The 60948-nt window shown below is 50.0% G+C and overlaps 3 protein-coding genes across 6 annotated transcripts; 1 reads left to right on the top strand and 2 right to left on the bottom strand.

Annotated features, from left to right (window-relative positions):
• Positions 1-383: 383 nt before the first annotated feature.
• On the bottom strand, positions 384-11496 carry MGAT4B (alpha-1,3-mannosyl-glycoprotein 4-beta-N-acetylglucosaminyltransferase B). Of its 2 annotated transcripts, none has more exons than XM_049874545.1 (15): positions 11276-11496; positions 4835-5020; positions 4607-4747; positions 4386-4519; positions 3923-3969; positions 3507-3620; positions 3186-3261; positions 2877-2991; positions 2364-2494; positions 2144-2206; positions 1775-1968; positions 1298-1376; positions 1128-1215; positions 930-1042; positions 384-847 (listed from the first exon to the last, which is right to left on the bottom strand). In XM_049874545.1, exons 1-15 carry the CDS (start codon positions 11370-11372, stop codon positions 824-826), a joined length of 1602 nt encoding a protein of 533 aa, XP_049730502.1. In that variant the 5' UTR covers positions 11373-11496; the 3' UTR covers positions 384-823. The 2 variants fall into 2 exon arrangements, with proteins under 2 accessions (XP_049730502.1, XP_049730501.1); XM_049874544.1 differs by having other exon boundaries at positions 2099-2206.
• Positions 11497-28195: 16699 nt separating this feature from the next.
• Positions 28196-39817, top strand: SQSTM1 (sequestosome 1). 2 transcript variants are annotated; one of them, XM_049874546.1, is made up of 8 exons: positions 28196-28447; positions 30541-30636; positions 31137-31366; positions 31463-31604; positions 32479-32559; positions 37497-37711; positions 37997-38192; positions 39502-39817. In XM_049874546.1, the coding sequence occupies exons 1-8, from the start codon at positions 28243-28245 to the stop codon at positions 39657-39659; spliced, it is 1323 nt and encodes a 440-aa protein (XP_049730503.1). In that variant the 5' UTR covers positions 28196-28242; the 3' UTR covers positions 39660-39817. The 2 variants fall into 2 exon arrangements, with proteins under 2 accessions (XP_049730503.1, XP_049730504.1); XM_049874547.1 differs by having other exon boundaries at positions 38060-38192.
• MRNIP (MRN complex interacting protein) lies at positions 39775-60251 on the bottom strand. Of its 2 annotated transcripts, XM_049874548.1 has the most exons (7): positions 60152-60251; positions 55862-55921; positions 47159-47247; positions 44865-44940; positions 43387-43544; positions 42692-42764; positions 39775-41104 (listed from the first exon to the last, which is right to left on the bottom strand). In XM_049874548.1, the coding sequence occupies exons 1-7, from the start codon at positions 60215-60217 to the stop codon at positions 40610-40612; spliced, it is 1017 nt and encodes a 338-aa protein (XP_049730505.1). In that variant the 5' UTR covers positions 60218-60251; the 3' UTR covers positions 39775-40609. The 2 variants fall into 2 exon arrangements, with proteins under 2 accessions (XP_049730505.1, XP_049730506.1); XM_049874549.1 differs by lacking the exon at positions 47159-47247 and having other exon boundaries at positions 55885-55921; positions 60152-60240.
• Between the last annotated feature and the right edge of the window lie 697 nt (positions 60252-60948).

A 60948-nucleotide genomic window follows, 5' to 3' on the forward strand; every position in this document is an offset into this window, starting at 1 on the left:
ATGGGAAGGGTTATGAAGGTCGGGGGATGCATTCGTGGCCCAGAGAAGGCCATGGCCTCCAGGCACTTGGGGCTAGATGCTGGGGAGCCTCCAAGACGACGCGAGATGACGCAGCTCTGGGGTGTCCTCATGGATCGGGCAGGTTCCCAGGCCCTCCCCGGAAGATGGGGGTGCAGTCGTGCCAAGCTGCACTTGCGGGGCGGGAGCGCCAGAATGCACGCAGAGAGGCAAGTCCAGCTCCTACGCTTAGCGGAGAGTCGGGTCTGGCACCAGGTGAAGTGCTCTGGCGCCGGGCCTCCCCTACCAGTCCGCATGTTTAACCAAGGCACATGCCGGATGAAAGCAGAGGCGGCTGATAGCTCCGAGCATTCAGATTTGAGGCACACACTTCATTAACCCTTTATTACAAGTCACGCTCTTATAGAAGTATATGTGGACTTACGTGAAAAAATCAAATGTATCCAAGAATAAAAAACACAGCACATAAAGTAGTATATGCATTCCAGTGTTCGCGCCAGAGACAGCAGGCGCCCAGGAAAAAGTTCTTCTAAAATGGCCTGGTTCTAGCCGGCCAGGCCAGTGAGAACGTTCTGGGCGGCGCGGGCCGGCCCTCAGGCACAGTGGGGGGCCGCCTGCCTCCTCCGCGGCGGGGCGGCGGAGCAGCACCAGCTCCTGGGGCCTCCGGGCCCGCAGCGGACCCCAAGCTGCCCAGGCCCTGCGCCAGGCAGAACCCTTAGGGCTGAGGCAGCCGCACCTGGTCCTCCGGGGGCAGCAGCGATGACACCGCGGTCCCGTGGGCTTCAGGTACTCCCGCAACGCACCCTCAGTCGGCCTTTTTCAGGAAGATCTAGAAGAGTGGAGCTCAGGGTCAGCGGCGCTCCAAGCGCTGGCCTGTTCAGCTACTGTTCCCTGCACGCTGCCCGCCTCACCTCACTCAGAATGACCCACACTGGCGAATCTGTCTGGATGGAGAGGCGCAGTGCTTCCAGGGGGCCGAAGGCAGGGTCCACCTCGCCCTCAGCCACACCCTTGTGGAAAGAGCCTAGGGGAGGGCAGCGCTGAGCCTTGGTCCTGGAGACCCCAGCCCCCAGGGGGCTGGCTGCTCAGCACTGCCCGCCCCGACTCACCAATCTGGAGGTAGCCATCAGGGCTCCGAGGGTACCGGAGAGTGGCTGAGCGGCCCTCCTGCGGGGCCTCCTTGTCTGACTGGGGGTTCTGAGGACAAAAGTAAGGGGCTGGACCACCATGGCTAGGGGTGGGAGCAGGCCTTTGTGCACACCACCACCACCACACTTACATCAAAGGGCAGCACCTCTACAGATGTGTTGAAGAGCTTATCCTCTGGGTGCTCAATGTTCCCACTGCGGAAGAAGAACCTGCGCCAGACAGGCGTGTGAGCTGCTGCCGGGTTGGCGCCCTGCCCAAGTGCACTGGCCAGGCGCAGAAAAGGCCAAGCCTGGCCCAGAAGGGCAGTGGAATCCAGGGTACAGAGGGGGGCTGTGCACAGCCACCAATGCCTTACTCATAAGGACAATGGTGACTGGCATCATTAGTGTGTTCCTACGGACACTGCTACCCTTAGTCCTTACCAGGTAAAACTACAGTTATATATAAGCCACACTTTTCAGATAAGGAAACTGAGGCACAGTGAGATTTCAGCAATTGCTGCAGGTCAGGAAAGGGCACCTGTAGGCCCAGAAATCTGTGGTGAGGCCTATACCCTGGGGCTGCTAGTTACCCGGACTCCTCCCCCAACATGGGTCCTGGCACTGACCGCTCCAGGCGCAGTGGTTGGAAGAAGCGGAAGCGGATGAAGTCCCCTGCAGTGGGTGTGAAGGCCCAGAAGAAATCCTCACGCAGGTAGGCCTTCTCCAGGGTGAAGTGCTGGTATGTCTTGAGGCTCGTGCTCACCTCCGCTGGTGGGTTGACGTGCTCCTTCCGCAGCGCCTGCTTCCCAAAGTCCTTGTCCTGCAGCCATGGAGGGGCAGTGGTGCTAGGGGGGCTGTGGCCTGGGGCTTGCCCCGCCGCCCCTCGCTGGCCCCATCCTGGGCTCTGCCTAGATCGCCTGTGGACCCAGAGAGCATGTGCCTCAGCACACCTTCAGTTTCTGGATCTTGCCCGCCAGGGAGGAGTGAGTGCCTACGTGCTGGAAGAGGGACGGCTTGAAGCGGATCCGAAGGTTGGCCTTCTGCCGATCACAGTGCTTCTGCAGACAGAAGGAGACACTCTGGGGTCAGCCCTGCCTGGCAGGACAGGGCCTCGCCTGGGGGGCAGCCAGAGGCCTCCTACAGCAGGGTCACACCCAGTCCATTGGAGACTTCCTGTCCCTCACCCTGCCCAGCCTCTGTGCAGCCCCAGCTCACCGCATCCTTCTCGGGGTTGCAGACCTTCACCCACAGAATATGGTCTAGGAGCCAGTCAATGGGCTTGTCCCGGTAGAACATGAGTATGAACTCTACAATCAGGCTCAGATCCAGTGACTTAAACATCTTTCCTGGGTGGGTGGGAAGGGAGAGGCTGAATGGGCAGCAGCTGCCCCACCCATTTCCTCTTAACCCCTGTGAGGGCCACTGGGGAAGGTCCCAAAGCAAACCCGAGGGGATTGTCTGCCAGCCTCAGGCAGGTGTGGGCCCAGGAGGCAGGTGTGGGCACAGGAGACAGATGGGGTGGTGAAGCCAGACATCCCCAATAGGGGGCAGGAACAGACGGGGGCGTGGGGCAGGCATTCCAGGCGGGGCTTGAATCTGGGCAATGGCTGGCAATCCTGCCACAGCATGGTCACGGGGGTGAGGAACAGGGCAGGGGCTGAGAGATGATGACAGAAGCAGAGAGGTAGGCTGGCTGGAGGGCTGTGGCCAGGTGCATGGGGGGCACACCAATGAAGCCGAGCTGGGAAAACTCCAGGATCATCCAGTCCTCCGAGGGCTGCTGGAGGGCGAAGTTTTTCATGGTGCTTAGGTAGTTGGGCTTGGCTACGATGTCATCCTCCAGCTGCACAGTCAGGACAGTAAAACAGGGCTTACCGCTGAGATCTGGCTGGGACTCAGGATGGGCATGGGGGCCGCCATGGCTCAACATCAAGGTCCAACCAACACCCAGTGGGACAGGAGGCAGAATAGGGCAGGAAGGGCCCCGTCGGCCCCTGACCCCCCCGACCGCAGGTGGAGCAGGGTCTCAGTGCTGACCTGCACATAGTAGATGCCTTTGGACTGTGCATACATCATGAGGAAGCAGTAATCGAGGTTCTGTTTGGTCCTCCACCTGTGGGCCAGTGGCAGAGGTCTCAGGGGCTCAGACCCACAGGATCCCTTCATCTCCAGTAGGACTACCACCACCTGGGCTACCAAGTGCTGTAGGGAGGCCACTGAGTGGGAGGAACCCGGCCCCACCATGCAGGGGACGGAGAAACAGGGGCACTGCAGGGAAGTGCCCTGGACTGGGACCAACAGACTGGGTTTTTGTCACAGGTGGGCAGGTTGCTGGGACTAAAGGGGAAGGGCCAGTACCTGACTCTCTCTTTGGGGTCCCCAAAGGACTCGCGGAGGTGGGAGAAGTCAGGGTAGAAGTGGGGGGAAGGGGAGATGACCTCCAGGAGCCCGGAATGGATCTCTGTGGGGAACCTGGGGGACAGGAAGGCCCAGTGGGTGTGTGGCCTCCAGGGACTGAAGGAGGGCTGAGCCAGCTATATCTCTTCCTTCCTTGAGGCCCAACAGGCAGACTTCCCCCCGTCCACCAACCACACCCAGCCTATTGAGGCAATGGGCCTCCAGAGGAGGGGCTGGGCCATGTCTATAGGGCCACCTCTTTCACCCAATGGGAGAAGCCCCCTCCACCGCAGAGGGGAAGCACTATCTTATGGGGGAGGCAAGCACCCAGGCAAAGGGCCCTGCCTCCACCAACTTTGTCAGGCTGCAGTACTCACAAGGCCTTGATGTTCTCTGTCACCACCGCGGTGTACTGTGGGTCAGTCTGTGGGGAGACCGAGCACTTTAAGTCGAGCCTCCACCCCAAACAGCCTGGGAAGAAGGGGCTGGTGGGGAGGGCACAGGCTGCAGATGCTCACACATGGAGTGAGTCCCCATCCTGATGGTCTGAGTAGGAGAGCTGGGCTTGGGTTTCTGGGGGCCACAGGTGCCTCAGAAAAAGCCTCTGGGGACACACTGGGTGGTGGGGTGGGGAGGACTAGGTAGCTGGCACTTCCATGGGGAGGGGGCACAAGAATGTTTCTTTTTCATTTCCTATCTTGATTTGTGAATGAGCCTGACAGTCAAACTTCTGATAGATTTTCCCCCTGGAATATTGTTCTGGTTTTATTTCTCCTTTTTGTTATTTTGCGCAGTGTCTTTCTCTGAACATCCCCTCAACCCGTGTCCCAGCTCACTTGCCTCGGCGATCAGCACCACAATGACCGAGTCTTCCTTCTCCTGTGGGCTCAGCTCTGAGATGAGCGAGTGCAGTGTGTCTGTCAGGTAGGAGTGCACCTCGCGCCGCACACTCGGGATGCCCATCACCACCGACACTGCAGGGGCCGCAGGGGTGACACTGGGTATGGTGCCTGGGACTGCTGCATCACCTGTCTCTCGCCCCTCCCATGCCCCGCCCCTACCTCCGGTGCGACCCTGGCCCACACGCACTGCTGGCTGCAGGCTGCTCTCCTTGGCCAGCAGGTGTGGCAGGTGATGGAATATCGTGGGCAGGTGCAGCACATGCTTGTGTGAGACGTTCCACGGTTTCAGTCGCAGGTCCTCTGGGTGGGTTGAGAAGGGGCCAGTTAGATTAGCGCAGCATGGGACCAGCCCAGCTCTCTACTTCCGCGTCCTGCCCCGGTGCTCACCTGTTAGACGGCCCCAGGTGCGATTGCCTTCTCCATCACGCAGCACCTGCCTTTCTGACACGGCCCTCTTGATCTCATCCAGCACCAGGTTGAGCTCCTTGGAGCGCTTAAGACTTTCCTGCTCAGCCACGTGCAACCGGTCTCGCAGTGCCAGGAACTCCCGCTGGTACACGTCCACAACGTCACCTGCAGGCAGTTCGCATGCCGTCACCAGGGGGCGGCCTAGACCCGATCTACCACTCCCTGAGTGTGCCAGTGCAATAGTGTATCTGCACGTTCTGGTGCTTGCTACATGTGAGCTATCAAGGGCTACTACATACGGTCACTCTAAAGTCACATCGACACTCATGACACTTATGCTTGGGGGGGGAAGCCCCTCCATCAGGGGCATTAGACCTCTTCCAGCCTCCCCCGCCCCCCGTCATCTTCTCCTTTGGGGAGCATCTGAAGTGAGAAAGCCCACGGGATCACTTAACAGCCAAGCTCCTGTGGGGAAAGCATGGGCAAAGCTTGGAAGGGCTTCGTATTGAATCCTCTTTGTCCAGTGTCTTGAAAAGCCCCTGCTTCTCCCAGCGCTTGCTCCTTCCAGGGGGTGGGGCACCCCAAGTCCCATTCAGGACACACGGACCTGGCCCTTCCTCAAGGGGCTCCACAGCCCTTCAACCTTCTCCTTTCTCCTCTCAGGACTTATACTTTGCTCTCCCCTCCATCATGGGCAAGGTCACAGGCAGCCCCAGCCCCATCTGGAGACAGATGCCCTCCCTGGACAACGACTCCCATCCTCCAAGTAGGACTGAACCTGGCACAGAGTCTGTGACAGTATGCACTAGGTACTCATCTGTTGCTCACCATGTGCTAGGAAAATGCTCTAGATTTTCATTCCGTCTCATAGCAGCCCAGGGGGTGTATACTGCAGTTACAGCCCCCATTTTTCAGATGAGCAAATGAAGGTCAGAAACGAGCTCAGAGGTTCACCCTTCAGCCAAAGATTAGACAGACTCATAAAAAAAAATAATAATAATACATGTAGCTAAAAGGGCACAACAGCCCAGGGGCAAGGATAAGAAGGCAGGAGGGGACAGGAAACCTAGATGAATGGAAATGGGGAACCAAGGTCGAGAAGGGGAGAGTGTTCATACATTGCAGGGTTGGCAACCAATGTCACAAAACAATATGTGTATTTTTTAATGAGAAATTAATTTGCTCTGTAAACCTTCATCTAAAACACAATTAAAAAAAAAAAAAAGATTATTACACTTTAGCTAGGAACTATTGCTTGCCCAGGGCTATGAGGCTGAGACCTGCTCTTTCTTGGCAAAGAAGTGTGATAAGCAGGCATTAGAAAGGTTTTGAAGACGTCCTACCACCAAAGTCAGATTTTGCCTTCTAGATAATCAGAAAGATTGAAATAAATTTGAAAAAGAAACAAAAAAAAGAAATGAGCTCAGAAATGTCCATCAACAGAAAAATGAATAAACAAAATGTAGTATGTGCACACAATGGAGTATTACTCAGCCATAAAGAGAAATGAAGTCCCGATACAAGAAAACATTATGTTAAGTAAAATAAATCAGACACAAAAGAACGAATATCAATATCTAGAATAGGCAAATGTATAGGAACCAAAGTTTATTAAGGGGTTACTGGACGTGGGAGGGAGAGGAAAAGGGGGAGTCATTGTTTAGGGAGCACTGATAAGGGTGATGGTTGCACAATATAGTGAATGTAATTAGTGTCACTGAATTGTACAAGTACAAAATGTTGAAATGGCAAATGTGTTATATATATTTTTACCACAATAAAAAAAGATGAAACAAGCCCAGAGTTACCCAGTGAGTCAGTGACAGAGAGAAGATGTGAGCTCTGAATGCCCTGACGTCTGTGTCTCTGAAGACCCATGCAAAGCCTGGGCCACCTCGAAGGGTGTGCACGCCACCCCAGGGGGACCTATGTCAGAACTTCCAGCTGGGCCCCAGCTGGTGACAGCTGGGCCCAGGGTATTAGGGGGTGTAGGTGAACCAGGAGCAGCCAAGACCAAGACCTATCAATATTGCATAGGTGGGAGGAGAAGGCATCCTCCCCATACCCAGCGGACTGCCCAGCAGCAGAGAGGAGTCCCTAGGCTCTGCTGGTCTACAGGGACCAGCAAGCAAGAATGAGATAAACAACATCATGCCCGCTGGGTGTCAGCAGTTCCTGCTGGGCTCTGCTCTCAAAGGCTCTTCTAACCTAGCTTTTACCCCCTTTATATGCCATCACCCATGGCTCCTTTTCCTTGTCTAATGTCTACGACTTTGCACATGGGATTCCCTTTTCTCTTCTGGGCCTAGTGAAAACCTATGTAGTCTTCAAGACCTAGTTTCAAAGTCTCCGAGTCTAGGAGTTTTTTCGGAGCCCCTTTCTCACCCCCGGGGCAGCTCATCTGTTCCTTGATCCCAGCCCCCTGCCTGCCAGTAAGCCCTGGAAGGGTGCCACCCCAACAGGCCTATGCACCAAAGGTCATGACCAAGGCAAAGTCCAATCACCTCTGATACACCCCCTTCTGCAGCCAGGCAAGAGGCTAAGTGCTGAGCCCCAGGGGAGGGGGAAGGCTGGAGGAAGGGCATAGAGGGGCTTGGGGTTTGTGGGGTGGTGGTGGGGAAAGCTGGGGTAGGACTGGGGGAACCAAGTGGATCTTCCCAGAGCCACCATCTTTTGTACCCACCCAGCTCATCTCTCTTACCTCCCCTCTCCCCATCTGTCTAGCCAGAGCTAAAGTTTGAGGTCTACAGAGCTTGGGGCAACCCCGAGGGTGGAAGGTAGGGAGTCGGGTTGCGGATCTGTGAGGCTGTGTGCTGGGCTCAGGGTTGAGTTACCCTGGAAACCTGACCCCTTGACTTACAGGCCCAGTGCTGGGCGCACACCGTCAGGAAGGCAGCACTGAGATGCTGAGGCCCTTAGAGCCCTTCAGAAGGAGTTAAGAGCCCCCAGGACAAGGCTGCTAGCTCCCTCTTGCCTGCTACAGAGTCTCAGCTCATCTATCCTTAGAGGCCTATGGGCCCCAAGGCCTGAGTCCTTGCTGGGGCAACCCTTGGGCCATGGCCACACCCAAGGTAGTCCCCTGCAGTGGTGTCACTCTGAAGTGGGGGGAGGATGAAAGGGATTCAGCCACCTAGGTCTGGGCACAACCTGCTCCCTAGCCCTGGCCTCCCTTTCCCAGTCCCCCACTACCCTCCCCCCTAGGTCTTGAGCTTCCTGTGTACTAGGAGATGATGAACTCCATGGGTGCTGGGCCTGGCTCCTTCCCCATACCTACTCCACAATGACCGTTTTTGTCATTTCCCTGGACACCGCAGGCCGTCTCTCAATATTCTGCCCCTGCTCCTGCCCTGCCTACTGCCTGGAAGCCGCCCTCCCCAGACCCTCATCTCTGGCATCTCTAGTGGTGGGTCCATTCTATCCTTGCCTATCAAAGCCAGAAATAAACTCTGTCTGCCTCCCCATGGGCTGGGCTTTATGCCAGGCTCCACCAGCCATCCAGGCACCCCATAATCCTCATGGGATTGGGGGCTGGACTAAAGTGGTGAGTGGGCTAGGAAGGCAGCTCAAGTGATCGGTAGAGGCAAAGGGCTGGGCTGGGCAGAGGCTCCTAGGAGCTGGGGCTGCAGGAACCTTGGCTTCTCCTTCCATCCACACCTTCCTACCCCAGAGTGGCAGGGTGGGGGGTGGGGGGCTCTGACCTCCAGTGGAAGTGCCCCAGAGAAGGACCACAGCTGGGCCCCACCGTGGAAATGAGGTCTGTCCACTTTCTCACTCTGTCCCCTGAAGGCAGAGTTAGCAGAACACCCTAAGGTCCACCTGTGGGGCCAGAGGCCTGCGAACTACAATCTTCTGCCTGGTTCCCTCCTGGTTGAAGAAACAGATTCAAGAGCCAAGCAGGGGCACAACCCTTGCACCCTAGTACTTAGGGAGGGGAGACAGGCTCAGAGGGGCACAGGCAGATGCCAGCCCCAGCTGTTAACCTGCAGGCGGCAGGGAGCCATGGAAAAAGGCAGATGGTAGCCCCCTCTCCAGGCCCTGCACCCCCCAGGAGCCAAGGAGGGCATCTGTCCTTTCTGAAGTCCGTGGGGTGGAGGGGGGGTGCAGCATGAGCCTGGCCCAGATACTGCGGCGGGCTGTGTGGCTGCAGCTCAGGGCTGGTCCTTTGGAGAGTCTGCTGATTTCTCCATGGGGATGGGCCCTTAGCAGGTACTTGGATAAGGGGTACAGTTTGAGGACTGGCAAGGCTGTTTCAAAAACAAGCTAGATGTGAAATTGGGCCGCAAACCCTTGCCAAGGCCTAACAGTCCTTTCTGGCCTTTGACCCTGGGGCGCCCTCCTGTCTCGTCTTTCTTCCCTGAGCTTCCAGGATGCCCCTGCTCCTGCTACCCCTTTCCTCTTGGTCTCCCTGCCCTGCAGATTCTGACTCCTCTGCCCTTCCCCTAAGTCCTGGTACCTGGGCCAGTCCTATCCTGAACCCCCCACCAGATGCAAACTGGAAGTCAGGATCCAATCTGGCCTTGGACTTGCTCAGCCTGGCATCACCCCGGCTGAACACAGAGCAAGCTGTCTAATGTAAGAATCACAAGAGTTCATGTCAGAGCCCTAATTTCTGGCTTCTCTTAAGGCCTCCAAAGATCTGGCCCATCTGGGCCCCCAGAGAAAAAGTCACCCCCTCTCCATAACTCACAGGCTCCTGGGCTTCCACTCCCCAAAGACTATGAGCCCTGAGTCTGAGGCCCACCCTTTGTTGGTTGGTGGTGTTCTGATCCCCAGATCCTTGTAGTGCCAGCCTCCTGGACATTCCCTTCTCAGGCACAGCGGAACTTAGGAGAGTCATTGCAACCCCCCTAATCCACCGTTCCCCTGAGGATGGCTTCCTGCAGAGAGCCAGCCTTCCAGAGACGGCTCCAGGAGGTCCCTGCTTCACAGCTCCTGCCATCAGATAGGCATGTGGCTGCTACAGGAAGCACACAGGAACTGGCCTGGCTGAGGATAGGCTGCAAGAGCTCTTCACCCACCCACAATTAGACAAACATGCCCCAGCCCTTCAGCTACGGCCTCATCTATGCCCCAGTGCCAGCCCCCCCATGCCAGTCTTCTGCTGTGGCTACTCTCCCAAGGTCCCCAAATGCCATCCCCCAAATGATATGCCCCACCCACAGAGCCTCTGGCCTAGCCATACCCTCCCCAGAGAGACACACTGCACCCACAGAGAACTTGCCCTCACCTATGCCCTCCCTGTCACAGGCCTAGGGGTCTCCCCTTGGGTTCCCTGGGCTGGGACTCTGGCACTAGAGTCCCATGCCCAGCCCAGGCCTCTGCAGCAGGCCTGGGTGGGCTGGGCTGGGCTGGCAGGAGCTTGGTGGGAAGTTGGGGCTTGGAGGGTCAGGAAGGCCCCAGCTCCCCCTCCCCCCACAAGCCCTCCTCCTCCAGCCTTATCTAATGTGGGGTTGGGGACCGGGAAGCAGAAGGTGGGAGGGAGAGAGGCAGAGGGTTAGGTGGCCCCACCCAGATCTTGCTGAGGCCTCCTGCAGGAAGGCCAGGAGGCAGGAAGGAAGCAGGTTTCCCAATGTCTCCTGTGCTTCAGGCAGAGGGGACAAGGGCCTGTGAATGCTTCCTCAGCACTCCACCAACACCAAGCAACTACAGTCAGTGCTGGGGCCTGCCCCACTCCCAGTGTGTTGGCCAGGTTGAGAGGGCCAGCCTCACCAAACTCCAGGTGAGGAGGTGGCCCAGTCAGACCATACAAACTAAGTTAACGGACAGCAGAGCTGGGCTGGCTGCTCAGAAAGCCCTCCACTCACTCCCTAGGCCAGCAGCCACAGGAAGGCTTCCCCGTACCCAGGTCCCTGGGAAGAGTCCTGGGGGCAGTCAACAGAGCCTGCCCTGTGGAGAGACCCAGGGAGCAGGTATCCAGGAGCAGCACCGGCAGTGGGCTGAGGCAGAAGGTGGCCCTGCATCTTTGGCTGCCTCTTTACACCTGTCTCAGAACACTGTATCTGTCCCCTGTCCAGGTCCCTGGCACCCTGGGGACCACCCGATTACAGCCACCTCTGTGACCTTGTGTCTCTGCCTCTCTGAGAACTCCGAGGGTCCTCAACCTGAGAGTACGAACGACCACGCTAGCATCAGTAGAACTGTCCCCACAGAGGACCCGTGGGCCCGCAGACAGCTCGGCCGGAGCAGCCCAGCCCCGACCCAAGAAGAATTTCGTTATTCCAACAGCAAACAAGTGGGGGCGAGGATGGGAGGGGCGTCCTCCCGCACCGCCCAGGCGGGGAAGGGGCGCCTGCGTCGGCTTCCGGCCGCCTCCTGCGGCCACTGGCTGGACCCCGCTCGGGCCGCCGGCGCCCAGGTGCGCGCAAGGGTGGGACCGGGCGCGGGGCCAGGCCCGGGGATGGCGGGGGATGGGGAGCTCACCTTTCTGGCCGCTGAGCGCCGCGTACCAGGAGAGCGAGAGGAAGGCGCACAGGCAGAAGAGCAGCAGCGTCAGGAAGGTGCCATTGCGGAGCCTCATCTCCTCGAGTGCGCGGCGGACGCCGGCGGGGCCGAGGCCGCATGGCCCGGGAAACCGGGGCCGGGGCGCGGGGACCGGGCGGCGGCCCCGGCCCCGGGGCGGGAGGGGCTGGGGGCTCGGGGACCGGGGCCGGGCGGGGATACAGTCGGTCCCGGATAGGCACCGGGCCGGGGGGCCGCGCCGACTGCTCTTCTAGGGCGCGGGGCGCGGGCTACCTCGTTCGGCAGCTGGGCCCCGCCGGGCTGGGCTGGATTGGGCGGCGAAAGCCGCGGCCCGGCCTGGATCCGGGGCCGCCGCGGAGTCGGCAGTGAAGGGCGGGGTGGCCTGCATTTAAAGGGGCCGCATCACCCGCTGCCGCCGCCTCCGCCGCAGCGATCACCACGAGGGGGCGGGTGGAGCGGACCGCGTCGGGGATGCTGCCTGCCTGGCTGGGGACGGCAGCACCCACGTAGGCGCGTGCATCCCGGGCAACGGGCCGCCCTGGGCTCCGGCCTCAGGTAAGACGAGGCTAGGGCTGTCGCGAGGGGAGTCTGCTGGGGTGGAGCGTAGGCGCGCGGGGGAAGCGGCGCGCCAGGACCTCCCAGACCCTACTCAGTAATAGCTCAATAATAAAACCCCCACACCCAAACCCCGACCCTACTCTCGTTTTCCCCGGGACCTTGAGTAGTTCTAGGCGATGGGAGAGGGACAGTATGGCTGGAGATGGCGTTGCCTCCACCGCCGCCCACGGGCACTTCCCGTTTCAGGATCTTTTCTCTAGTTTGCGGGTGAAGGCTGCTGGGGATGGCACTCCTGATCTGTAAAATAGGGACTTTGGGCCATTTTCAGGAATAAAGAGCTGAAGTACATGGGCGTGGAGTACAGTGACCAGCCCCAAACGGGCTCACTTCTTCTGGGCCAGGCGCAGCGTGGGCGGGAGATAGGCCAAGGGAAGCTTTGAGGAGCAGCCAGGGCCACAGCCCCTGATGGTCTAGCAGCCACCTGTCCTTTATTGCAGGGTGCTAACACCTTTATTCCTGAACTAATTGCAGGCTTTCCCAGTCCTCTGGAATAAAGGGGTTTGTCCGTCTCAGGCTCTGGGCGGACATTTGGGAGCGCCCTTGCCCGCTTACTTGGTGGCTTCTCAGTACCATTCCTTATAAGAGTTCTGCTTCCCAGAGTTGGCTGGTGAGACCTGGAGGGTCCCGGGAAGCCAGTGGGGTCTGGAGCAGGGGAGGTAGGGGCAGTAGCTGGGACCTCGTGTTACATGAGAGTACCCCTGGGTAAGAAAAGGACTCGGGTTCTCCTGCAGGCCAGATGACGTCTCTGTCACAGCAATAATGGCTTTCTCTACTTGTTAATGAACTTTTTGAACAAGATTCTGCCTAGCTTGAAGCCTTTGGGAGGAAAGGGTCTTGTTTTGACTTCCTGTGTTTTCATAAGGATCTTCTATTTGTGGCAAGGGATAATAGTTTCTCATTTGTGCTATGTGTATATGTATATATATATAAATACTTAAGTTTAAAAGTGAGCTGATTTAAGGAAAATTATTAAACCAGCAATAGCACAGGTTTTCCAGTGGATCTGCCAAACTCATGGAGATGGTCTGCAGTGAGTTCCCTCTCACCCCTACACTGTGGAATGTGAGGGAGGTCCAGGAGGACGTGGGCTTCTACCTAGATGACTGGGGAGTGCAGGGCCTTGGTCAGAGGTGGGATTGTCCAGGGCTGGGGATGGTGGGGGTAGTGGTGACTTTTGGAAGTGTGAGGTCTGGAGTGATGGGGAGAGTGTGAAAGAGGGCTGGGGGGGGGGGTGGGCTGGAAGTGGCCATGGACTAGAAACCAATGGCCGAGGTTCTCAGTTGGAAGGGTGGGCAGCCATAGGGATCCACGGAATGGAGATTGAGGGCAGTCTTTCTAGACCACCCCCACCAGGTTTCACCAGGCCTCCTACTGACTGCCTCCACTGGAGTCTCAGGAGTTGTCCTCTGACCCTGTTAGGGGCACACACCCATTACTTTGCTAAGAATGGGTCAGCACCATGACTGGCTGTCCTGCCAGGATTGTACACTGAGACAGAGAAGGAACATCCCAAAAGAAAGTTCGGGTGCTACCACCTGAAGAGGGGTGAATATGGGGTGGTCATGGAAAGAGAACGGAAGCCTGAGGGGTGAGACTACCCCAGGATCTGCAGTAGTGAGATGGCAGCAAGGGAAGGCCCAGTGTTATTTGTACATTAGTTCCTGCATGGATTCATTCATTCCATACCTGCTGCCGCCTAGAGCCTCCCTGGGCCTAGGCCCTGATGTTCCAGTGGTGGGAGGCCTGTAGCCTGACCCTCACTGTAGCCTCTCCACCCTGAATTTTTCTCTTGAATATGGGGGCAGTGGCTGCCTGGCTCCCTTCCCATTTTCCATTGCACTCTGTACCCTTGCAGTAATTAATTCATCAGGGCCTGCCTGCAACAACCCAGACTCCCTCTGGGACACTTCCAGGCAAGTGAGCTCTGTCTGTCACCCTGGCACTGGGGTGGGGCACCTCCTCACCCAAGGATTCAGCTTCTGTGGCTGAAGATATGACTCCATGTCTTCAGAACGGGACAGCGGAGCCAAATGAGCACAGAAGAGTCTTGCTTTCTCTTTGAACCACAGGCCATGGGCCTTTCCTTCTTTGTTCTTGCTTCCCACTCAGTCAAAATGCCCTTTTCTGTTGGGATTGCTTGCCAATCCTTAGCGCACTTTGCCTTCTTGGAGATCTACTGGAACAGCTCCATTCCTTTCCACAGGCTTCTTAACCTGTGGTTCAGGGACCCAGAATCCAGGAGTTTCGTGTACTGAGATGAGAAAAAAATCAAGTGAAATTAGCAGTACCTGTGACTGTCATCCACACAAAACAGATGTTTTCATGTTGCAGTCCAGTTGCTGCAGACACTTTAAAATAGCATTTATACTCACCGTTACTGAGACAGGGAAGAGATCGGGCTGGCTGGATTAAATAAAGGCTACATTTCAAGGCCCTGTGTGCTTGACCAGCTATAATTAAATAGTCTCTGAAAATAAACCTAAGTGCAGACCACCATATAACTTTTGCTGCTGGCACCCGAAAACTACTTGTGATTAACAAACTAGGTGCTTAGACAAGATAATGGGCTACATTTCAAAGCCCTGTGTGCTTGACCAGCTATAAATTACTGATAATCCTCCTCAGTTGTTTTTCAAGGCCTCACCAGGTGTAGAACGTGCACAGTAAAGATCAGCGTGGACTATGACCTTCCACAAACATGAAGAGGGACCCTTCACCAGGGCTTGAACCAAGATCCAGAGGCAGCAAGTATGCATAACACCCCAGAATAAGTCCTGTTCGACATCCTGGCAGCCTTTATGACAGACTCTGTCTTGGTTCTAGCAGCCTCTGCGAGAAAGTCCATCTTGAATTCAAACTGTGCACGCATTTGAGTTTCATAATCCCTCCCCTTCTGGAAATCTCCACCCATCTAATGAATAAAGATAATGCCCCTTTCCCACCTAAAAACTTAAAAGCTTTGGGGAATCCTTTGTTCAGTGAGAGACTGGAGGCTAGCGTAGGTGGAAACCCCTCTCCCTCTCTCCCTCGAGAGCCTTTTACTCTGTCCCTAATAAACCTTTCTTCGCATGGAACCTCTGAGCATCTCCTGGTCGTTTTTGGTCAGAAGAAGGTAAGAACCTAAACAGGGCTTAGTCCCGAGCTCGGAAGCCCTGGCCTGTAACAGAATTTGGCAACCGCAGCAGGACTGATTTGTTTTTCCTCAGACCTGGGTCTGGGGGCAGAGAAGGAGACCTACTAAACCCTGACGGATGGACAAGCAGCTGCCACAATCTGTCCTGTGTCCCTCCCTCTGGTGAGTAGATCCCCGTGCCTGCTTCTCTCATCCGGGTTTCCATAAGAACAAAGGATATTTCTCTCTGTCTTGACCTGTTGTTTTTCCTGAGCCTGAGAGTCCTGACCCAACATTTTATGGTGAGGGGCTTAGCCCTAAGATCTGGTAAACCATGTAAATCAGGCATGCTTAATAGATACTCTTCCCAGATTGAGTTGAAAAGCTGCCTGCCCGGACCGGCGCAGTCCGGGGAGTCTCACGAGTGGAGAGATTACCTGGCATCTGTGGTGAGGGGGAATCACCCCCAAGACCCGTTAGACCTGGTGTAGTCTGTGGTGAGGGGGGGTCACCGGAAAATCCATTCGACCTGATACAGTCTACAGACCTGATAATAGACTCTCATCTTTCTCTATCTCACTTGCCTCTCCATTTTATTTTCCCTTTTTTTTTTTTTAAAGTGCAGGCTGGTGGATGATAGCCCCGGCGTTTTGCACAATTAGTACATTTCTACCAGTTCAGTCCCATTATTGCATTGTGATCGCAAAGAGGGACTCTTGGTGACTCTAGATTTTGGGCAGATACATGGGCGTTATTTTTGTGTGTCTGGATGTTGTCTCTGGTTTGTGCACCCTGGTTCTGGGGAGCGGATGTAGACATCTGTTTAGACTGGGAGGTTGAACACCCCCATCTGGTACTGGGGATAGGCGGTATGGTATCTAAAGGATTGAAGTGGAGATTCAGATATTCCTAGTAATGTTTTGAGCCTCATTAAAATCATCCTAGTTCCCCCTTTCCCTTTCTGGCTTGTCTGGTTCAAGTGCTCTCTGTTTGCGTTTTCGTTTTATGTGTGACCGGGGGCTGTCTGAGAGGTTGAGACTGCAAGGTTATCTCTGTCACCTCTGTGCCTTATTTGCCATTTATGTGTGATGCATAGAAATTAATTAGTGAAAAGAAATTCAGGTTGAATTAGAATATACTTACAGAGACTTCTCAGAACTTATTGATTGGGCTAAAAAAAGAGATGTACAGGGAGAGCAGACTTTCAGTCTAGACTGAGATTTGAATCACAATACAGAGAACACTCTGGGCAGAGTGTTAAGATTTTAAAAAAAGGTTCTCTCCCAGAGCTGAGAAAACTCTTGGCTACAGCACGAGAGACAAATTCCTATAGACTAAGAGAAAAAGTTGGTGGTATCAACTACCCATAAAAATGAAAAGCTAGGTTCTTGAGAACATTTAATTGGAAAGAAAAAAAATCCGAAGAACATACCAGGAGATTCACCCCTAGGGTACATTCTTAAACACTGACAATTCTTTTTCTTTATAATCAATTAAAAAAAAAAAAGAAAGCGTCAGAAAAAGAGGAAAGTATATAGGGTTAAAAATGTCTCAGCTAGTGAGGCTGGCCTGCCAAGTTTACTCTAACTGAGATAAGGAAAAAGATTTACAGACCACAATGGCAGGCAGCCTTTCTAACTGCTGCCTTGCGGGCTAAAGACCATCCCCCAAGAGAACAAAGAAAAAGAGGGGGACCAAGGCCACAGGAGCAGAGAAAGCCCTGCACCCCTTTAAAAAGAGACCAGTGCAGCTGGTGTAAAAAATAAACTAAAAAAATAAAGTGATAATAATAATTTTGTCTTAAAGTAAAAGTAACTGTTTCAGAACAGTAAAAGGGAAAGAAATTAGTTATCTTTTGCCTTTTAAAAGTGTCTGAGTAAAGTTTAATGGTTTAATTTATGAGATTTTTAAGAGCTTTAATGTTAACTCGCATATAAAACAAAGAATTAGGTTTCTCGCTGTTAAAATAACAAAATTTTCTTTGATATACTGAGTTAAAGAGTTAATCTCTTTGTAATCTTCAGAGGCAAACGTTCAGTCTGTCATTAGAATAAGATTCCAGAGTCAAAAACCAAGCCACATGGCTTTAGGGAAAAAGAAAAGACTAAGGTTTTTATTTTCAGATCTTTGGTTTAATAGCTAAAGTATTGTTTCTTGGTAACTGATGATAAACTTCTGACAAGTCTGAAAGCCACAAAAATTTTTATAAAGAAAAAGTGCTAAAAAGGTTTATTTAACATGATATAAATTACATGGAACATGTTAAAATCAAAGAAGTGCCCGATTCTCTTTGGGTTAAAATTTCTATGTTAGTATTTCCTCTTGTATTTTTGCCTAATATTAGGCAACAGATAATTGCTAACTTGGTTGAAACTTTGTTTTTTTGAATCTAGCAACATCAAAGCCAATGGATTAATTATTACTATTCAGGCATTTAGAGACTTGATAATCTTAGAGGGTTCTTGGTACATCCTGACTGTATGGCATTATGTCTCAAGATTATTATGTGTTACATTTGAAGTTCTTTAAAAATATGGTTAATGGTTATTATTGAAAATATCTATATCTGAAGTTTTTTTTTTTTAACTGATTTTATTTGGCCTTTGGATTGTGCTCGTAATTGATTTCTATCGGGTCTTTCACCATTAAGAGTTATGTTTATAAATTAATCATGACCACCTTAAGTTTTGTCATCTGCAGATAAGTTTTTACGTTGCTGATTTCCTGAAAACATTTGACCAGAATATCTCAACAAAAAAGGATGGACTATATTAGACTTATGAAAGAGACTGTGATTAGAATCAATCAAAATTGCCAGAGCTCTTGTACAGATGCTGGTGGATTCACAGACTGCGGTCAATCCCGTGAAACAGAAGTTAACTACGTAAGACTGAGTAAACAAAATGATACTGTGGGTTTTACGTGAGAATATTGCTCATGGTTTAAGGTCTTTCTTTCTAGAAATAAATGCTTTAAGGTCATACTTTCTGGAGATAAGAAACCATATTCCTCTCTTCTGAATTATCTAGTGAATTATTGTAACTCTTAAATTGAAAATTCCTGTTGACAAACTTAAAGTTGTAAATATCATAACCAGAAAAGTACTTCAGATTTGAGCTCTGATTTTACAAATTAAAATAACATTAGATTTCCTACTAGTTCTCTCAGAGTATAGTTTTGTGCCTTAAGGGATAAATGTTGAAATTTGAGGTTTGGCAGGATGTAGTTGCTGCTGAAGCCCGTGAAAAGACTAAGATCCTGACTAAGGCTAGAGAACAGGCAAACGATGTAAACCGCCTACAACTAACACATGTTATTTTCAGACTAGAAAGGGAAGCAGTCCCTGACACAAAGCCGAACGGGGATTACAAGGGGGATGGTAAAAAAAAAAAAAAAGGGCCAGACATTTAGTTACATGTGTTACAGGCAGGATTCAGAAGTGTGTAGCCAAGCCTGTTAATTATGATAGGGTGAAAGAAATTACTCAGATAACAAGAGAACCCAGCAGTTTTTCTCACCAGGCTAACTGAGGCTTTTAGGAAATATACTAACCCTCACCCTGAGAGCCCAAAAAGAGACTTTGCTAGCCGTGCATTTTATTACCCAGTCTGGAGCAAATATTAGAAGGAAGCTGCAAAAGTTAGAGGCAGGACCCCAGACTCCACTCTGATGACAGGTCGAAGAAGGCTTTAAGGTCTTTAGTAACAGAGACCTGGCAGCAGAAAATAAAATAAAGAAAAAGGCCTGATTGTTGGCAATCATGCTTCAGGGCCCACCTCAAGGTAACCCTGCAGATCTCAAAGATCAAGACCTCCACAAGAATTTCTTCATTGGCCGGTGAGTATCGGGCCAGACCGATGTAGGTACTGTAAAAAAGAGACCATTGAAAGGTGGCGGGTCCTGAGCATCCTAAAACAGGGTGCCCAGTTGACTTCCCCTGGAGGCCAGTTCAGGCAGGCCCACAGCGCCTGATGTCCCTCTCAGAGGAGAAGGAAGAGCGGCCTTATTGACGAGGCCCAGAGGTCCGCTCAGCTCCCAACCTGAAGACCATCGCTGTTTCCACAGCAGAGCTTTGGGTTACTCTCGACATGGGAGGTGAGGAGACTGAATTTTTACTAGACACGAGAGCTGCCTTCTCTGTTCTGACCCAAAATTGAGGCCCACTCTCCAGTCGTAACTGCATAGTCATTGGGGTAGACAAAAAGTCTAAGGTAAAGAATTTTACTTTCCCCCTTTCCTGTGAAGTGGGCCAGAGAACACTATCCCAGTCTTTCTTGTATGTCCCAGGCTGCCCTGTTCCCTTGCTAGAGAGATTGATTAACTAAGCTGGGCGCAACAATATATTTAGAAAAGGGGGCACTCGCTGTAGCTGTAGACAAAAGTCAGAGCTTGGGGCTACCCGTGTTAACTAAAGGGAAAACTCCTGAGCTTGGGAACCCATCTCCCAAAGAAATTTTAAAACAGGTAAATCCAGAAGTATGAGACATCCCGACTCCGGGTCTGGCTAAGAATGTACCTCCTGTGTTAATCAACCCAAAACACTGTATCCCCGGAAAAAACAATACCCTCTAAAATCAAAACCCCAAGAGGGAATAAGACCAGTATTAGAACATTACTTGCTCAAGAGACCACCCAGTATACCTGGACTCACCTACCTCAAGGTTTTAAAGACTATCCTCACTTATTTAAAAATGCCCTGGCTGGAGAATTGAGAGAATTACAGTTGCCAGGTAGTATACTAGTACAATATGTAAATGATATGTTAATATACAGTCCAACTAAAGAAAGTTCAGAGAAAAATACTGTATTAGTGTTACACTTCTTGAGAGAATAGAGATACCATGTATCCCTGGAAAAGGCCCAAATCTCTAAACAACAGATACAGTACCTGGGTTTTATACTGACCCCAGAGAAACAGATGCTGGCTCCAGAGCGAAAGAAGGTTATCACTCCCCTACTGGCAGCTACTTCCAGGAGACAGCTTAGGGGCTTCCTAGGGATGACTGGATTCTGCCAAATCTGAATCCCTAACTTTGGCCTTATAACATGACCTCTGTATGAGGCCCTTAAAGGGGAAAAAAGAACTCTCTTAAATTAGACCCTGGAATGTCAGCAGGCTTTTGATAAACTAAGGACAGAATTAGAAAAAACGCCAGCCTTAGGACTCCCAGATTTAAAAAATCCGTGTAAGGTGTTTGTACATGAGAAACAACGGGTCCTCATTCAGAAAATTAATTCTATAACCAGGCCAGTAGCTTACTTTTCAAAACAGCTTGACCCTGTGGCTCAAGGCTGGCCACGTGCCTCCGAGCAGTTGCAACTAGGGCCCTGTTAGTAAAAGAAACATCCAAGTTGTCCTTGGGACAACCCACTGAGGTATTAACTCCTCATCAAGTACAGACAGTATTGGCTGAGAACAAAAAGGGCCAAAAGGGGATATAACCAACAAGGCCCAGGTGGGTAGCTGGTCAATGATAAAAGAATTCTCTACACTCCAGAGTCTAGATTATAAAACATTGTTAGAGCTTTCATCCTTCCACCCACTATGGAAGGGATGTGTTAGTGAACTTGCTGCGTAAGTGCCTTTATGGGAAAAACTTACATAAGGTGGTTAAACAAACGGTGCTCAATTGTGGAACCTGCCAAAGTAACAGTCCTCACTCAGGCCTGATACCCCCTCTGCTTGTAAAACCAGTCCAACACAGAGGAACCTACCCAGGAGAGGACTGGCAAATGGATTTTACTGTTGTGCCTCCATGCCAAGGCTGTAAGTATCTGCTAGTTTATGTTGACACTTTTACAGGCTGAATAGAAGCTTTCTCTGTTAGGACCTAAAAGGCTGCTGAAGAGGCTGGAGATTTCCCTGAAGAACTCCCCAACTATACCTGTGAACCAGTAGAGGACCTGAAGTTCCGATTTAAATGGAGAAAAAAGACACCTCTCAGCAGTATGTAAGTATCTACATAAGTAAAGAAAGAGTGGAAATCTAACCCTTGGATCCGGGTAGTTACCGTACTAGGCGTAGGCCTAATAACTCTCTGGTGGTGCAGGAATCTTTGCATATCGCCTAAGGGTTAGAATCATTTCAGCTGTACTTCAGCAACAGTGGATAAGTTGAGAAAATTTTACCTGCTCAAACTTCTCCCGCTTGACCTTCTCTTGCAGTGAGATAAGGCGAATTAAATGTCACCAGTTTGGGAGTATACTTTTATTATTAATTTTTGGACCATAACTTTTTAACTTCCTTATAAAGTTTACCTCCTCACGACGTCAACAGTTTCAGGTCAGGTTAAGGATAATGCTGGGATTCCAACCTATACCCAGAGAGGAGCATGCCAGCCCTTATATATCATTAGAACAGGTATTGAGAGACTTTTACTCGGTTAGGCAGGAACAATGCCCCAGTTCAGCATGAAGAAGTTACAGAACCAGAGACCTCCATCCACATTCCCATAAAGATTTATGGGTTTAAAGTTTCTCAGGGGGCAAGTGAGACAGGGAAGAGATCGGGCTGGCTGAATTAAATAAAGGCTACATTTCAAGGCCCTGTGTGCTTGACCAGCTATAACTAAATAGTCTGAATCTAAACCTAAGTGCAGACCTCCATATAACTTTTGCTGCTCGCACCTGAAAACTACTTGTGATTAACAAACTAGGTGCTTAGACAAGATAACGGGCTACATTTCAAAGCCCTATGTGCTTGACCAGCTATAAATTATTGATAATCCTCCTGAGTTGTTTCTCAAGGCCTCACCAGGTATAGAACATGCGCAGTAAAGATCAATATGGACTGAATAACCTTCCACAAACATTAGCAGGGACCCTTCACTGGGGCTTGAACCAAGATCCAGAGGCGTCACGCATGCACAACATCCCAGAATAAGTCCTGTCCAACATCCTGGCAGCCTTTATGACAGACTCCATCTTGGTTCCAGCAGCCTCTGTGAGAAAGTCCATCTTGAATTCAAACTGTGCACGCATTTGATTTTCATAATCCCTCCCTTCTCCTGGAAATCTTCACCCATCTAACGAATAAAGATAATGCCTCGTTCCCATCTAAAAACTTTTATAAGCTCTGGGGAATCCTTTGTTCAGTGAGAGACTGGAGGCTAGCGTAGGTGGAAATCCCTCTCCCTCGAGAGCCTTTTACTCTGTCCCTAATAAACCTTTCTTCACGTGGAACCTCTGAGCCTCTCCTGAACATTCCTGGTCAGAAGAAGGTAAGAACCTAAGCATGGCTTAGTCCCGAGGAAGCGCTGCCCTGTAACATGACTTCATATTTCTGGTATTTATTAGTCCTACCTCTAAACCTTATGATTTAATTAATAAAGAATTATAGGTATTTCTTTGTCACAAATGTGTGTTGTATGTTTCAATAATCGTATTTCAATATTATTTGCCTTCTTTATATTACACAATATACATGTTTCAAAACATGATTCTAAGCAGAGGTCCTTCATCTTGTCCAGATGCTAATAAGCATTTACCTGGCACAGTAAGAGGTTGGAAAAAGTTTAGAAGCCCTGCCCTAAAGCTTCATCTCATTCTGGCCCCTAGGGCCATGCTGACCATTTCATTAGAGGCTTCATTCTCTTATTCATTCATAACAAATGTTCTCAGTGTTCACACTTAAGTAACTAGCACCACAGGCACAGGTGTGCTTGACCTGGTCTCTGCCCTGCTGGGGCCTTGTCTGCAGCCACCACACCCAGTGCTGGAAAGGTCAGGCTAATAATGGGGGAAATTAAGGATGCCCAGAAGGGCAGAGGGTACCCCAAGGGAGCAAGGTTAGCTGTACCATCCCAGGGAGAGAAGAGTGGCTTCAGCAAAGGCCACCAGATTGATCAGCATATGTAAATATCCTGTTGAGAGGCATTCAAAGGCTGGTGGAAGTGGAGCCAAAAATGGGAGAAGGGGCTGGAGCATATAGGGGCAGGGGTAGAGCACAGCTTAACAGGGGTTTCGGTCTTAACCATTAGAGCTGTGGGTAAGGTACAAAGTGGAAAGGCCCAAAACAGGAGTGGGCACAGAGGTGGGATTGACACGATTGTATTTGCTTTTGAAGTGCTTAGTTGGGAACAGTGTGGAGAAGAGAGGAAGCAGGGAGACCAGTGAGGGCCCCCCGCGGAGAGTGATGGTCTGGAAGGGGGCGTTGGAGATGAGAAGCCAGTGGGTTCCAGAAGGACTACCAGCCCTGAGCCTGACCTGCAGCAGCCCTCGCCATGTGACTCCAAACTCCGGGCCTTCTTGGGGAAGCGTGGGGGCACTCGCTCATTGCTCCATCCAGGACTGGCGCTCCCTGGAGAGTGCCACCCTGCCTCCCCTCCCGCCCCGATCCGGAACTGAGAGCTCCCGCACATTCCTCGCCTTGAGCCAATTTTCACGCAGACCTGGCAGGTCCAGCTCCTCCTCAGGTCTCTGGCCTCAGAATTGTCTCGGGGCGTCTGTGAAGCCGTTACTGCGGCTTCCCTCGCTACGCCACGGCTTTCCCCCACCCCTGGCAGCCCAGCAAGCCGAGGTTTCTAACCGTGGCTAGGCTAACGGTTTGAATTTGGCTCAGAAGTCCCGCGCATGCGCAAACTGAAACCTTTGCGCCGGGGCCCCCAGCTTGAACCCATGACCTGAACTTTGCTAGAAATGAAGGTGTTCTCAGGCACATAGCTGCACCTGAGCTCATTTGCAAAGCAAAAGTTCCCTTCCTTTGCAGCACCTGGATCTCCGGACATGGACTTGGGAGGGATGGGGTGTCAGATTTTGGGCGCCAATCCCGCCCCCTGGGGGCTAGAGGGCATAAAAGCTCCAAGCTGCCCTGGGACTGGGAGCCAGTAGTCTTTAAGCTGCTAGGCCCCTTGTTTGCGCAAACAATAAATTTCCACTTTGTTTCCCTTGCAGCTGGTGGTGTGTCTGTCTTATTTCCATTGGCTAGTAGGACAAGACAAAAACCCTCCCTCTTTTACAGTTGGCGTCACCGGGGGTTTCCTCATGATCCCCTCCCCCACACCTCTTGGCTCCTTTGTCTTTCCAGAACCTTCGCAGTAGGGCTAGCTCCCTGCTTTGGGGCCCCCAGCAGAGCCCACCCCAGGGTAGGTCTCTGGACACTGACAAGGAAGGGAGAAGCCGGATAGAGTGCGGAACCCTCCTCTGAGGCACCCCCTCCCCCCACAGCTACAGGGGCGACCCTACGACCAGGAAGGAGCATGTTTCACTTTGGGACCAGGAAGAAGCATGTTTCATTTTGGGACCAGCCTCAGGGGGCCTGTGGAAAGGCTGACCGTGACCTGACCACTTCTGCACAGAGCGAACTTGGCTGTGGGGAAACTGATCCACCAGCAGGCTCTCTCAGTCAGGCCTAGAGCACCGTTCATCGCCTGGCTCTGGAAGAGGTCCACATGAGGAGCAGGGTTCCATGGGCAGACGTGGCTCTCTGCAGGGTGGGGTCGCGGGCCGGCTCCAGCCCACCCCTTGGTGGCCCACAGGTTGTCTCTCCAGTGACCCCTTCTTGGCTTGAGCCTGGCCGTTTCCTTCCTGGACCACACTTTCTTTTGGGGCCGGGCGCCCAGGGCTGGGATCCCCGCTCGAGGGTCCCCAGGCACCGCCCGGTTGGACTTAGTGTCGGTGCAGTTCTTTGGTGCAGGGCTCTCTGATACGTATTTACAGACATGGCCCCGAGCTAGCCCCCGGCCCACCTCTGTTGATGAAACCCATCCCCATGGCCCCATGCCATTGCGCAGCAACGACTTTCCTCTAGTACCGGCGACCCCTAGACAAAATGGTCGCTCCAGCCCTCCAGTAGTCCGGCAGGAGGGCCCGGTGCCCCACAACACTTGGGGTCACTTAACTCTCCAGTCATGTCTCCTTGTGGTTTTAACTTATATTTCCCTGAGGACCAATGACTTGAGCCCTTTTTTCTTATAGAAAAGTCTTCCAAGCCCCTCCTGCCCCTCTTCCCCCTCTCCCTACCCACTACTCTCTTGGCTGGGCCTTGCAGAAACAGCTAAAATGAGGTGGTGTCCAATAGGTGAGAATTTTCCCCAGATGGAGTGGTCAGGGAAGGCCCCACTGAGGTGACATTTAGGATGGGAGGTTGCCATGCAGGCCAGGGAGGGAAGGGTTACAGGCAAAGGGAAGAGCCTGGAAAAAGTCACCAGGTAGAATGAGTTGGCATGTTGGGAACAGTGAGCAGAGGTGTGTCCCTCAGAGTCAATGAGAGGGACAGACAGGTCCAGGGCAGTGTGAGAACCAAGACACTTTAGTGAAGGAGGACTAGAGGCATTCCCACTCCTTGGACTCCTTCCCTGGACATAAAAACTCATCCCTTAGTCCTTATAGGGTTACTATGAGTTGGAATCTATTTGAAGGCAATGGGTTTGTTTGGTTATGGGGTTAGTCCTAGGGGTGGGGTTGGGTGGGACTCATTCCCTTGATCCTCAATTAATCTCCTTTAAGCACAGCCCAGAGCAGCTCAGCCTGGACCCCCTTGTGTCTAGTGGCCTAGCTCTGAGCCCTCACACCTAGGGAGGTTTGACTCCACACCTCAAAGAAAATTAACTGGACTGCAGAAAAACTCTGTCAAATCATTGTGATGGGATTATTTGGGGGGTGGGGCAGGGTGGGATTGAAGAGGTGATTACAGCACACCAGACAGTACTAAACAAAATCGGATGTCCTCCTGGCCCTCCCAGAACCTCTTAACTCAGGTCTCTTCTGTGTCTCCCACTCTTTAACCTTCTCAACTCCTTGTTCTCTCCCCAACCCCCCTCAGCTCACAAGGCCAAAAGCAGACAAAGAACAACTAGCACACCTGAGGGGCCTCACCTGGGTGGGGACATCACATCATCCCACTCGGGCCCCATTTCTAAGATGAGGAAACTGAGAAGCATTAGTCCAAAGGCGGTCTATTGCAGAAGTCTCCAACTCAGGGCCAAGCTTTTCCAGCTTGCTGAGTGCACATGCCCTGGAAAGTGGGAAGCGGGTCAGTGGACACAGGGGAGGTGTCTGGGGAAGGGGGCGGTGTCTCTGCCTCCCACGGAGGAGAAAGACAGAGAATGGCGGCTGTACAGGGAGGGCGTCTTGCTCCAGCCATCAACTAGGTGCCCTGCGGTCCCTCCCCCCACCCCCACCCCCCCACTCCCCCGCCTCTGCGCACTCTTCTTGCTGCGGGGTCCAGGTGGGACTCACGCAGACCCCCAGGGCCTCTCTCCACCCAGTCTCTCAGTAAGATGTCACTGAGAGGGGTCAGTGGTGGCCGGGGATCCGCAGTTCATGATGGCGATCATGGGACGCTGACTCACGGCAGGACCGCCTGACCACCGGGGGGTAGGCGGAAAGGGCCCTGCCAGGGGGTTCCCCAGCGCACAGTCTTGTTTACCTCTCAGCGGGCCTTGGGGGCGGGGAGGGCTGGGCCGTGCTCAACAGCAGAGCTTGCTGGGAAGGGCCGGACCCGGACTAGCCCGGGCAGGGGCCGGTAGCTGGGGGCTGGTGGCGGTCTTCAGGCCTGCTCCCCAGAGCCCATTTCTTGCCACCCCTTTCTCTCTGAGCTTCCCCACCCCTCCCTGCAAGCCCACCACGGTCCCAAACGGACATAAAAGTTAAGAAAGCAAAGGAGTTCCTAGAGGCAGCCAAAGAGTCCCACTACTTGTTTGGGCAAGGGCCGCGCCTTGGGCTGTTCCTGAAACCTGCGTTCCCCTAACCAGATGACTTCACTCTTCAGCCCACACTGTGCTCGGACCCGGACCCTGAAGCTCTGGGGGCGGGGTGGCCGGCCGAGCTGGGGCAGGAAGCGCGCTCTTCGCCCAACCGCCTGGGCTGCGTGTCTCCCATGGGGCGCTGCTGAGTCATACGCCCTCGCTCCTGCCAGCGGCCCCAGTTTTCTTCCCAGACCCTGACCCTTCCGGCAGGGCCGTGGGTCTCAGCGGCTGAGGGTCACCGCGGAGACGCGGGGGGGAGGGGTGGAGAGGGACTCTCCTGTCCACAGCGCTGCTCCGGGCAGGGGTGCGAGGAGCTGTCTGGAGCCCTCAGGGAAAGATCAGCCACACCTGTGGACAAGCCCCTGTGTGCTCCCACATGGAAGTCACTTTCGCATTTGACTATCCCCTAGCCCAACCAAACTTCCCTTGGTCTCTGGGTTTCCCAGCCCTCGCGCTTCCACAAAGCCAACCGTGAAAAAGCATGACAGGACCCCATCTGGGTGCAATATAGGGTGACATACCCTTCCTGCCCAACTCCTTCCAAGGTGTCTCCCCAGGCCTTTCAAACAGGTCTATTTGGTCACATAAAGCAGTGTTTCTAGGCTCATAGCTCTAGGGGAGTTGGTCTGACCCCCTGCCCATGAGGTCAACAAGCTGTGAACTCAGGGGCCCTTGGGCACCACCTGCTGAATTGAACCCTGTGCTGACAGGTGGGCATCTGGGGACTCAGCAGGAGTCTCTTGGGCTGCACTGAAGTGCCGGGTGTAGGGATATTCACCAACCCCTGTCCCCTGTGCTCTCCTAGCACCTCTCAACCTATCTCGCTCACCCATTAAGCTGGGGGCACAGCTGGTGGATGGGGGATAAATCGCCAGGGAGGACGCTGTGTGCTCCCCACCCCCCACCCCCGCCCCGGGAGAGGCTGATTGTCCCGAACGGCCTGGAGGCTACCAAGCTGGCAGGTAGCACCCTGTTCTACCACCCCGTTGTACCACCCCAGGGGGCCTGCTTGCTCTGGCCCGCAGTGCTCACTAGATTGCTTAGGCACCTCCTGGCGTCTAGCCTCTGTGCCCCCCCACCCCCTGCTCTAGGCATCCCTCGGCGGCCTGGGGACACTTTGCTGAGTCATGGCCAGGCCCAGGCCTGGGAGGGACCCCTTGCCTGCCTCTTGCCCCAGGAGTAGAGACCAGAGCCCAGCTTAGACGTCGGACTAACGGGGCGGGCTTCTTGGGGCCCCTGCTGTACTGGGGGCAGTGAGGAGACGGGCGGCAGTGAACGGGCCTCGGCAACCGTGAGGGGGGTGGTCACAGGAGACGTAGGGTGGCAGCGGGTGAGGGGCCCCCGCAGGGCGGCTTGCGCGCGCCGCGGTCTGGAGGTGGGAGCTAGGACTTCGCCGGGAGACCCCGCCCCCAGGTGGCCGGGTGGGGCGGGGCTTCCCGCATTTCCTATAAAGGCCGCGCGCCTGCGGCCAGCGTTGTACAGCTCCGTTCCAGCTCCTTCGTCAACGGGGTATGGCGTCGCTCACAGTCAAGGCCTACCTTCTAGGCAAGGAGGATGCGGCCCGCGAAATCCGCCGCTTCAGCTTCTGCTTCAGCCCCGAGGCGGAAGCCGAAGCCGAGGCCGCGACTGGGCCGGGGCCTTGCGAGCGGCTGCTGAGCCGGGTGGCCGCCCTGTTCCCGGCGCTGCGGCCTGGCGGCTTCCAGGCGCACTACCGCGGTGAGCAGGGCCGGGGGCGGTGGCAGTGACGCAGGCCGAGCGGCCTCTGTACGGCCTGCCCTGTGGGGCTTGGGTGGCTGCCTTTCCTTCCCGTCGATGCCTGATGGGGTGAGGGAGGGCTGCTCTGGCTTTTGGGTGAGCAGTGGCTCGCGGCGGGTCCACACTTCGGCCCCGGGTGCCAGTCTGGAAGTGCCAGGAGTAGGGACCAAGACTCGGTTCCGGCCCAGTTCCAGCTGTTAAGCGCTAGCCCTTTTGGGGCCAGGGGCTGCCACACTCTACGGGCGGATCTCAGGTCTGGGGGCGCCAGATTCCACCCCTCCCCCCGCCATGATGCTGCACAGCTTGGCAAGGACGCGCAGGCGTCCTTTCGGCTTTTCGGGGGCCGCGGGCACTAAGGTTACACTGACATCTTGCGGCTTTGGAGTCTGGGTCCTCTAGCGGGTTCAGATTTACCCCTACAGAGCCTGGGCGGAGCCGACCTGGAGGAAGGGGCGCCAGGGGCGGGGGAGGAATGACGTAGGTAAACAAGTGTGGGGTGCGGGGAACTATCCCGAGATAGTCTCTGCGAAGAGAGGTCGGGGCCAGATCACAGGACGCCCAAGGCCAGGCAGAGTACTGACTATCTAATAGTCTGGAGAGACGGACAAGATCAAAGGTTCTTCAGGAACATTGGTGTAGGGATGGAGGCTGGGAAGCCTTTGCGGGCCCAGGAGCTAGCTTGGGCTGTGCTTGTGTTACAGGTGACTCCTGGGGGTGGGGTTGAGGAAGTTGGTTGTGAAAGGGAGGGCGGAGCATCCAGGGCCAGCCTCTGGGAGGGGACAGTGCTGGGACCTCCCTCAGCAGTGCTGCCAGCCTGCCAGGTCCGCCCCTATCTTTTTTTGGGAATTTTTTTGAGATGTAATTCACATGTCATACGATTTACCCATTAAAAGTATATAACTCAATGGTTTTTAGCATATTCACAGGTTTGTGCAACGATCACCACAGTTTCAGAACATTTTCATCACCTTGAAACCCCATACCCTTTAGCTATCACCCCTACCCTAGCAGTCTGATTACCTCCAGCCCTAAACTACCAATAATCTACTTTCTGTCTCTATAGCTTTGCATGTTCTGGGCATTTCATATAAATGGAATCATGTGGTTTTTTGTGACTGGCTTCTTTCACTTAACATAGCGTTTTCAAGATGTATCCATGTTGTAGCATGATGTAATATTATGGTGGAATACTAGTCCATTGTATGGATATACCACATTGTGTTTTTCCATTCATCTGTTGATGGACACCTGTGTTGTTTCCACCTTTTGGCACCGCCCCTATTCCTGATGTTGTGATCTGGTGACCCACAGGCCCTATTCAGTCTGCAGATGGATGGTGTGATTTGTCCTGCATGGTGGTGGTTTAAAACCCTTTGAGCCAACATCTAAAAATGGGAGACTACATCCAAATATGGTATTTTAGCAGCACTTTGAACAGGTTCATTCAGGTTCCACCTGCTGAGACTTTGCATTTTGACCCTAGATATACTGAATCAGAATCTACATTTTAGCAAGATCCCCCAGGTGATTCTTACATATGCATTTTAATTCTTAAGTAGATTATTATTCAGTATATCTGGGGGGGTGGAAATGCAAATTCTCAGCAGGGGGTCGAACTGGAATGAATTGGTTCTAAGCCCCGGCTTATCTATTACTTTCCTAAACCTTAAGAAGCCCAAGGCCTTTGGAGGGCTGGGTCCCCCAGGAACTGGTCAAAGGCAGGATCTCCCACATTTGAGGATGGGCCTGGTTGGATATGGACCAGGGGCTCAAAAACAGAGCAGGGGGTGGCCAGCTATCACTGTTGTGGTGCCCTGCACACACACACCTGCCTCTGGCATGGATCCAGGGCCCCATGTTGAAGTCCTTACCTTCCTAACAACATCAGAGTGAATGGGCAATCTCACCTGTCATCCCTACCTCCCCCAGTTCACACAGGGGTTCCAGTTTATAGCCCTTGAAATGTCCCTTCAGCACTGGCCTCAGCTGGTTTGAGCAACTTGTATCCATCTGGAAGCCCCAGGTACTCATGTGCTGTCTTTTAAACCATCTAGATGAGGATGGGGACTTGGTTGCCTTTTCTAGTGATGAGGAGCTGACAATGGCAATGTCCTATGTGAAGGATGACATCTTCCGTATTTACATAAAAGGTAAGGGGCTACTCTGGGTGTGACCTGAAGCCAGGTGTTCCCTGCTGAGTAAATATAGGGCTTGAGGGCTAGGAATCTGAGGGCTAGACAGAGTCATAATAAATGCCAAGTTTGCCCTCAGAAAGGAGTCCATGTTCATCATGTACTGAGTGGGGTCTATAGGGTCTCTGAGTCCACTCTTGATGTGCCCAAACCAAGTGCCATGGGGCTGGAGGAAGCGTTGGGGGTACAGTACAAGCTTTATTTTAGTGAGGAGCAAAGCCAGAGTGTGCCAGCACAGCTCTCTGCTGCTCCTCAGCTGGCTGGGCTCTGCATGCCCGGTTTTCAGGTGCAGGGATTGGGACTCTCTCAGCAGGTTCTTGGGTTGCTTTGTTACTGTCACCTGAGCAACTGAATTCTGTGTGGAACTGGGTGTTTCATGAACAGCCCCACAGAGGTGATGGATGGGGGAGAACTTTGGAGGTGTCACCTCAGTGGCTCTCTCCACCCTTCCCCCACAGAGAAGAAGGAGTGCCGGCGAGACCACCGCCCGCCATGTGCTCAGGAGGTGCCCCGCAGCATGGTGCATCCCAATGTGATCTGTGATGGCTGCAATGGGCCTGTGGTGGGAACCCGCTATAAGTGCAGCGTCTGCCCGGACTACGACCTGTGTGCGGCCTGCGAGGGGAAGGGCTTGCACGGGGAGCACAGCAAGCTTGCGTTCCCCACCCCCTTCGGGCACCTCTCTGAGGTAAGCAGGGCCTCTGTGCGGCCTGGGGTGGGTTCTGGGGTGGCAGGAACCCCCTGGCCCTGCACTACCCTGTCCCTCTGCTTGCTCTTCCCACAGGGCTTCTCTCATAGCCGCTGGCTCCGGAAGCTGAAACATGGGCACTTTGGGTGGCCGGGCTGGGAAATGGGCCCACCGGGCAATTGGAGCCCACGTCCTCCTCGGGCAGGAGATGCCCGCCCTGGCCCCACAGCAGGATCAGGTGAGGCTCGCTTAGGCAGCCTGCCCTGTGTGTGCTTTTGAAGGCTAGCCGAGCTGGAGGACTGTCTTTATTCTCTGGTGCTGTTACTCAAGACTTCCATGTACACTGATGCCTGCTATGCCCATGGCTGGGCTGGGCAGTTTCACAGCCATCCATGTCATTTAATCCTCACAAGAGCCCTGCAAAGTGAGGACTATTAGCTCTGTTTCACAAGTGGGAAAGCTGAGGGGCAGCAGGGATCATCCAAGGCCACTAGTGTACCCAGCAATCAACCATTTCACCGTTTGGCCCATCTGGGTGCCCTGAGATCAGGCCTGTGGGCCATCCAGTCCCTGGAGCCTATAACAGACTCTGTTCTCTCATGTCAGCTTTCAGGAAACTGCGAGCCACGTCTGCTCGTATTAAAACACAGTCGCACGGTTAAAAATTTACACGTAGTTTGCAATCTACTGAGTTCTGATCTTCTTTTGATTTTATTAATCTTACTGTGTTTTTTGATTCATTGCATCCTTTGGGACAAAAGTTGGGGATATTTTTTGACTTTGAGTAAATAACATATCTCAGACATGGCCAATATTTACATACCACATATCCTGAGCCCTGCTGGGTTACCGAGCACCAGGACCGCAGACAAAGGAGGAGCAGGCTGGAGGATGAAGCGGTTTAGGATGTGGCCCCATGGGTGCAGGTAGCCAGGGGAGAGGGGAGAGGAGTGTCTGGACTGCCAGGATGAGGAGTCTACTAGGATGCAGAGGCCGACTCGGGCGATGGTGACCTTGGGAGGAAACTGATAGGACTAAGAACAGGTATCAGAGTCATCAAGAAACATGCTTTGAATGACGCATACTTTTATTTTTGTTTTTAAAAATCAAAGCTTCTGGGCCCTCAGAGGATCCCAGTGTCAACTTCCTGAAGAATGTAGGGGAAAGTGTGGCTGCTGCGCTCAGCCCTCTGGGTAAGTGGGCTTTATTGTTTTATAGCAGTTGAGTATTTTGTGAATTCATTGTGAACACGGCCTTTTGATGGCTTTTACCTCTGACTCTGTGGAGGGCTGGGTAACGGATGTGGCCTTGAGACTGTTGAATATGTGTTGCCTCCAAGCCAGTCTTTGCCAAGTGCTGGGTCACAGGCAACTCAAGGTTCAATTCCCTGACAAATTCCCGAGCTTTCCACAGGGAGGGACATGGCATCAGAGGTGGATGGGACATTCCTGATAGTGAGGGTGACCAGACTCTGGCTGAAGGGCCCAACTGCCAACTTCTGAGTGCCCTTTAGGGGAAGGATATTTGCATATTCCCCTAAGGTGAGCCTTGGGATTTACCCAAGGACATGGGTGAGTATTTAGTTGAGGGGCCATTTATCTTCTCCTTCCTTTTTGTTTGCAATCCCCGTACCTTTCTTGGGTGTTTTCTGGGCCCGTGCCAAGTGCTGAAGAATGAGGGGATGTCGGAGAAAGGATGCCTTGTGTCACTCCTTTCCAGGGCCTCCCATTTCAGAGCAGGTAGGTCAGTGGAGTGTGTGACGTGCTGCAGCTGCCCCTTTAGTGGCGTGATGTGTGACATGACCCAAGATAGGCTTTGGGGTTCACCACTGTGGCTTTACAAAGCACCTACTCATCTGATAATCTGGAGGTGGGGGCCGCAGGGCTAGGTTTTATAATAGCGAGAATCAGCTAATAAAGGGGACTTCTAGTTTGAGATTACGATGGATCCATGACGTTGGCGTAGGAGAGAGTGCATCTTTCTGTTTTCAGAGAGATCCTAATGCAACCTATCTAAGTTTGTGTTACATGTTTGAAAGAATACTGATGGGAGGGTGCCCAACCCTGCCCACCACCTGTTCTGGCATCTAGGGTAACTGGCATCTCCTCTGACTGAGACCACTGCCCACTCACACTGATTCTGCTCCAGGACGTGCCTTTGAAGCAGCAGTGACATCTGGGCGTGGCTGCTAAGATGAAATCGCTCACAGCACACATGGTTTCTGTACTGTTAAAGGCTCTGGAGAGAATGAGAAAAGAACTAATGTTCTTAATGCTTTCCCAAAAGGACAGAGCAGTAGAGGGCGATCAGATTGTAAGGGGAAGATAAGCTCTGCCTAAAACCCTGCTGGCGCAGTGGTTAACAGTTTGGCTGCTAACCAAGAGGTTGGTAGTTTGAATTCACCAGATGCTCCTTAGGAACCCTATGGGGCAGTTCTGCTCTGTCCTATAGGGTTGCTGAGTTGGAATTGACTCGACGGCAGTGGGTTTGGTTTGTTCTTTTAAATGCCATCTGACACTGAAGATACAGCAAAGGTTTGGAAGATTGAAGTACAGGTTTGAGGGGTGATCATCCCACTAATGGCCTGTGGTTTAGGGGCCATGGGAAGCTTCTCTGTGGAAGAGTCAGTGGGGCAGTGCTTCTTAGGCCTGGCTGAGCTTCAGAATCCCTAACAGTTTTTTTTGGTATATGGAAATTATATTAAAATTTTTTTGAAGAACAAAGTCCTTCACTAAAAGAATAAGACATCCTGCGAAGTCACAACCCAGGATTTCTAGATCCCACCTTTTGAGTGGGGCCTGGAATCCCTGTTTTCTGAAGGCTCCTCATGTGATCCTGTGTCACATTCGCTACCTCTCAGAGCCATTTGTGCCTGTGGAGTATTTCAGAACTGATGTGGATTCCCTATTCAGAACATTCTGGAGTAATTTTAGAAGTGCACAGAGGTCTTGTGGGGTAAGGATGAAGGCCTTTTCTCTTAACTAGGAAGGAGCCTGATACTCTACAAAACAGGGAAAATTTCAGTAAAATGTGACTGACTGGTTTCCATCAAGGAGATGTATTCGAGGAGTGGCTTAAATTGTCGTTGAAGTTATAGATACTTGCCTTTATGAGGAACTAAAAACCAGGATGACTTACACTGTTAACTGTTTACAAGGGGCTGTTCCCAGAGCAGGCACCCAAAGGGGACCGAGTGAACAACACCTTCCCAGGAGACAGTGCAGAGAATGAGTCAAGTGACTTAAAAAGCCAAGGCCCTTTTTTGTTAGGTGCCATGAGAAGCAGTTGAGTGAGTGCACCCCTGAGGCACAGGGCTGGCCCTGGCTCGGAGGCCACAATCACCAGCATCTAGAACATAGAGCAGCAGAGTCCTTCCTCATCACAGTGTCTTTGGTAAACACACACACTTTGGGGCAGTGCTTTGGGGCAGCTGACCACAGACTACTGCACAGCCTGGTAAGCCCTGAAATCTCCAGGGGTTAATCATCAAGTTGGAGAAACCCTAGTTCTGTAATCTCTGATGCTGTCTACAGAAGAGCCCCATCGTTCACCCAGTTAAAAAAGAATGAGCAAGTATATAGGTGTTCACTGTACTGTTCTTTCAGCTTTTCTGTTTGCTTGAATGTTTTCATAATAGGAAGTTGGAGGAAAAAGAAACAATTTAACGCAGATGGAGGTACTTGTAGTTAAGCTGGCATTTATCTTTGCTCCCTCCCCAAACTCCACTAAGGTAACAAATAGTAAAGAGATTAAACAAAAAGGTAAAAATGGTATGAGATGTCACCAAATTTTGAAAGATGGGCAATGGACAGAGGTAGTAACCAAGGGTGGAAGCATCAGAAACCTCTGTGCCTGCACAGGGACACGGGTGAGGGCGAGAGTCCACTCAGGAGTTGGGAGAGGCACAGCTGCCAGGAAAGGTGAGAGGTGGGAGTGATATGGGCCAGAGATAAGGGGACTGGTTGAAAGCATCCATGAAGATCACTTAGAGACCCTGGGGCCCCACTCAGCTAGATGAGGCCCTTGCCAACCCTTGCAGGAAAACTGCTGTTTAATTCCTGGAACACCTGACTCAGGGGAGCTTCGCTGATAGGGACATAGCAGAGGACAGGGTGAAGCACCAGGCTGAAGCCGGGCATTATGAGTAGTCGGCCTGATCAGTGGGTCCAGCAGCCTGTTCCCTGGCCAGGCAGGAGGTTGGGAGTTCCTGTTCAGGAGAGGCTGAATGCCGTCAGAGGAGAGCCTGTGAGCTCTGACATCTGGGCTCCCCTGAGGCCAGCCCAGTGCCCAGCCAGCCTGAAGAGAGGATGCTGATGCTGCCCTGCCCCGCAGTCAGCCCTGCCCCACAGTCAGCCTTGGCCCGCAGTCAGCCTTATCTTTGTGCCTCGCTAAGAAGCTATTGGAGGATATGGGGAAAATTAAAAAAAAAAAAAAAAAAAAAGAGGACATCATTAAGGTTAGAAAAACTATATAAGGAAACAATCAAGGCCACTACTTGGCCTAGCAAAGAACGGTATTTATATAAAACCCCAGTGCCATCGAGTCAATATAGTGGTACTAATATAAATGCTGAATGTTGTTTTAACCAGAAGTTGAGTTTCTGAAAGGATGGGGGAAGGGGAGGCAAATATTGATCTAGAGTAAGACAGACAGATGTAAACTTGAACATTTACAAAACAACAGTGTGAGCTGGAAGTTGGCTTTGGGGAGTGGGATGGGGTCTGTGCGGGGAGTAGCGAAGGCAGGGGATTGCTGTTTTTCCCTCCAAGTCTTTTGGAAGCGTTGGATTCTAAGCTGTGGGCATGTAGTCTTTGATAAATGAAATTTGATTTAAAAAAAAGCAGGGCAGGGGATTCTGCCCCATTCCCTCCCTGAGCATGTGCCGGAGTGTGCGAGATGGGCGGGGGACATGCTGCCTTGTCCTGCTCAGGCTCATGGGCTCACATGCAGCTTCACTTATTCAGTTTGCCTCTGAAGCAGAACTCTAGTGTTAAATATGTGTGTTTCTCATATCACAAGGCCCTGACATGCAAGCCAAATGCTTCATGTGGTCTTCAGCCTAGGAAACCCTGGCTGGGGCATATTGGCTCCATGTAGTATTTAGCTGTCACCCTGTTCTTAGGTCCTGACCCACGTGACATGCAGCCCTGCATGAACCATGGGGGCAGGGAGAGCCTGCCACGCCTGGGGCTGCTGCAGAGCCTTCATGGGTCTTCTGACTGCAGGCCTCACGTCTCACCCATTCTGCCCTAGAGTTGTGCTTTCCCAATGGGCTCTGACCCACCATACCCTTGCTCACAGTCTCTGTTAGCTCCCTGTAGCCACAAGGGAGGCCCAGCTCAGGCTTCTGGACTTGGACCCGCCTCTCCAGGTTCATCCCTGCTATGGCACCGGCATCCTCTACTGCACTGCTCTCCAGCCTCCAGACCCTTATGCCCTGGTATTGCTCCCTACTGCCTACCTCCCTAGAGCTGATGCCCCTTTCCCTTACATCTTCCTCCTGGGCTGAACACCCCTGGAGGGGGCTGGCTCCTTGGACACCCTGTCTCGCTCCCACCTGGTTCCAAGCTGGGCTGTCCGAGCCCCCATTGCAATACCCTAAAGGCACATGGAATCGAAGTCGAGCCCTGCCCAACCACCCTCCTGGAAGCATGGTCAGGGGTAGGAAAAACAAGGTCTCTCTACGGACTTTCCGGCTCAAGCTGACCTTGGGATGTTTCCTGAGATTAATGTTTTACTAAGTTGGAGGAAGGAAAAAGTCTAATATGTCAGGAAGAGTTTTTCTAGAAGCCAAGTAATAAATCTGAGAGGATTTGAGGTCAGGATACTGGGAGACCTGAAGATCATAGATGATCATTCATTTGCTCTGGCTCCTGGGTTTATGGGACTTGGCCTGGCCCTGTTCTGGCCGTGTGATTTGGGCTTGAGCGCTTTTGTCACTGCCAGTGTCTGTGTCTACACGACAAGTGCCCTGTCCTGGATCCTCAGATGCCTGTGAGGATGGGATCTGGAAGAGCTCCGTCAACCTGCAGCCCCCGCAGCTTGCTATAAAAGACAGTCTTTGCATTTTTGTTTTGCAGTCCCCTTTCTGAAGGACTTAATAGGTTTTTGTTTCCTCCTTGGCCTCTAGGCATCGAAGTTGATATTGATGTGGAACATGGAGGGAAAAGAAGCCGCCTGACATCTGCCTCTCCAGATAGTTCTAGCACAGAGGAGAAGTGTAGCTCACAGCCAAGCAGTTGCTCCTCCGATCCCAGCAAACCAGAGGGCAATACGGAGTGTACGACGCAGTCTCTGGCAGAGCAAATGAAGAAGATTGCCCTGGAGCCTGTGGGCCAGCCTGAGGCAAGCCTGCTCTCCCAGGTCACCTGAAGGGGCAGCCAGCAGGTGCTTTCTGTCCATAGCACCTCTCAGCTACCTTCCCTCACCAGCACTCACAATCTGTTTCTTGGGTATTTAAGGCATTCTATGAACCTTCTGCTAGAATTTTTACAGAAAAATATACTTGGCCTTTGCAGCAGCTGCTCACTGTGCCCAACACACACACACACACACACACGAATTTGTGCTGTGATTAGGCTCCGCCTATTGCTCGTGTTCCTTATGTGCTCACAGTGAGTTTTATTCCAGGAACAGATGGAGTCTGATAACTGTTCAGGAGGAGATGATGACTGGACTCATTTGTCTTCAAAGGAAGTGGACCCATCTACCGGTGAGCTCCAGTCTCTGCAGATGCCAGAATCTGAAGGGCCAAGCTCTCTGGACCCTTCCCAGGACGGCCCCACAGGACTGAAGGAAGCAGCGCTATACCCACATCTTCCGCCAGGCAAGTGGCTTCAAGCAGTTTTGGGTTTTCACCTTTATCTTTCAGAGCCTCCTGTAGTTTCCTGCTTTTAGTGTGATGTTCTTGCCTAGGGCTTCTCTGTGGCTCTGAGAGAAAATGAGGAGTGGTTTTGCCCACTTATGTCTAGCAATAAGAAAACCTGCTGAACCTGCTGCTATCCAGTTGATTCCAACTCATAGTGACCCTTATAGGACAGAGTAGAACTGACCCATAGAGTTCCAAGGAGCACCTGGTGGATTTGAACTGCAACTTTTTGGTTAGCAGCCATAGCTCTTAACCACTGCGCCACCAGCGTTTCCATCGATAAGAAGCTCAGCTAATTTTAGCAGTTTCTAAGACAGCCCCCAGACCAGGAAACTAAGAAGGCAGACGTGCGTAGAGGAAAGCACAGGATTTGGCACTGCCACACAAGACTAAGGAAACCCTGGTGGCGTAGTGGTTAAGTGCTACAGCTGCTAACCAAAGGGTTGGCAGTTCGAATCCACCAGCTGCTCCTTGGAAACTCTATGGGGCAGTTCTACTCTGTCCTATAGGGTCTCTCTGAGTTGGAATCGACTCGACGGCCCTGGGTACTGGGTTACATGGAGAATGCTGACCTTAGAACAGGGTCACAGCCCAGATCCCTGTAGGAGCCAGGCAGGAACCAAAGGAGTGCAGTGTGTGGTGTGTGAAGCAGTAGGGCAGGGTGGGGACTGTGGCAACCCTAGAGTATGCCCTGAATAAAGGGGGCAACTGATACTGAGCTCCGGTTCATTACTGTCACCTGGCCATGAGTTTAAAACAATGTTCAATTGAAGGAAAATCCATCTCTGCGCCAAATCTGGCCTGTGACTGCCAGTGTACATCCTTTCTGCCTTAGAGCAGGGGCAGCAAACTATAGCCTGTGTGCCAAGGATGATTTTTACATTTTTAAATGGTAGGATTAAAAGCAAGGATAATATTTTATGACATGTGAAAGTTATATACAATTCAAATTTCAGTGTCCATAATAAAGTTTTGTCAGAGCTTAGCCATGTCCCCCCCACTTTTTTTTTTTTTTTTACATATTGTTTAGGCTATTTTCGTGCTACAACGGCAGAGTTGAGTAGTTGTGACAGAGACCATATAGCCTGCAAAGCTTAAAATATCTGGCCCTTCATGGAAAACGTTTGCCAGTCCCTGCCTTAGGGGTCCCTGTGTGGGTAAAGTGTGCACATGGAGGGTCTTCGTGGGTGGGTGGTTACTTGCTGGCTGGGGGATGGGGGCCTTGGCACTGACTCTCCTCATGGGCTCCTGTGACTGTCTCCGGCAGAAGCTGACCCCCGGCTGATTGAGTCCCTCTCCCAGATGCTGTCCATGGGTTTCTCTGACGAAGGTGGCTGGCTCACCAGGCTCCTACAGACCAAGAATTACGACATTGGAGCTGCCCTGGACACCATCCAGTATTCAAAGCACCCACCACCATTGTGACAGTGTTTGCTCACCTAGTCTGTACCCCTTTTTGTCTCCCAGTTGTGTTGAGCTAGTGTAGAACAGCAGGGCCTCTGTAAGGGCCACTTTTCTCTACATTCTTCTTCCAGAATCTGGGGGGTGGGGATGCATGACGCCATTTAGGGTAGTAGAACAAGTGACATGAGGAGGACTTCCAGGTATGTGTATGTTTGAGAACTTGGCTGTTTTGAGATTGATGTTTTGAGAAACAAAACCAGTGTCCCTCGTGTGCCTTGGCTCTGGGCCTTGCCCTTGCTGAGGAGGCACACTGCAGCCTATTCCTGTCCACCCACCCCCAGGATGATACCAGCAGTCCAGAATATATCTTGCCTAATGACCTTCTGCTTTTTTTTTTTTTTAATGACTAATGGTATGCTGACATTTAGTTTATTATCCATTAGAAACCTGATATATTCTGATTTTAGATACAGTACTGTTACCGTTTCATCAGGGAGCAGAGGAGGGTGTCCTGGAGCAGGTGCTGGGGAGGAAGAATGGGGTTAGGACAGGACAGCCCAGTACCGTGGCTTTGGTGCTTGGGAATAAAGAACGGCTGATAAGGCGAGTCTGAGACATTGGTTTTCACTGAGTACTGCCTCCCTGTTCATAACCACTATAGTTCTCTCCATTCTAAATGTGGCAGTTGCTTCTGAAGTAAAAAAATTCCTTTGTAGCCATTCTGTTAACATATTTGTAATCAATCTGTAATTAAATGCTGTAAGCACTTTAATCAAAGATGCTGTCCTTTCTACAACAAAAGAAATAATCTGTAGTATTTATTGTCAGCTTTCAGTAGTCTCCATAAATTATATCCGACGCTATGATTTAAAAGCAACTTATGGGAACCCTGTTTCCAGTCATCTAGAGATCTGATAGAATAGGGCTCATGTAACAAAATATACCTCAAGTCATAACATACTGGCCTCAGTTCACAGGTCATCATCAAAGTCCTCATCAGTTTTAAACAGGTCACACAGCAGCACAGGTGGGGGTTGCTGTTCTACTTTGACCAAGGGCCCACCCTCTACCTGAAAAGCTCCTGGGCCCCATGGCTGCTCGGCGGTCCTGCAGGGCCTCCTGGCCCCAGAGGTGGGAGCGTGTGGGACCCAAGGAACCTGGAGAACACCGGGGGGCCCGCTAGGGTGGCCTTCCCTTGGGCTCTGGGTGCAGGGCTCAGGCTGTGATGGACTGGCTGACGTGGGGCCTGTTTGCAGCAGTCTTGGAGGTTCTGTGTCCACATGGGAGCTCTTTCCAGGTGACAGAAGAAATCGCTCCCACTTAGAAGATGCAGCCTTAGCCTGCTGTGCAGGCCTGGGTGGTTTCCACTGAGGAACGGTAAGATCACTGGTCTTCCAGTCCTCCAAGTTCTCCTGGAGGCAGCCCCTGCTTCCTTGTTTCACCTTCCCTGTCAGGCTAGCATAGCCCTGAAATAGAAATAAGAGCAGAAGATGGCCACATCCTCCTTTTAGAAGAATAAGCCCCAGTGGCGGGGCAGGCCCAAGCCACAGGAGGTAGAAGTACCACGTGCTGGCGTGACTGCTCCTGGTCTGTGCTCCTGGGTCTGGTTCTGCTCTTGTGCTCTACCTACTGGCTCGTTCTCAGGCTGGGGAGATGCTATGGTTTTAAGGTTTACCTTACTGTAAGTTCTCCATTAAATTCTAAAAAAAAGCCTTTCCCCAGAAAGAAGATATTCTCATGTAATTAGGGAATCCACTGTACGGGTATCTTAAAGTCAGATAGGGGCCCTGGAAGGAGGTGAGAGCAGAAAAGGCCCTTAAGGGGCCACCTGGAAAGGGATGGGTGTGGACGCCTCCCTGCTGCTCAGTCCTGTCTGATGGGGCTGTCTCTGCAGAGCTGGGTGGAGGAAGGTGAAGCCACGTGTGTGGCTGTATGAGGGCCCCGGCAGACGACACAGGTGTGGGGACCATCTCCGACCTTCTACCTCAGCAACCAAAGAAGCACCGAAAGCTGGGCTCGCGCTTACAAAATAACTTGAAAAGCAGTGATACAGTGGGATCCTGTGACACTGTCACCCAGGTCTTCTGGAACAGGCTTTGCCTTTGTGACACTGAGATGCTGGCTCTGCCCCTGAATTTGTTGTGACCTTAGTCCAGTCACTAAGCCTTGATGAGCCTCAGTCCCTCACCTTCAAAGCAGAAAAGAGCAGGCTTGTGCTGAGCATTAAGCATGACAGAGCAGCTTCAATGTTTGGTCCAGTGGCTGGCACGAGGTAAACAATAACTATTGTTATCATCATCACTGGCATTATTCTGTAATTTGGAGATTAATGGCCATGCACTTACTTGCCACGAAACTAGTAAGTGGCAAAACCCTTTAACTCTCTGTCTTGGCTTTGAGCCGGTGCCCTGTGCCAAGGACTGAGAAGCAGCCATGGCCAACCTTGGCTCACGCTGGGCCATGGCAGTGACTGACACCGGCACAGTCCTTGGCTCAGTGCCATGGCTCACAGGCAGCACAAGGTGAGGCCAGGGAGGTGAGCGCAGGGACCCCTGTCCCGCAGCACTGCATCTGCAGTGGAGTCAGCGAGGTGTGACGCAGTAAAAACTAGAGCACTTGTTAAGTGAATGCAGTGCCTCAAGGGCAAAAGTCTGTCATGAGGTGAGTTAGGGTGAGGGTGGCGACAAGTCCGCAGAAATGTGGGGCAAGTCCTATTTGGAACAGTCTGACAAAGATACGCCACTCCCTGCAGGATGAAGAAAATGGTCCTGACCCCGGCAATGCCTACTGGGCAGCCGCTGTGGCTCTAAGGCATCAAGATGGCCTCTTGACCAGGAGGGAACATCACCAGAGAGGACGAGCATGGGAGGGAAGCAGGGTACAGGCCAGAGAAAGGGGTTGGCTTACAACCAAAACAACATACCCAAGTGGAAAGCTGGGCTTTCTGGGGGTGTTAAGTCTCATACTAAATCAATTATCAAAAGAAACCAAGACAATTAAAAAAAATCCCGTGTACACTCAACGATCACTGGAACCAGAAGAGAAACACTGACCTTCTGGGGCTGCAAGGTGACCTCGGAGTCGCTTTCCCTGCTCCCTGAGTCCTGAGCGTCAGGGCTCCATTTCCTGGTGTGGAGTAAAGTCCTGTCAGCTACCCCAGTCCTGTCATCTGAGCTCCTCAGACTCCAACTCACTGGCACCTGATCCAACACCCCAGCACAAGCAGGAACCTTTTCATCCCTTACAGCTTCCTAGGTGGCCGCTCGGCTTCTGCTCCATCTCGAATAACAGCCTGCAAACTGACATCCCAGGCAGTCCCCTTTCCTGCTTGATAGCTTGAAGTTGTTGGAAAATTCTTAAACTGAAATCTACCTCCCAATAGGACCTGCCCCATAAGAGCAACCCAAGATCCTTGGCATCACAGTTTTCCTCTCTAGACTGAAAGAGTCCAGCCACTCTCACCATACTTAGTTTTGTCAACACTGCCCTTAAAATTAATTTTTTCCTTAGGTCAGTACGGTCTGAGATGCGGTGCCTGCCCAGCCTCCTTTCTGCGCCTGTGCACCCAGCCCCAAGCCACGCTGAGGAGAGCCAGTGGCAATGGCTGCTCTTTAGCTTCCCCACACACCAGCACTCTCACTCCGGGTTCTCCCACTTCGCTGACTATTAGAAGTGGCTCCTCAGTCCCCCATTGCAAGAGTCAACAAGGGCAATGGTATGAGGTCTGCGCTGCTGCCTAGCTTGGTACCTTTTTCTAGGGAGGTTGTTACTGAAGGGACGGTCTGGCTTCTCCAATCTGGACGAGGACTGTCTGTTGAAAAACACTTCTTCTCCTTCCAGCTCCAGTTCATTGGAACCCTTTCCCAGATACTTCAGCCAGCGGCTCTCTGTGGGCTGTGATCTTTCCTACAGGATTGGGAAATGAGTTTACTCTCAGAATTGGAAAGCCGGTACTTTTATTGAAACTCCCCAACCCCACTCTTAGGCCCAAGGGTCTCAGGATTCATGTCTACCTCGTTACCCAGGAAAGGGGAAACTCATGCCCTTAGGCACTGCTGGAAACTCATGCCCTTAGGCACTGCTGGGCGCAGTACACACTGGCACCCACTGGGGAAGCAGCAGGCACAGCTTATCGAGAACCTAAAAAATGTCCATGCTCCCTGACCCAGTGATTCCAAAAGAAAAAAGGTACAGCGATGCTAGTCTTAGTGTTATAAACAAGAGCAAATATTACATTGTAGCAAAAATTTGGAAACAACCTAAATGCCCCATAATAAGGGAATAAATATTGGTATATCCACTAATTGAAATATTCTGTAGATAAACTTATTAAAAATAAAGGTCATTGAAGACTACACAGCAACATGGGAGAATAATATAAGTGAAAACTTTAGGATGCAAAAAAAGTAGTTCTTATAGTAAGAATGATTTAAAATTAAGTCTGTAAATGGACAAAAATTGGAAGTATATACACAAAGATACAAGAGCTGTGTTAAAGTGACATGCTTTAGAACATGTTCCCTCTATTTATAAGACTATCAAGGACAAGTGGGGAGAGGGCATTGCCCAGGCAGCACTGCAGAGGCAGGATTCTGCTCCAGGTGGGCAGGGAGGCTCTGCCTATCTGTGGTTGTCTCCACTCCCTCTCTCCCTGGTAGGACAGTGTTCCATGTACCCATGACATCTTGGATGTACCAGTGGTGTCACCTACTCAGTCACTCAAGGGCTTACACACACTGCCACTCCAGACTTTGAGCACCTACTCTGCCAGCCTTTTCACTAGGCACTGGGGACACAACAACCGCATGTGATCCCTGCTCTCCGGAAGCTCACAGTCTGGTAGAAAGGGAACATGGAAACCCAGGTACTCCACGATAGCACCCTTCCCCTATTGGAGGTATGCTGAGTGCTGTGGGAACCAAGGGGAGGAAACACGAAGGATGTAAAGTTCAAGCTAAGTTCAGAAGGAGGAGTTCTCCAAGCAGACACAAGAAAAAGTCCTTCTGGCACAGCAATGTAATTTTCGTACACGTTTGTCTCCACCCTTACAAGAGGGACAGGTTTATTCATTATTGTATTCCCTGTAGCTTCCAGCAAAGTCCCTGTCATGCAATGACATCAGTGTTAGGTGAACAAATGACTAGTGAGCAAATAAATGGAACCCCTTAAGTTACACAGAACCACTCTCAGGCCCAGCCCAGGCTGAGACAGATGCCCCTGGCTTACCTGCAAACTCACGTTTTCAGCCTGCTGATGACCTGCACTTTCTTCTTCACTGGCATTTACAGGTTCTTCCACAGACCTTAGGGAAAGATTGTACACATGTTTTTGTAAAATGACCAGGAAAGATGCAAGAACTTGATACCTATCAAGACCGTTTTGGGGAATCTGAGGAACTTTGTTGCTTTGAAGTGATTCCACAATCTTCCAGCAGTTGAGAAGGCTTGGGCCAGAGGAACTACTTGTTTCCTTGGAGTCAGGCTGGGAAAGCCCTATGTCAATAGGAAATATGACACAGGCAGAAGGTGCTGACTTTCTAGCCAGAGACCAGAGTTTGCATTCTGGCTTTGCCAGTGACTAGTTGTGTGTATGATATGACTTTAGACACACCACTTAACCCTCCTATATTTGCTTCCTCATCCACATTGGCAATAAGACTGCCTGGGTAACTGTGAGAAGAAATGAGGTAATATATGTGGGCATACATTGCTCACAGAGAGTAATGTCAGCTGAGCATTCCTGCCATCGCAGTGGAGATGTCCCCATCAGATAGGGTCATAAAAGACTCTTTACAATTGCTCAACCATTACCCAAGAGCAGAAGGAATGTCACTGAGCTTGACTTGTTATAGTGATTCATCCAGCCCCCTAGGGGACAATAGGGCTCTTTCACCACATAAAGCAGACAGCAAGGGGCCAGAGCCTTTATGGTCTTGAGTGGGGGGGGGTGGCCAGTAGAAATATTTATGATGTGAAGACTGAGGTTAGGACCAAAGGCAACATCCATTCATGTCATTCAGGGCTGTTACATCACATGATCAAATTGGCACTCTCTCTAGTGAAGTACAAGAACTCCAATCTCTGCCCTTTGTGGGCACCACTACCTCAGTTTCTTTATCTATAAAATGTAGTATGTCTTTCAGCTCTTATCTCTTCAAATATTACCTTTGCCCCATTCTCTCTTGCTGAAACTCTTCTCTGTATCCTCCCTGTCTCTCAACTTTCCCCTCAGGTTTTCCTCCTTTTTCTTTTTGTGCTGCATTGTGAATAATTTCTTCAGATTTATCTTTCATTTCACTAATTCTCTCTTCAGCTGTGTTTAATCTGTTTAACTTTTCTATTGGATTTTTAATTTCAATGATTATATTTTTCATTTTTATAGATTCTTTTTCAAATCTGGCTATTTTTCAAAGTCCCTTGCTCTTCATATCACCAGCCCCTTCTTTTATCTCACTAAATATATTAAACATACAGTATTATGTATTCTGAAGTCTATGTGGGTCTGAATTTTCTGTCTTGCTTTTGGTCTTTTTTGCTCATAGTGACTTGTTTGAGTGTTCAATGATTTTTAACACTGAGCATATGCTCCTTGGAACTTTATCTGTGGGATACTTTGAGGCCTGTGTAGATTTGTTGCTCCAGACAGAAGCTGCGTTTGTTGCTTAAACAAAACAAAACAAAACAAAACAAAACAAAACAAAACAAAACAAAACAAAAAAGCAACCCACTGCCATCGAGTTAATTCTGACTCACAGTGACCCCATAAGGTCTGCAAGGCTGTAAAACTTTATGGAAGCTGACTGCCACATCTTTCTCCTGCAGAAGTACTGGTGGTTTCAAACTGTTGACTGTTTGGTTAGCAGTTGAGCACTTTAACTGCTGTGCCACCAGGGCTCCCTGCATTTGTCACCTAGGACAATTTAAAAATAAATTCTTGGCTTAAAGCTTTTCACGCAGGACATGCAAAAGGCTAAAAAACCATGTGACAGCTCCCTTTTGCTTACAAAGTCTTGGAGAGATATTTCCCTCTCCAGTCATTGCCAAGGACGAGACAGGCAAGCTCCCTGCTGTGGGTGGGTGTATTTCTAGTTTGTTTGTACACTGAGGGTATAGTCCTTCGGGGACTCAGCTTTGTGTGGGGGGACTTCTATTGGACTTTCCATACTGAATGGGCCCTAGGTTTCGTCTCTTGTCTCCTGCACTCCTCACAGCCATCCACATGGAAGCTCCAGGACACCAGGCTTCAATTATCCCAGTAGCCCAGGTGCTCACTCTTTGGATTTTGGCTCTTGCTTCATTTCCACCTTTGGGGGTTACATACTTTCTTACCAGCTCATCAGTGCATTAAAGAAAATTGTACCCAGTATTTTTAGTTATCTTCAGTGGAAGGATTATTCAGGGTATCTAATCTGCCATATTGTAAGACATGGAAATCTAAGGGATTTCTCCATTGTATACTGCCAGTATTCACTCAAGAAGAAAACAGGGCAAGAGAAACTCTCCCCTCTCGAACAACGGTACCTGAGTAACATCTCTGAAACCTGTCCCTGCAGCAGATTTAATTTTTGGACATGACGTCTACAGTCAGCACCAGAGCCCTCACCGTAAGCCTGAGAGACAAAAAAAATACATTAAGTCTGAAAAGTGTTGGCAGAATGTTGTGAAGTAGACCATTAGACATGCACCTCAGGGAGGGTAAAGCTTTACTCTGCAAGGCCCCATGATGCCTGAAGCACCATAGGAATCCTAATGACTGCTATTTCTAGACTGATTTACAAATGAACACTCTCAGGAACTAATAGTTTAAGTATACCTGGCTGTCCCACTAGCACCCTGAACTCTACACATCAAAGCCACACTCAACCCAAAGCCCTGCATAAAATCATTAGTGAGCACGAATAAGATTTCACAAGACAAGTAACACAAATTGCCAATAAACATATGAGATGATATTCCTTACTGGTAATCAAAGGAATATAAAATGAGATACTATTTTTCACTTAGCAGTCACTCATTTGTTGAATAAATATTTACTGAGCACCTATTATATACCAGGCTCTGGTTTAGTGCTGGACAAAATCACTGGAAATAAAAATCACAGCAGTGGACAAAAGTCACTGTCCTCATGGAGGTCACATTCCAGTGAGAGGAGACAGATGGTAAACAGGAAGTAAATATATGGCCTATCGGATGGAAATAAGCACTACTGAGAAAGATAACGTGATGAAAGGGGTGGGGAGGGTAGGAGAAAGAGTGCACAATTTCACATAGGGTGGTCAAGGAATGGCTCAACAACAAGGTCACATTTGAGCAAAAACTAGAAAGCCATGAAGGAGCAAGCCGTGTCGCTAGTGAAGCGCAGAGTGTTCTAGTAGAAGCAATGAGGGCAAAGGCCCCGAGCCTGGCCTTTTGGAGGCACAGTGGGGAGGCCAGGAAAGCTGGAGCTGAACAGCCTGGGGCGGAGAATGGTAGCAGCTGAAGTTTGAGAGTATAGTCTCGACTGCAGGCAGGGCCAGCCTCATGGGCATGCGACCTGCTCTGCTGTCACTGTCTGGAAATTAATAATTTTATCTTTGAATGTGTGTTTTATGAGGTCTGATGGGACGAGGGAGCATGCCTGTGAACAGAGGAAACACGCACAATGTGCCTGTCCCTGTTCTTTGCCACTCCATTAGCAGACATTATCGATGTTCCACAGGAAACAGAATTCCAGTGGACTCTCAATGCCTGGGAGTTCAGTGAGACCCAGAGTATAAGGTGAATGTGTTTTGTCTACCAGTAAGTAGAGGGCGTTGACAGCCCTGAGAGGCCACGTTTTCATTTGAACCAGAATTTGCTTTGAAGGCAGTGGAGTTCTGAGAAATATGAACGACTGCAGGACCCTTACTTGTGCTACTTCCCTGTATTAGCCAACCACTTACGTGGACAGTGGTGACAGAAGGTAAGGCAAGGGAAAGACAGGGCAACCCACAGTTCCTTTTCTTTTAAACTGAAGGTAAGGAGTGTGGACAGAATGTGTATCAAGAAGTGAAATAAGAACGGGTGTTAGTTTTGTGCAGTGTTTCCACTGTTCTGGTAAGAATGAAATACGTATGCATATATTTAAAAAAAAAAAATTTTTTTTTTTATAGAAGCTGCAAAATACAAATTGGGTAATTTCGATGATTCCACATATGCATTAAATACTTTTATATTTGCATTTAAAACTGGCAATGTACAATGTAAAGATAAACAGTAAAATTCATGCTATTAATTTAAAATGTTAGGTTTTCTTTACTTGTTGTTGTTATGTGCTGTTGAGTTGACTATAACTCATAGCGACCTCATGGGACAAAGTAGAACTACCCCATAGGATTTTCTAGGCTGTAATCTTTAGGGGAACAGATCACTAGGGCATTCTCCCATGGAGCCACTGGATGGGTTCAAACTGCCAACCTTTCTCTACTTGGGAAGACATTAAATAGTAAATAAAAAATACCATAACAAGTTGAGAAAGAGACCACGAAAGAAGGGAAAAAGCTTTCTAGTTTTGTATCTTTAGGAGCACTTTTTTCTTGATTTTTGAACAAGGGGCCCCACATTTTCATTCTATACTGTACTCTGCAAAAAATGAAGCTGCCAGCCCTGTCTGGTCTGAGATGGGAGGCCCTGGAAGGCTCAGTCTGGGAGTGACATGATCCAGAGGATATTTAACAGGATCCCTCCGCTGCTGTGTGGAGGACAGACCGTACGGCAGGAACAGGCAGACCAGCCAGGAGGCTGCTGCAAACTCCGAGGCAGGAGGGGGATGGCTCAGGCCATGCAGTAACAGTATAGGTGTAAACACTGGGTATTCTGGATCTATTCCAAAGGGAGAGCTGATAGAATTTGCTGATGGATTGGATGAAAAGGACTTGTTATCGACTAAACTGTGCCCCCCAACCCATATGTGTTGGAGTCCTGACCCCTCTACCTAGAGATGTGAACCTATTTGGTAATGGGGTTTTCCTGGCTATGTTAATGAGGCCATATCAGTGTAAGGGATATCCTAAACTGAATCACTTCTCAGTGACAGAAAGAGTAGCAAAGACACACAGACAAGCAAGCACAAACGGGGGACGACAGATGCTATCTGATGACAACGGAGGCAGATGCATCTACAAGCCCAGGAACTCCAAGGATCGCTGGCTACGAGAAGCTGAACAGACAAAGAAGGACCTCTCCCTGGAGCCACACCTTGAATTCAGACTTCTAGCATCCTCAACCGTGAGACAATAATTTTTTGTTCTTTAAAGCCACCCAATTGTGGTGTTTCCATTACGGCAGCACTAGCAAGAAGGAGCCCTGCTAGCACAGTGGTTAAGAGCTGCTAACTGAAAGGTTGGTGACTGGAACCCACCAGCTGCTCCACAGGAGAAAGATGTGATAGTCTGCTTCCGTAAAGATTACAGCCTTGGAAACCCTATGGTGCAGTTTTATTCTGTCCTATAGAGTCGCTATGAGTCAGAATTGCACTAGCAAACTATGACAGGAGTCATGGATGATGCCCAGGTTTTTAGCCCAAATAACTAGAAAGAGGAATTTTCCATTTAAGAGATGGGAAGACTGTGGGAAGAGCAGGTGTGTGGGGTTAAATCAGGGGCTTCTATTTGGACATACTGAGTCAGAGATGCTGATCACACATCTAAGCAGAGAGCCGGGGAGAAGGCAGTGTACACAAGTTCAGGGTGTAGGTCTGCAGGGGGGAGGTCTGGCATCCAAGATAGAAATTGAAAGTTGTCAGAAGATCTTACATCAGATCACTAAGGGAGAGCCTAGGTAGAAGAGGTTTACAGACGGAATTCTAGGGCAACTACTGTTTAGTAGACGGGGTTAAACTAGCAAAGATTAAGAAACAACAGCCAGGGAGATAGGAGGACAACCAGGGGAGCAGGGTGACCAAAAGGCCAAGTAAAGAAAATGTTTCAAGGAGAACAAAGTGATAAAAACTGTGTCAAATGCTTTCAGTAAGTCAAGTTCCTTCAGCACTGGGAACTGGCTGCTGTTTTTGGCAGCATGGAGATCATTGCTGACTTTGACAAGAGCATGTTTAGTGGAGTGGTGGGGAGTGAAATCCTGTTTGAAGCAAGTTCAAGTGGGAATGGGAAGAGGGAGACTGCACAGGTAAGTAGCAAGCCCTCAAAGGCTTGGAGCACAGGACAGCACCTGGTGTGAAGGGTACTCTCCCTGCATGGAGGGGGCCGTTGGCTGGACACTACCGCTCATTCTCCCCTGATTTGGGCACCAACTAACTGACATTTCCCAGGCTTCTTTGTGGTCAGGTGTAGCCATGAGACTAGGTTCCTTCCAATGGAATGTGAGCTCCAGCCAGGCCTGGCCCTCAGAAGCCCCCAGGCATGCTCCTCCCACTCCTGCCCCTTCAGTGGCGGAGGCAGACTGGAGACAAGCCTCAGGGATAACAGGACCTCCAGGTGGCAGGAGCCTAGGTCCCTGAATGGCCACTCCAAGTAAGCACAGCCTCCCGCAACAGCTACAAGAGCAAGAGGTAAAACTAATACTGGGTTAGGCACTACAGTGTTATTCTATATTTGTTACTGCAGCCTAGTTAACTGTAAGGCATATACCGAAGCACACAGATGGGAATAAGGTGATGCCATCCTCAAGGAGATCTGGAAATACATACTGACAACAAAACTACACACACCTTGAGCAGGAGTCACTATGCGAGGTGTCTGCCTAGCTGATCAGTCAGTCCCCTGTCTTCGGAGGCCCAATCTCAGGGTGGGCCTCAGCAGCGATACTAGTTGACTGATGCCTGACTGCCCCTGCCCCTATTCTACCCCAGGGGACTGGACCCAAGGTGGACTCTGAGTCAGTCTGTGCCAGGAGTTCATAATTGGGACTTAGCTATTCTAGTTGGCTCAAAATGAGTCTATGGACTGTGAGCAGAGCTTGTTAATGTGAACTGTCTGGGAAGAAAGAGGAAGGGAAGAAGGAGGGAGAAATTGGGGGACGGATGGGAGAAAAGATAGTGCCTGAAGTGCCTGGCAGCTTTCCAGATCTTGGGGCCAGTCCTCTAAGGGGTCAGGGACAAAGTTACTTCTTTGGGTGCCCTAGTAACTTGCCAATGTAATCCATCACATAAATAAAAGACAAGAACCACATGATCTTATCAATTGATGCAGAAAAGGCATTTGACAAAGTCCAACACCTACTCATGATAAAAACTCACAGAACAATAGAAATAGAAGGGAAATTCCTCAGCATAATAAAGGGCATCTATACAAAGCCAACAGCCAACATCATCCTAAATAGAGATAGTCTGAAAGCATCCCCCTTGAGATCAGGAAGCAGACAAGGATGTTCTTTATCACCACTCTTATTCAACACTGTGCTGGAGGTCCTAGCCAGAGAAATTAGGCTAGATAAAGAAATAAAGGGCATTCAAATTGATAAGGAAGAAGTAAAAGTACCTCTATTTGCAGATGATATGATCTTATACACAGAAAACCCCAAAAAACTCACAAGAAAACTACTGGAACTAACAGAAGATTTCAGCAAAGTATCAGAATACAAGGTAAACATACAAAACTCAGTTGGATTCCTCTACACCGACAAAAAGAACTTTGAAGAAGAAATCACCAAATCAATACCATTTACAATAGCCCCTAAGAAGATAAAATACTTAGGAATAAATCTAACCAGAGACGTAAAAGACCCACACAAAGAAAACTACATGAAACCAAGAGACCTACATAATTGGAAAAAGATACCTTGCTCATGGATACGAAGACTCAACACTGTGAAAATGTCTATTCTATCCAAAGCAATTTATAGATACAATGCAATCCTGATCCAAATTCCAATGGCATTTTTTAATGAAATGAAGAAACAAATCACCAACTTCATATGGAAAGGGAAGAGGCCCCAGATAAGTAAAGCATTACTGAAAAAGAAGAACAAAGTGGGGGGCCTCACACTACCTGATTTTAGAACCTGTCATACTACCATGGTAGTCAAAATAGCCTGGTACTGGTACAACAACAGATACATAGACTAATGAAACAGAATTGAGAATCCAGACATGAATTCAACCACCTATGAGCAGCTGATACTTGACAAAGGCCCGAAGTCCATTAACTGGGGAAAAGACAGTCTCTAACAAATGGTGCTGGTATAACTGGATGTCCATCAGCAAAAAAATGAAATAAGACCCTTACCTCACACCATGCACAAAAACTAACTCAAAATGGATCAAAGATCTAAATATAAAATCTAAAACAATAAGGATCATTTTAGAAAAAATAGGGACAACACTAGGAGCCCTAATACATGGCATAAACAGAATACAAAACATTACTAACTATGCACAAACACCGGAGGAGAAACTAGATAACTGGGAGCTCCTAAAAATCAAACACTTATGCTCATCCAAAGACTTCACCAAAAGAATAAAAAGACAGCCTACAGACTGGGAAAAAATTCTGGGCTACAACAAATTCGATCAGCATCTAATCTCTAAAATCTAAAAGATACTGCAACACCTCAATAACGAAAAGACAAATAACCCAATTAAAAAATGGGCAAAGGATATGAATGGGCACTTCGCCAAGGAAGTACGGCTAACAGATACATGAAGAAAGGCTCACGATCAGTAACCATTGGAGAAATGCAATCAAAACTACAATGAAATACCATCTCACTCCAACAACGGCAGCATTAACTCAAAAAACACAAAATAATAAATGTTGGAGAGGTTGTGGAGAGACTGGAACACTTATACACTGCTGGTGGGAATATAAAATAGCACAACCACTTTGGAAATCAATTTGGTGTTTCCTTAAAAGACTAGAAATAGAAGTACCATATGATCCAGCAATCCCACTCCTTGGAATATATCCTAGAGAAACAAGAGTCCTCACATGAATAGATACATGCACATCCATGTTCACTGCAGCACTGTTCATAATAGCAAAAAGATGGAAATAACCTATGTGCCCACCAACAGATGAATGGATAAACAAATTATGGTATGTTCACACAATGGAATATTACTCAACAATAAAGAACAATGATGAATCCGTGAAACATCTCATAACATGGATGAGTCTGGGAGGCATTATGCTGAGTGAAACTAGTCAGTCGCAAAAGGGCAAATATTGTATGAGCTCACCATTGTAAGAACTCAAGAAATGGTTTAAACGCAGAAGGAAATATTCTTCGATGGTTATAAGGGTGGGGAGGGAGGGAGAAGGCTATTCACTAACTAGATAGTAGAGTTATCTTAGATAAAGGGAAGGACAACACACAATATAGGAGAAGTCTAAAAAAGCTAAGAAGTTTCCTGAATACAACGAAACACTTCAAGGGACAGAGTACCAGGGGTGGGAGTCTGGGGACCATAGTTACAGGGGACATCTAGAGCAACTGGCAAAACAAAGTTTATTAAGAAAATGTTCTGCAACCCACTTTGGTGAATGGCGTCTGGGGTCTTAAAAGTTAGCAAACGACCATCTAAGGTGCATTAATTGGTCCCAACCTGCCTGGAGCAAAGGAGAATGAAGAACACCAATGACACAAGGGAAATATCAGCACGAGATAGAAAGGGCCACATAAACCAGAGATTCCATCAGCCTGAGACCAGAAGAAGTAGATGGTGCCTGGCTACCACCAGTGATTGCCCTGATAGGGAACACAACAGAGAGTCCTTGACAGAGCAGGGGAAAAGTGGGATGCAGAACTCAAATTCTAGCAAAAAGACCAGACTTAACAGTCTGACTGGGACTGGAGGGATGCCAGAAGACACAGCCCCTGGACTCTCTGTTAGTCCAAAACTAAAACTATTCCCCAAGTCAACTTTTTAGACAAAGATTACACTGGACTGTAAGACATTAAATGATTCTTGTGAAGAGTGCGCTTCTTAGCTCAAGTACATACATGAGACTAAATGAGCAGCTCCTGTCTGGAGGCAAGATGAGAAGGCAGAGAGGAACAGGAGCTGGTCGAATGGACATGGGAAATACAGGGTGGAAAGGAGGAATGGGCTGTCACATTATAGGGATAGCAGCTAGGGCCACATAACAACGTGTGTATAAATTTTTGTATGAGAAACTAACCCGATATGTAAATTTTCACTTAAAGCACAATAAAAAAAAGAAGCTTCATTGCAGAGCCATTCATAACCGTAAAAACCAAAAACAAACTAAATGCCACAAATGTGGGACTGGCTATTTATTCACTCAACAAATAATGACTGAGCACTTACTATGTGCCAGGCACCGTGCTAGCTGCTGAGAATACATCAGCAAACAAACCAGCCCAAGCCTCTGCACTCATGAAGCTGACAGTCTAATGGAGAGAGAGGGACCGTGCTCGTATAAACACAGGAATACACAATGTCTGACTAGGAGAATGAGAAGAGCCAGGGAAAGCCCCAACAAGGGGCACAAAGGCCCTAAGAGGGAGCAGATCTGGATTGTTTCAAGGTCAGAAAGAAAGCAACTGTGGCTGAAGGAGAGCAATGGTGAGATGAAGTGGAGAGGATGCAAGAGCTGGCTCACGTGACTGAGTGGTTCAATAAAGCAAAGGACCCGGGGCAGTTCGTGGTATCAAGAATGTCAGGGAGGTGAGCATGGATGGGCTCGAAGAGATGTCCACGAGGTGAGGTGAGAAAAGCAGGCAAAGAGAAGCATTTACGATGTGCTCCTCAAATCTACATGCTCCCTGCGTCCCTCCCAACTGCCTCCGCTTCCTGACCTCACTCTCTCCCACATTCGCACCACCACCAGCCCTCTCCCAGCTGCCCGTGGGTTTGATTCCATTGTCTTCTGACAGCCCCCTGCACCTTGGCTTCATGGCCCTGGGTCTGGTTTTAAATTATACACAAGTAAAGTGTGTGTGTATGTTAGTTTCTCTTTCCCTCCCGTGACAGCAGATCTATGAGGGCAAGAACAACAACTTTCATCACCCACGGATTCTCCTGTGCTAGGCTCCTAGAAAGTACTCAACACACTCTTGCTGAATGAATAAACAAATGAAGGCACCTGTCCAGACTCTGCTCTATCATTTCACTTCCTGAAGGAACAGAAACATCGGCAGCAGGAGCTCTGTGTCTAGTCAACTTTGTGTGAGACGAAATGATTCCACTTGTGGAATGCTGGGACTACACGAGCAACACCCTCTTCGGCTCTGGGTCCCACCTGCTTACCACACTGGGTATTAGGTACCCTGTTTCTCAGGACTCACTCGCAAAAAGGACTGCTTCTCACCACAGGCTTTGCATGTCCACTTGAGACTCTTTTTCATCTACAAAAAAATTTCAGAAATATAGCTAATTATTTAAAACATGGTGGAACTGGGGCAGAAATAATAAAAAAGAGATCAATGGGAAAGAGAGTCCAGAAACAAACTGACACATAAATGAAAATTTAGTGTATTAAAAAGGCAGTATTTTAAGAGTGAGAAAAAGCAGACTAATTTGTGCCACTGGAAAAATTGGCTACACATATGAAACCAAATCAAGTTAGATCTCTGCCACTAATTTCTCGAACATGTTCTAGAAATTAAAGATAAATGGAAGGATGCTGACCCCAAATTCTCCTAAGACCAGACTTAGTGGTCTGACTGAGACTAGGAGGACCCCAGTGGTCATGGCCCCCAGACCCTCTGTTGGCCCAGGACAGGAACCATTCCTGAAGCCAACCCTTCAGACATGGGTTGGACTGGACAATGGGCTGGAGAGGGATGCTGGTGAGGAGTGAGCTTCTTGGATCAGGTGGGCACTTGAGACTATGCTGGCATCTCCTGCCTGGAGGGGAGATGAGAGGGTGGAGGGGGTTAGAAGCTGGCGAAATGGACACGAAAAGAGAGAGTGGAGGGAGAGTGCAGGTCACATTAGGGGGAGAATACTTGGGAGTGTGTAGCAAGGTGTATATGGGTTTTTGTGTGAGAGACTGACATGATTTGTAAACTTTCACTTAGAGCACAATAAAAATTATAAAAAAAAGATAAATGGAAATCACCTACATTTGAAAAGTATTATACATATATAATCTAGCATATGTTTTCATGGTCATTTACACCTTTATGAAAAAGTGATTTGAAACAAAAAAAAAGGAAGTTAATTAAATTTCCTAACATATAAATTTGATGCTTGATAAACTCAACTAGATGGGTTTGCCCTTAACACAACAAAATGTCTTGAACCCAGCTTCAAACCAGGAGAATCACAAGCATTCTCATGAAAGCCAAGAACAACCTACCCAAAAAATCCATTACCACAGAGTCAATTCCGACTCATAGCAACCCTATAGGACAGTGTAGAACTGCCCCATAGGGTTTCCAAGTGGCAGCTGGTGGATTCAAACTACTGACCTTTTGGAGAGCAGCCGTAGCTCTTAACCACTGTGCCACCAGGACTCCAAGAACAAGCCAAGGAGGCTCCCCCCCACCCCTTATTATTAACCATTTTTTCTGGATGAACTAGCCAATGGAATTAGAAAACAGGAAGCAACAATAAGAGATCTAAAAGTTGGAAAGGAGGAAAAAGAACTATCATTATTTGCAAATGATATGATTTTTCACCTGAGAACCCAAGAGAATCAAATGAAAAACTGCTAAAAGCAGCAACACAACACAATCCAATACAGTGGCTTCGTAAAAAAATAATTAATATACCTGTTATACATTGAATTGTATCCCCCCAAAATGTGTGTCAATTGTGCTAGGCCATGAGTCCCAGTACTGTGCGGTTCCTCTCCATTTTGTGATCTGGTGTAATTATCCTATGTGTTGTAAATCCTAACCTATAGTGGGAGCCTTGGTGGCACAGTGGTTAAGAGCCTGGCTGTTAACCAAAAGGTCAGCAGTTCAAATCCACCAGCCACTCCTTGAAAATCTTATGGGGCAATTCTACTCTGTCCTGTAGGGTTGCTAGGAGTCGGAATCCACTTGAAGGCAACAAATTTTAGAGTTTTACAATGTTAATGAGGCAGGATTAGAGGCAGTTATATTAATGAGGCAGGACACAATCTACAGGATTAGGTTATATTTTCAATTTCTTTTGACCTATAAAAGAGAGAAGTGAACAGAGACGAGAGGGACCTCATTACCACAAAGCAAGAAGAACCAGGAGCAGAGTGTGTCCTTTGGATCCAGGGTCCCTGCACTGAGAAACTCCTAGACCAGGGGAAGACTGATGACAAGGACCTTCCCCCAGAGCCTGACAGAGAGAGAAAGCCTTCCCCTAGAGCTGGTGCCCTGAATTTGGACTTCTAGCCTCCTAAACTGTAAAAGAATAAATTTCTTTTTGTTAAAGCCATCCACTTGCAGTAGTTCTGTTCTAGCAGCAGTAGATAACTAAGAAAATACCTTCAAAAATTAATATTTTTATACTTGCTATATTTTATAATTTATATATGCAAACATCTAGTCAGAAGAGATAACGGAAGAAATGAGTCCATTTATAATAGCAACAATGAAAATGTTACCAAGGGTCACCCAAATTGGAAGAAATGGGATGAAATATGCTCAACATCACAAAAACATCTAAATTAATACATATAAACTGATGTGGTTAATATGATTCTAATACAAATATCATCAGGTTTTGGGGGGGAATTACCCAAAGAGACTCGAAGAACGAGCAGCATCTACTAAAAATTTATGTGGGTATATTCTACGCATAGCAATTGTACTCCTCAGCATCTACCTTCAAATACTAGATAAATGCTAAGTATTTTCTATAGGTACATATGCAAATAAGAAATGCATTAAAAAAAAAGAGGTTTGGAAAGACAATCACTGATAGCTGGCTATCTCTGGGGAGCTAGAGAGAGATAATATGGTGTAACAGGATCTTTGCAATTGCACAGCCCTGGCTCTACCATGTATTAGATGGAGAAACCATTTGATTTCTCTGGATTTCAGTTTTCTCATATCTATAAAATGGCAATAGTGCCTAACTCATACGTTGCTGAAATTAGGTGAGATGTGTGAAGCTGGTGCAAAGGAGATGTGCAACTAAATTAACTTCCTTATTTTTTTTCTGGGGGGGGGATTTCAAATCACTTTTTCATACAGTCGTAAATGACCATGAGAATATACACTAGATTACGTATGTGTAATATTTTTTAAATGTGATTTCCATTTATCTTCAAATTCTAGAACACAGTCCAAAAAAAGGAAATAAATAAAAATTTCTGAGCCCTTAAAACGTTGTTTTGTGCTGTGGAGTTAATTCTGACTCATAGAGACCCTATAGGACAGGGTAGAACTGCCCTGCCCCATAGGGTCTCCTAGGCTGTGATCTTTACGGAAGCAGACTGTCACATCTCTTTCTTCAGGAGTGACTGGTAGGTTGGACCCCCCCCTCCCCCCCTTTGAGTTAGCAGCCAAGCACTTAACCACTGCATTATCAGGGCTCCTTCAGCCTCTAAAATAGCCCTGACAAAGTCTCAACATTAAATGGAAGCTTACAGGTGCAAATTCAGCATCTCACTGAGTTTTTTACATACGTTTTAAAGAAGTTTGATGCTATCCTTTCTCAGGGCACAGCAGGTTAGAAGCAGATAACTAGGAAGAAGACAAGACTGACAGAAGCAGACAAATAGACAGCAGTGTAGGTGACTGCCAGCAGGGAGACAGAAGCGGTCCAGAAAAGAATAGGTTAAATGACATCCTCCATCTTGTGTTTTGTAAGTCAGGAAAGCAAATTCGTTTCAGCAATATCTATTATCCTATTAGGAGGCCCAGGGTGGTGCAAACAGTTAACACACTTGGCTGCTAACTGAAAGGTTAGTGATTCCAGTTTACCCAGAGGCACCTCCGAAGAAAGACCTGGCTATCTACACTTGAAAATCTGCCATTGAAAACTTCCGTGGTGACACACATGGAGTCACCAAGAGTCAGAATCGACTGGACGCAACCGGCACTGGTGGTGGATTATCCTGTTTAAAATACTCAAGGCCTCTTTTGTTTCTGCTCTGGAGGGAAGGCATGGAGTTCCTCCCCCGCGGACAGACAGCGCAGAGCCAATGAACACCACCAGGGGGCGGCCAGGCGCTGACCAGTGATTATTTTAGTAACAAGTCCACATTTCCTTCTCTGGTTTTATTTTTTTAAAACTGTCATCTCCCTGTTTTTCAAATTGAGGAGATACTTTGGGGACTACGCTCTGGATAAAGGAAGCTGTTGTCAACCTGGTTTCCCCAACTATCTGCTAAAACTCACGAGAGACCACCTCCCCTGAAACCATTACTCTCTGGCTTCTACATATCGTCAAAAAAAAAAAAAAAAGCAAGAAGAAAAAAAGCCCAAACAACGTTGAGTGGAATCGACACCAATACAGCCCAGTCCTCGGCGCAGTCACTGTCACTTTCCTGGGCCTCAGGGACACCCCGCAACCGCACGAGGTGGCGCCCGCGCTGGGGGTAGGGTATGGGCAGGACGCGGGGCGGAGGCCTCGGCCTCCGTGGTCCCTCCAGTCCCGCCCGTCGTTCCCGCACCCGGAGACGGGGAGCCCGGTGCCCGACTCACCTGGTGCGCCTGGAAGAGACGGCAGCTGCAACACCGCAGGACCCGCGCTGGCTGAGGCGGCGCCATCGCGGCCTCAGATCCCGCCTTGGCCGCGGCCCGCCCGGCCCCGCCCCTTTTCCGGGCCCGCCCCTTTTCCGGGCCCGGCCCTGCCCGGCCGACTCGCGCTCGGCCCTTCTAGCCTCAGGCGCACCCTCGGTGGTCGGCGGGGCACTTCCGGCTGCAGGATGACACCGGCGTTCCGCACAGCTGCTAGTCGGGTGTGGTCATGGTTTCGGATTGACCCAGTCTGGACTCGGTCTTTGACCGCAGGCCAGTTCCTGTCTTTCTAAGCCGGGCTGGCTGGGAGGATTGAAGTTGCAAGGGGGTCCTCCTGCTGTCCCACCGTTCATTCCCTCGATTTCTGCTTCCAGTCGCTCAGGAGGGCAGCCTTCCCTGGCCACGCCCTGGGGCTCGGGTTGGAATTGGCAGGACACCTGAGCAGAGGTGGTCAGTTAGCCTTTGGGCCGGAGCCCGAAGAACCGACCATCCCAGGGGAACACTGAGATCACCATACCCACGCTTCCCAGAGAGGAAGATAGAGAAGGGGGGCAGAGGGAAAGAACAGCCCCACTCTGGAAGGTGGAGGAGAGAGGGATATTCACTCCTTTCTCAACCGCCCGGGACCCTGAGGCAGCCAGGAGGAGACATAGAGGTCACATGTGCCTGACATGAAATCATCCACAACCACATTAGCAAAGAAACGCAGCTTACGTAAACCGTATTCTGCTGATGAAAGTACAAAGATTTTTTTAAAAAAA

This window comes from Elephas maximus, chromosome 2 (genome assembly GCF_024166365.1).
Source record: "Elephas maximus indicus isolate mEleMax1 chromosome 2, mEleMax1 primary haplotype, whole genome shotgun sequence".
Taxonomy (NCBI): Eukaryota; Metazoa; Chordata; class Mammalia; order Proboscidea; family Elephantidae; genus Elephas; species Elephas maximus.

Excerpts from the sequence above, each read along its gene's own strand:
- MGAT4B (XM_049874544.1), bottom strand. The coding sequence starts at position 11,372 with ATGAGGCTCCGCAATGGCACCTTCCTGACGCTGCTGCTCTTCTGCCTG. Across the intron at positions 1,969-2,098 it reads GCAAGATCCAGAAACTGAAG|GACAAGGACTTTGGGAAGCA; the intron begins GTGTGCTGAGGC and ends CCATGGCTGCAG. Across the intron at positions 1,043-1,127 it reads TGATGGCTACCTCCAGATTG|GCTCTTTCCACAAGGGTGTG; the intron begins GTGAGTCGGGGC and ends GCCCTCCCCTAG.
- SQSTM1 (XM_049874546.1), top strand. The coding sequence starts at position 28,243 with ATGGCGTCGCTCACAGTCAAGGCCTACCTTCTAGGCAAGGAGGATGCG. Across the intron at positions 30,637-31,136 it reads CTTCCGTATTTACATAAAAG|AGAAGAAGGAGTGCCGGCGA; the intron begins GTAAGGGGCTAC and ends CTTCCCCCACAG. Across the intron at positions 37,712-37,996 it reads AGCCTGTGGGCCAGCCTGAG|GAACAGATGGAGTCTGATAA; the intron begins GCAAGCCTGCTC and ends GTTTTATTCCAG.
- MRNIP (XM_049874548.1), bottom strand. The coding sequence starts at position 60,217 with ATGGCGCCGCCTCAGCCAGCGCGGGTCCTGCGGTGTTGCAGCTGCCGT. Across the intron at positions 44,941-47,158 it reads GTTTCAGAGATGTTACTCAG|GTCTGTGGAAGAACCTGTAA; the intron begins GTACCGTTGTTC and ends TCTTTCCCTAAG. Across the intron at positions 42,765-43,386 it reads AACAACCTCCCTAGAAAAAG|GAAATGGAGCCCTGACGCTC; the intron begins GTACCAAGCTAG and ends ACTCCACACCAG.